Genomic DNA, 72089 nt, shown 5'->3' with positions numbered 1-72089 from the left:
GGGATAATGACATCACTCGACTAGAGTTTGCCAGCATGTTTTCTAGGCATGAATCCTATTGAACATGCCTGGGAAAGATTGAAAAGGACTCTTTATGGACAATGTCAAACACCAACCACTTTGAGGGATCTATTCCGAACTGCCGTTTAGGAGTGGGACAATCTGGACCAACAGTGACTTGATGAACTTGTGAAAAAGGTCGAACACAGGCATGCATCAATGAAAGATGATGATGATAATGATGATATTTGGTGTGTGGGGTGCTCAATGGCGCAGTTATCAGCGCCTGTACAAATTCCCAACCTTTGCTAATTCCAATCTCGCCACCCTCATGAATGACAATGAAATGATGAGGACAACACAAACACCCAGTCTTCTCAACATCAATGCAAGAGTACATGCTACTGGGTATTAGAGATGCCAGAGTGTACAGCAGTCTGGACCACCGCCTCTGAAGGTCTCGATGTATGGTTGTACAACATGGAATGTGTGGTTTACGTGAGCACCAAAAAGGGCAGAAATGGTGTTTACGTTGATCTATTCCAATTTTCTGTTCAGGTTTTGGTACTCTCAGAACTGAGGTACTGCAAAACTTTTTTTCATGTGTGTAATATCTTCAATATCAAACATTCCTTTTGGCGAAATTACCATATATCCTTTTCGAAAAATTCGTTTAAGTTTACTTATTCTTACTTTATCACCAATTTTATATTAAAGTTTACTACCTAACAAGTTTGTTACATAAACATTTTTCAATACGAGTTTTTCAAATTCTTTATTTACATCTATCGGTTGCAGTTTTATTGTTGAATGTTTTGTATCTTATATTCATCCATTTAGTTTATAACTAAGTCAAACTTATTCATGATTTCCTTGAAGAGCCCATTTATTTCTCATTTTTTTCAATATTCTACTAAATTGTCCAACAATAATTTTTTCTAATTCAACAGAACTCTAAATTCCTTATTAAAATATCCTTACCATTATCTGTTTGAAATTTTTTTGTTTTTCCCTACTTAAATATTTTTTCGAAAGATTGATTTTTAAATGGAAATACCAATGCATATTTTGGAAATATATATAAAAAAATTAATAAATATTTATATCGTTTACTTATTTTCGAAATTCCTTTCAGCTTTCCGGAATCCATTTTGACTAAATTGGATTCTGGTAAATCATCTTTTCCAAAAGATATTACGTTTTTTAATTTAAAATTGTTTCAAATTGTTTTATGTAATTCGTTAATAATTTGTTCACAAACATTTTGACCTTCACCAACAGAACTTTTTGACGAATTTTCTTTTTTTAGTTTACAAATTCTCGAATTCCCTCAATTCTTTGTTTACCGTGTTTTGTTGTTAATCTATGAGGGTGTACCAGTAAACTTTTTGCACTTCAAAGAGTAACTGTGATTATCATTTTTCATTTATAAAGATTTAAAAACTAAAATTATTTTGCCAAATACAATTATCTTTCATCAACTGGATCAGTTTTAACACAATCTTTTAACTTAATAGGTAGAAAAGTTGCGTTGACAACTATTTTTATACCTTGGATTTCATGAGTGTATACATTTTGTCAAATGCAAAATGATCAAAAGTTTAATCTTGTTTTTTTTTCACCAAGAACAAGAACATTTTGAGAATAAAACCATATTAATAGACTCTATACATTTTTTTCACCTCCAGTCATAAAACTCAATTCAATAATTTCTTTATCATATACTTCGTAATTCAATTTTTTTCAATCATTTAAATATGGAGCTAAATCTGTTTTTGAGAAATAATCTGATAAGATTTTAAGAATGTCTTTCTTGGAATAATGATTTTGAAACATAGTTAACATATTTACTTATTGTTGTTTAAGTTTTAAAAGTCTTGTTTCCAAATATCTTTTACTAACAGCATCCAAATCATAAAGTGGTCGTTAAAAGTACCAATGATTTGAAATTTAAATTCATTACAATATTTAGCTTTTATAAAAATGTTATTTAATTCTTTTTGAAATTGTTTCATTGCATTAAAAATGTTTGACCATATTTATGACTCAATATGTTTGAATTTGGAAATTTAATCATTGTATGTTTACGGTTTAAAAATATTAGGAGTTTAGTACAAAAATTGTCCATTTATTAAATTGAAAATCTTATGACACTTTTAATTCGTGCATAATAATTTAAAAAAACATTAAACACAAGTGTCCATGAATTAATTTATGGATTTTTTGAATGATTTCGGTATTGTAGTACCATAAAAAAGCCACAAAGATGATTAATTTTTAATTCTTTAACAAATTATTTCATGTCAGAGTTAGATGAAGCATTACTAAAATTTTTAATATTGCTTTGAAATTTTTTTTACTACTTTCCTTTTTCTTTTCCATTTCTGGATTTGTCTTGTCTGTTGTTTAACTGTTTTTCAGCTTTTTTCTGCAGTTCCACCAGCAAGTGAACAAATTGTTCCTATATAAGCTAATGCAGATAATTATAATGGTAAAAAACCACCTTCATGTTTTCCTTCTTTATTGTTCGTTAAATTTTCTACAATCTTTGTCACAACAGAATTAGTTAGCGAAACAATTAAATTTCTACCAGTTTTTTCTCTATATTTCTTTCTTGAACTTCAGATAAAAATGGTTCTAAATTATTTATTATTGAGTTTAAGTATAATTGATTTTGGTTTAGTTTTGCCACTAGGTAACAATCGAAAAATTATTCGTTTACGTAGATTAAAAATTAATAAGGAATCTTCATAAAATCTGTCCATTTTTATCAACAAGCAAACCCATTCCAAATATTTGTTTTCCGTACTTAATTCCTCTACCTGCAGTTGCAGCAATTTTTTTCACCTATCAAAAAATCATTAGATTTCATTGTTTCTTTTGCAAATAACTATAATTTTTATTTGGTTCATGTCTTTTTCTAAAACGTATTTATATCTATAAAAAACTTGTTCTTTACGTTTTTCATCCAAGGGTTTATTAATTCATCATTTCTAACTAATCATTCTTCTAATTTTGTTCCTGAGCCACAATACTTATAAGCAGGTAAATGCATTTCAAGTGCTAAGTTCCTATTTAAAGTTTTAACTAATCATTTTCCTCAATTTTCCTTTAATTGAGAATGTATGTGGAAAATTATTTAAATAATCAGATAAACTAAGCAATTCCCTTTGGGTCATTAATCACAAAATCACTAAATTTGTATGTTAACGTATGAATTATTCTAAATTATTCTACCTTTTTCATTATGATAATTTTTATTTCCAGCTAATTCATCCCCATGAAGTACTGTTAGACAGTCAATTACATCTCTAATGTCATTCATCCAAATATATTCAACTGGTTTTCGTGAATATTTTTGTAAACCTTCCCAAATTATTTCAAATGAATCATAAATATTTATTTCTGAGAAACTAGAAAAATATTCTTCAACAAACGTTGTTATCCAAATATTGTATTTTTATACTTTACTTGACTTTATTTTATTTGGATTACATTCATTATATACAGCAATTGAGTCAAATGAAATTCTTGCACAATTTTGTAAATCAAAAGAAACAAAACCTGTACTTAACTCATTTATAGTTATTTGTTTTTTTTTTTTTTTTGGTTGAAGGTTTCATTATTCCAGCTGTTCCTTCGTCTTCTTTTTCACCAGATCCTAATTTCTCACAATTGTATTCTATTTGTAATTTTCCAACAAATTTAAATTCTCCAACAGGTCGATATACAAAAACATTTTCTTCACTACGGTTAACAAATTCTAACATTTTTCACTAACATTTGTTTTTTGATATCTTGTTTTTTAATTATCTTTCTTTTTCAAATATCGCATTCAAACTATTTACCTTTGTTAACTTAAAGTACTGTCGAACTGTGGAATTTCAGATTGTTTAATTGTTGGAATATCTTTAAATTGATCTAAATAATATTAAGTATAGTGAACCACTTGATTTCCAAATTTTCAATCATCATCAAATGTTTTTAAAACTTTTGCTCCTAATTCCTCATTTGTTTGGTTAATTTTTTTGCTGTATTAATTATTGGTTGATCGTTTTTAAGTTTTTTATATTCTTTTCTTGATTCTTTTCCGTTCGTTTGGCTTTTCTGACAATTCCTTGATCGTGTTTTGCAAACATTTATTAAGAATAAAATATTCGACAATTGTTTTTATACATTTGTCATTTATGTTCAATTTATGTTGAACATTATATTTAATGTCTACATTTAATGTTTATTTTCAATGTTTGTGTTCCACATTTAAAAAATACTTACTCTTTCCTCTACATTTACCTTCATTAATTTTTCTTTTCACTTCTATCATAATAAAATCCAATTTATCTTTTTCCAGTATTTACTACATATTTCTCTAATTTCATCAAATTTAAATCACCACCAACAAATTTATGATAAATATGTTTAAATTTTTATAATCTTGTTTAAAAATATACATAAAATTTAAATAAGTCTAACTAATAGTTTTAATATAATTGAATATGTTTGTCTGAAATAAAAGGAAAATCTATTCCTCTTTATCTTCCTCTAGTAAAATATTCTTTAAGTATATTTTGATTTTAAAGAGTGAAATCACTAAAAACTATCATTGATTTATCTTCACACATATCTAATGGAATAATTACATAATTTTTTCTATAAAACTAACATTTTTTCATAAGTTCATCTTCAGTTTTTCACATGTTTTTATAAAATCTTGATACTTTCCTTTATCTAAATTTTGAATAAACATAAAATGATTAATTTTTCTCCAGTTTTACCTTCAATATTCTAAAATATAATTATCAATCATTAATGTTGTTTTTCCCCTTCGCTTGGTCCTATAATTCCACATTGATTTGAATTCAGTAAAAGTTTGGAATGTTTGTTTTTTAATTTGTTCACTAGAATTATTATTTTCTGTTCATTTATTGACATAATTTTTCTTAATATTATGTAGTAGATTATTTCAATTGAGTGGTATTTCTTCTATTCTGAAAAACTATCAATTATTCACTAAGAGGACATAATAAAAATGTTTCATTAGTTGGTCTTTATTCATCTTTTTTAACTCCAAACATTACATCAAATATAATAAACTTTACTGTGACGGAGAAACAACAGAAATTCTTGTTGATCAATAAAGTCTGATGAATTTACAAATATTTAATCATATGATTAATCCAAAGATTCACATTAAAGCAGATGTATTTTTAATCAGAATTCTTATCGAAAGTAATAAGTAATTATACATTGTTACAAAAGAAAATACTTCAAGTGTGTTAGAATTTTAAAAAATCAAAATATTGGACCTAATAAAATACTGTTGCTAAAGGTGTTCCTAAAATCATTCCAGTTGATTTAATTAATGGAAATTTAAATGTAGCTGATGGATTGTTTCTAAGAAATAATTATCGTTTTTATAGAGAAACTAAAGTAATTTCTTGTTTTAAACCTAATTCGGAATTTCGTTGTCCATAAAATTATCAACCAAATCATCCTATAAAAATTCCAATGTTGGTAGTATTCAAAATTTAGAAATAACTATAACTGACGAAATTGATAGTTTGATTGACTTCATTGGTTCATATGTAACAGTTGTTTTAGAAATAAATTAATACATTTTTCCTTGATAAATAATGAACCTAATTGAAAGTTGACAATTCTATTACTTAACCATCAATGAGAAAACAAAAAATAATTTAAATCTTCATAAAAGGTAACGGAAATTAATATTAATATTGCTGATGGTAGGATTCATCGTAATTTTTCGTAAGTTTATATGACTTTTAATGATAGTCATACAGATAGAACTGTTTTTTCTGCATATGATGGGTAATCAAGTATTAAACCTATCACTAATTATGTTTTAAAAATGATTGAAGTTAATACAGTTAACAAAGGAAAGAGTATTTCATCTACTATTTAACATCTTTTTAACTTTTCATCTACTCTTATGTAGTTACCTCTTTCCCATTTGAATGAATGAAAATCCAAGGAGATATTCTTAAATTTGAAAAACTAAAACTAAAAATTGAAGATCTTTATCCCTTAGAATTATTTGGTGGATTTGAAAAAAAATTAAGATTTTTGTTTCGCAATGATTTAACTCTAATTTTTACTTGGAGTTTGAGAAGAGATAATGAATAATCCATTCTTAATCGGTCCACAGAGAATGATAATTCCACACTTCCAAAAGATGATAAAATCATTATAGAAGTATGGAAATTCTTTTTCCCGTTGTCAAATATGAACCACAATATTCCTTTGAATTAGCACAAGAAAGTCTGAAAAATCCAAAAATTCCAGTTTTGTTTCTCTGAACTACAAACAATTGATTTTGCTGGTTTAAAAAGAAAAAGAAATTTGGAACTACATTTTACTAATTATTATAATTCTAAAGAATTTGATATGCCTTAGTTTAGTTATGTTGTTCTCCAAACTAATCGAAAAAGTAATCAATTACCTGATTCTTCTATATTTCGATCATGTTAAATTACATAATACTAATGTTAAAAATGATGGAAATGAAATGTTTCCTCAAGAATTATGGAATCTTGAACCACCAAATAAATTCTTAAAAGGTTATGAGTCTTTTGGGGTTTTCTAATGAATAACTCCATTAAATACTGATGTAAATATAAGACTGTTTAATTTTATTCAAAATTATCCTTTTTATGTGATTATTATGTGTAGATGAATGAATGTTTTAACTTCTCAAAAAACAACAATATATTCCAAAGGATACAGTTGCTTATGTTATTATCTATTGTAAAAATATTTATTACTTATGACTCACAATGCGGAATGCTTCCCAAAAATTTTTAAATAAATAAGTGAATGAAAAATTAGAAAAATTAAAGGACTTTAAATTTCAAGTTTTAATTTCCTTCTGAAACATTTTCAGAAACCTAGAGAAATTAAAAACTGAAACAGTTGGAAAACATTTTAATTTTACATTCCTTAATTTTTTCTATAGAAATAAAAAGGAACATGCCTGGTAGCACTGAAAATCTATTAACTGAACTTAACAATTATAGAAATGGTTGTTCAGAAGTGTTCAATAAATTTCCAGAACAAATTGTATATCTTACGGTATTTCAAAAGCTGAAATTTTACCAACTAAAATTGATGATCAAGTCTTACTACTTTTAGATGATAAGTATAAAATTACTCTTCCAGATCGTTATACTTAAATCTTTACAAATGATGATGTTAGATTAGATCAAATTGTAGGACATCAATTTTTTTCTTGTGGTAAAAAAACTAATAGATATCGTCCAATTCGTATTATTGAATTTGAATGATGAGTTGACATCAGAACCAGAATAAATCGTAAATGATTTTGATAACTATTTCAGTACAACAGCTGAAAACCTGATAAGTAAAAACTGCCACAGAGCCAGTACTCAACACCTAAAACATGTGTAATCCATAAAGGTTTCAATGTTTATCTACAAAGCCTCAAACACTGGTGTGCTCACGGTTATATGAAGACTAAAAATAAATGCTCCAGTGGCAGTGTGGATTTTACTGTAAAAAGTTCTTGGGAATAACTTGTAGATTGATTTACTCTTATAATTAATGCATTCTTTGGTAATGGACTTCTCACTGACCTACACATTGTTAAAGTTACCCCACAAGGAGAATAAGCAATTGGTGTAGCTAAATATAGGCCAGTAGCACAACTCAGAATGTTTTCAAAAATATTCGAGAAATTGTTTTACACCAGATTAGAAACTTCCAGCAACAGATTCTCTTTAATATCGGAGCACCAGTTTGAATTTAGAAATACTAAAACAACAACCACAGCTGTTTATGAATATCTCAACATGTCTAAAGCTTTTGACATTATTGCTCACACCAGACTCCTTAGAAAGTTAGCTAATACAGGCTTGAGAGGAACTGCAAACCACTGGTTAGAATTGTATCTGTCAAAGAAAGTGCAAAATGTTGAAATGAAATTTGAAAAAGAATACTAATGTTTATCAGTTGTGATGTATAATATTATATATATATATATATATATATATATATATATATATATATATATATATATATATATAGATTTTCGGGGCCTACAGTGTTACATCTTTCAGTCTCACACAAATTTTTATTTTTAAAGGGGATCACTTAAGGCTATTTCCATGGGGTCATCTCTCAAATTTCTCCCTCATATCACAAAATTGTCATCTGATGTAGTAGAAACTGAAAAAGTAAATTCCTTTTCAAGCACAGTCTCGTATATAATTTATATTCAAAACCTTACACCTGTGTCACAGAACAAGTTCTACATCGAGAATACTTTACACAAGTTTAAGGAAAGAAATGCTTCCAATAATTATTACAGTATTTAAAGAACATCAAAATATGAACAGGCTGAAATGAACAAACAGTACATGAGTACTGTTCAGTTAATCAATTCAACTGTAAAAAGCTAAGGAGCATAATATTAGCAAAATGAGAAATATGCAAAAGTGAAATGCCAAAATGAGCACTTCTCAATTGGGAGTAAATCAAAACAATCACAATGGCTGAAAGAGATCACAATAACATCAGCCATGAACGGATAAGAACTAAGTAACTAAGCAAATAAGAGAATAGGCAAAAATGAGATGCCAACAAAATGAGAGCTGGCCAAACTCCATCGGCACTTACATACGGTTGCACTCGTGGTGGCACCTCGCGGCCTGTACGCAACATGCGCGCCTGCGATAGCAATGCACTCTTAGCGCTTACGGCGGCGTCTAGCGGCCCGTATGCAAGTTGTGCGATTGCTGTCGCAGGTAGACCCTTAATCTATGATGTTACACAGTGTACTGTGCACTCCCATGAGAAAATAGCTGTTAGATATTATGTACCACGTGGCTCAATTCTATGACCCATACTATTTCTCCTATATGTTGATGACATAATCACAGAGCTTACTTCAAAGTATACTACAGTATTTGAAGATGACTCAAGTATTTTGGCAACAGGCATAGACAAAGCTGACCATTATCAAAAGATTAAACCACCTATGTCATCACTGAGTGAATTGTTCAGTGAGAGCAATCTTATCATAAATGTGCAAAAAAAATCTACAAATGTTTCAGCCTCTCATGTCAAAAACGAGAAATCTGCGACTTGTTCCTAAACAACCAAGAGCTCTCCAGTGTGAACTCCATTATGTTTCTTAGTACATGGCTCGAAGAAAATCTTAAATGGAACACACATGCTAGTTACATCTCAAATAAGCTGTCAACTGTGTGTTACATTTGAAGGATACTCACCAAATCCATCCTTACACAAGTATATTAGTCTTACTTTCACTCAATACCACAATATGGGATCATATTCTTGTGGAACTCACCATTCAGCAGAGAGATCTTCAGAATGTGAAAGAGGCAACATGTACAATATGTAATCTGAGATATAATGAGTTATTCAGGCAACATTTCAAGAAATTTGACTATATGGCACTACCATCTGTTTACATTTATAGTAATATATCTTCTGTTAAAATCTACCTATTAAGCAAAGACAGCCCGTTAATATTAAATGAACACATTCATAGCTATGATACAAGACAGCAGTCTGACCTATATATGATTCAGTTCAGAACAACTTATTAACAAAAGAGTGTCCTACATGTTGGGATATGGCCGTATAATAACTTACCAGCTGAAATTAAAAAAATACTAAGTGTTTTCACATATAAATTTAAAGAATTTCTTTTGGAACAAACCTTTTATGCAGTAAATGATTTTTTTGAAAAAGGTAATAAAAGTTAACTATTTTCTTAACAATCACTCAGGCTGATAGTGCATGTTTTTTTAGTGTATGAACAATGTGATGTCTATTAACTTCCTGTAAAATTGAACAAACTTTCATGAAATGATTAAAATTCTAATAATTTAATTGTAAAAATTACTTGTAAAAATGTATGGTGAGTTGTCCAATATCAGAAGTGCAAACTGTACAATATTATGATTACTTAGGTCAATAAAATAAAATACATTGTAACACAATACAATACAATAACCCTCAACTTCAACCGGCAAACGATACTATACTGCACATTGTAGCACTTAAGTATCTTTTCTATTAGTCCACTACCTACATTGGCATAAAAATCCATACCAAGTCTCTCTTGCAGTATCTCACTGGCCAGTGCTTGGCTTTATAGCACTTTGTCTTCTTCCTCCTGGGAGTCCAGGCTCTGCAAGAAAAACCAACTGTCTTGCTTCTTAGGTCCTGGTGATGAAGTGTTTCACATAGTCATCCTAAGTATCATTCAGCTGAAACAGAAATAGTGTATCCATTGTCATTTCTGCCTTGTGATCATGGAGCAGAAAGAGTGGCATGAAGTCTGTAGTGTCTGTCTTCACTGTGCTTTCTGGAAATTTCATAACGACCAGTATCCCATTCTCTTTGTTTGACTTCAATGTACATCAAGAACATATCTACCAATGTCTTATCAAAGCATTCTGGGAGACCATTTGTCTGTATGTGGCAAGCAGTTATTATCCTGTGGATGATGTCACAATGTGAAATTACCTCTGATACTAGTGTCAACTGGAAAACGTTTCACACACAGAGATCATCTCATGGGGTGCTTCAAAATGATGTCTTGCGCAAGAGACCTTGCAATTTCCAAAACTGTGGTGACAATGTAGCAGCAAGATACTGCAGAATATTATCCATCAATTCTCGTTTGTGGACTTATGGATCCTCCACAAGAGTTTATTCCAGTTCAGTGGAATGTTGTCGCTACTGATTTTATTGATTCAAGACGCCCTGGAGGTAACTGCAGCACATTGTTCCATCACTGGCGTTCATTACAGTAACTCACATAGTGTCTAGTGCATTGATGGAGATGTGGCTAGTGATACTTGTGTCTGATTCTGTGTAGAGTCTCTGTGAGTCACAGAAAAAAAAGCACTCCATCTTCAGGCCACAAGTGGCCCATCCACAGATGACCTTGGATGACAAGGAGCCATTACCATCCCACTGGATTGTAGTCTCAGTGCCCATATCACCAGTCAACCCAACAATTCCTTCAGGCTAGTCAGCCAGCATAGAGAATTGAGAATTGTGGTTCACGACAAAGGTGAATGGTTTTCCATGGCCCAGCTGCAAGGAACTTTTTCTAAGGTTCTAGAGTAGTTACTCTCGGACTTGAAGTGTACTCTGTAAGCATAATCTATACACTTTTCAATACCTTCCTGAATTTATACTAGAACTTCACCTACCCGTTTACCTGTTAGCATCGATGTGAAGTTGTGTTTCTCCATTCTTGTCATACAATACTAGGACTGGAGGAAAATTTGGCATCTTGCTGTAGTAGTTCTTGCAAGGGAAGTGCCTCGGTACATAAGACCTTTATGAGTTGCTGACAGCATGAGCATATACTGAGAGAATGTCTCACATCATGAACGTGGTGGAGTCAGAAAATATGTGACTGGATCCCCATTCACCATATGCACAAAGACTTTTATTTATTGGATGATGAAGAGACACTTATTTGAATACAGAGGGAGGCATGCAGTCTGAATATATTTCAACATGGCTGTTAAACAATTCAGCTTTTAACTCATAGAGACCATCAAAAGTTAGGGAGGTGCTCTTTTCCTGGTCAGCGCATCAATCTTGACTTACCAATAGTGTGCCTCCATGTCCATAGCTAAGAAGTACTTCGTTCTTTTCAAGAAGTGAAGTGTGTCAACAATGGACAGCAATGGACAGATATCGTTATTCAAGATATTGCTCCGTTGTCAGTAGCCGATTCAGAAACGCCATGTGTCATCCATCTACTACAAAACAACCACAAGAGAGGACCAAGAACTCTCAGAAGGTTCAATGATGCCATGTTGCAGCATCTTCTCCACGTCTTTCAATATTATCCATCGTTTAGCCACAAACAATTCATATGAATGCTGGCTAATTTGTGGTTATCCATAGTGTTGATATGGTGTTTTAAGCTGAGTTTACACTTGCAAGTAGCTTGCAGAACTTATTGCTGCAAGTCATTGCTAGATTGCAAGATTCTTCCGCAAGTTCTTTGGCAAGAAACTTGCGTCAACAGCTTGCTGATACTGTTTACAAATACTTTCAGTAGCACTACGATTGTCAGACGAAGTGTAAAATGACAAGTAGGCGGGTGAGATATGCTGCAGCTCTTGTAATTGTAATGCAAAACGTGAAAAAGAAAAAGAGAAGTATTTGGGTTAGAGAGTAGATAATGAGAAAATCGCAAAATGGTGCCTATAATAACTTTTTCAATATCTTAGTATCAAGAGCATGGATACTTTTGAAAACTTTTGCAGAATGTCCTCAAATGATCTGGAGTATTTGTTGATGTTAATAGCGCCCGTCATATCAAAACGAGACACAAACTTCCGTATTGCTATTTCAGCAAAGGAACGTTTGCTACTCATTCTACGATTTATAGCTACCAGTGAGCTATGAATAAAATAGACATTTCATTTATTTATGTGAAATTAACAACCAAAAAAGTTTGAATTTTGAAATCTTTTTTTTGTAGGAGACTCATACAAGTCCCTAATGTACTTGTTTCATATTCACGTCAGCACGATTTCTCTGATCGTACCCGATGTATGTAGAGCCATTTTTAATGTCTTGAAAAGGGAAAATTATTTGAAGGTATGTGAAAACACAACAATGAAATAAAATTTTTATTGAAATAAACTGCATTTTACAGAATGCTATGCTTATAAAAATGTTTTTTTTCTAATACTCATAAAATGGAAAGGGACAAGCTAATTAAGTAGAACATGTAATAATTACACATCGTCTTTTTCTAGACTCCTAAAACAACAAGCGAGTGGATGCAGGTGGCAAAGGGGTTGTGTCTTCAAGTTATGCTACTTTCTCTGTACTTCTTTCACAGATGTGTAGGATATCGACGAGATTTCATTTACTGCGCTCATCTTCTTCACTCTATCCTTAAAGTCTCGGTTATGCACGTTCCATATTTCAGGGTAGCTCTCCATGGCTTCCATAAAATGTTCTGTATACTGCTTCATCCATTGCAGTTTCTCCTCCATTTCTGAAATTTGTTTGAATATAATACGTAAGATGGTTGCATAAAATTAAGTCACCACATTAAGTAAAATGTTAAATATGAGTGTTATTCAGACGTTATACTTACTGTAACTTGCGCTTCCTACTTGCAGGAAATAGAAACAAATCTTCAAAGCTGCAAGTTACTTGCAGATACTTCTTGCGAGGTGTTCACACTGGAAGCGGAAAACGTGCTGCAAGTCACTTCCGCAATAAATTGCTACGGTCGCAAGTCGACTTGGCGATATGTTTACACTCGCCAAATTCGCGGCAAGTTCCTCCGCGCAAGTAACTTGCTGCAATAACTTGCTAGTGTAAACCGAGCATTACGGTGGGCTTCTTGGTCTATCTCTTCTCCAATTCTGCTCTGAAAGCATCCGAAAACTGGCACAGAATGGCTAACAATCTCCAACGTTTTTCCTCAGTCGGGCTTGCATCTTCTGTAGTGGTAGAAGTGTGCAATTCTTCACTATGGCATTAAGGTCATTCAGCAGTCCCTAAACACATACCTTAAAGAATGAGTTATGATGCTCACAGAAAGTAGTGATCCAAGGTTCTCGTCGATCATCTGTGGTAGTAACTAAAGTGGTTGACTGGAAATCGTTTTGTTGGTGATAGCAGGATAGCAACGTCTCCAATGGTGAACAACCAGCCAGAGAAATATTTATTATGTGTACTTGTTGACACAGCTTCATCAATTCGGAGCTCTGCTCTTCCACAGTCTATGACTGCTTGTGATGATTGCAAGATGTCCCCCATCTGGGAATAACATTATGACCACATTCTAATAAAACAACAAATTCGAATGGCTGTGTTCTCTCAGTAATATTTATTCTTGCAATACGTTTACTATCAGGTGGAATTATTTCCCCATTTGTGACATTCAGCTCAATCGGAATGTAGTCTTCTTTAGTTAGGTGCAATAAGCACTCAACATCACAGAAAGAGAAGTCGCTAAGTTGACTAGTTCTGGGACATGTTGGCCATCGATGGTGATGTCAGTCAGATTGCCTGACAACTTGGTGACTGCCATCTTCGGAGAATTTTTGTCTTTGACTGCCTCACTTTCACAGATAGTCACCTCGCATAGTTTTCCTGAATTCACTTGCTGGGTGAGAGGCTGGTACCTCAATATGTCGCAGGAAATGGCTATTACAGCACGTTGGGAAGTGACCTCATCCAGGTACTTAGATGCGCTTCACCCCACAGGTCGCTATAAATCGTTTGCAATTGACTGGTGTGAATAGAACGGATGTGATCGTTGAGTCTGGCAACGTAGTGGTCTTCAGAAACACATCTTCTTTCTCTGCAGCAGCGTACAGCATGTCCATGGTGTCCACTGTTGAAACATATTGGCGTTGTGGTTGTGCATTTAGTGGTCAGGTGCTGGGCTGTCATTTGATGGCTGCAGCATTAGTTCAAGATGGCCAAGTCCATTCTTCCAGGCAAATTCCACTGGTGGCAGAGATTGACGCTGGAGATCAATACATCTCTTCTTTAACATGCTCTATCACCTCAAAACATATGGGGACTTCATTTATGGCTGCTATCTCTTGCATATTCCATCTGACGATTTTGGTCACCATAAAATGCTGCATCTCTTCTCTTACTGTTTGGTGTATGAGAGAGATGACCACTTGGTGATCTTGTGCAACTACTATAGCTAGCACAGTTGAGTATCAGTCGTAACTCTTTCGTACAACACTTTTATGTTGCATTTCCCTAATGTGTTGGCACCAATTTATGAGTTTTCTTATTGTTCCGACATCCTTTATGAGAAGAGCTCGAGACATGTTTTCTGCAGCTCCTTTCATCAAACGTTAGACTTTGTCAGCTTGTTTCATATTCAAATTCATCATGTGCCATAGGGCCAAAACATTCCATGTGTAGGACTGTGCCATTTCCTCATGACAATGGAGCCTATCCTTTGTTCTTTCTTCTAAGTGAACTTGCTGCTGATTGCTGACACATATTTTCTCCAGTTCAGCCCGGAACTTATCCTAGCTACTGAGCTTCTTTTCATCATTCTTGAACCACTGCTAGACTGTGCCATACAGGTAAAAGTTCACATTTGCCAAATACATCATGTCATCCTGCCTGTTGCATTTCCCAATTAAATAAAATCCTTGCAGCCATTTCACTGGGCCCTGACCAGTGTCTCTGGAAAACATTGTTGGGTGGCTGATGTACAATTGACTTACTGCTGTTTTGGAACCCTTTCATCCCTACAGTGATGTAAATGTTTTGAAGTACCTGCCTGTCTGCCAAGAAATCTCACATGGTAATCAAAATCAAGTCCAAATCTGAAAGCAGGGTCTCCAATGAAGTACAACATTAATACTGAAATACATTTATTATAAATGTCAACGTCCTGCCTTGACGAAGACTCCAGCTATATATACACTTATCAGTCAGAACATGATGACCATCGACCTACTATTGGTATAAAATTGTCCTGATAATAGCTGTGTCACCTGGCAAGGAATGATTGCAGTGTATGTGGCATCAGTGATGTAAATGTTTTGAAGTACCCACCTGTCTGCCAAGAAATCTCACATGGTAATCAAAATCAAGTCAAAATCTGAAAGCAGGGTCTCCAATGAAGTACAACATTAATACTGAAATACATTTGTTATAAATGCCAACGTCCTGCCTTGACGAAGACTCCAGCTATATATACACTTATCAGTCAGAACATGATGACCATTGACCTACTATTGGTATAAAATTGTCCTGATAATAGCTGTGTAACCTGGCAAGGAATGATTGCAGTGTATGTGGCATCAGTGAGCGTGCTGTCTGGCTGTATAATGGGGAAGGCACACGACCTATGTGAGTCTGACCAAGGGTAGATTATGATGGCCTAGAGACTCAGCACGAGCATTTCGGAAGTACGGCTTGTCAGGTGTTTGAGGAGTATTGTGGTGAGCATCTTCAACATGAGGTGAAACCGAGGTGAAATCATGTCCAGATGTCAGCCACCCCGCATTACAGATATCAGGATGGACAGACTAGTAGAATAGGACAGGTGGAAAACTGTGGTGGAACTGACATCAAACCTTAATCCTGGGCAGATTACAAGTGTGTCTGAACACACACAGTGCACCAAACACTCCGAAAGATGGCTCTCCAAATCGACGATCCATTGATGTGCCAATGTTAACACCATGACATCTGCAACTACGACTCAAATGGGCAAGCGACCATCAGCAGTGGACTTTGGCGCAGTGGCAGAGCATTGCTTGGTCTGACGAATCCCAATACCTTCAACAGGAGGGTAGGAATCTGTCATCTTCCAGGGGTGCAGCTCCTTGACACCTGGACTGTGGGATGGAAACAAGATGGTGGCAGTCCATAACACTCTGGGAAATATTCACTTGGACACTATGAGTCCAGTGGAGTTTGTGCAGGATACCATGACAACCAACGAGTATTATATACTGATTGCAGTCCACATACACCCCTTCATGACAGTCATGTTTCCCAATGACAGTGGCATTTTTCAACAAGATAATGAGCCATGTCTCAAGGCCATGAGTGTGATGGAGTGATTTGAGGAACGGAATGGTGAGTTCCAGCTGATGTGTGGGTCCCCTAACTTGCCACATCTGAAGCCGATCGAACACATCTGGATATGACTGAAGGTGATGTCTGAGCTCATCACCCTCCTCCCCAGAATTTATGGAAATTAGATGACTTGTGTGTGCAGTTGTGTGTCAACTTCTTCCAGCGACCTACCAAGGTCTCATTGCTTCCATGCTGTGATGTGTCACCACTGTTATCAGTGCCAAAGGCGGACATACCAGCTGTTAGGTGGGTGGTCATAATGTTCTGCAGATCAGTATACAAACATAGTATATTTCAAAATATAGAAACTTTACAAACGTAAGAACTTTCAAGAACCTTCTACAAATGGTGAAAGCTAAATAACCAATAATTTTTGGTGGTTGGGTTTGATATGGCAATGCACTGTACACCAACCAGTAATGCTAGCCAATGAAATACTCTGCAAGTGGAATAGTTAATGCTAAAAAATAGAGAAGATTAAAATGCTATTGGCAAATGAAGAGAAGAGGATGCCTAAGAAGATTCACAACATAAAGGTGGAAGATGGGAGAGGTTTGTGTTCCAAACAGATCTTGCTAGTGGTAGGACACTAAAGAAGATAGTGATAATAATGTTGTTGTTGATGATGATGATAATTTTCAATAGCGACCAGGAGATGGTAAACCAAAGACTAATGCATTTTTGTAGAACTTCATTATCTGCTGAGATAAAAACATTAAATATCTTTTGTTTTTAATGGAACATAAGATGTTTCCCCATCAAAACAGCATATCCGAATGAGTCAAATTCAGTGGTACACTTATTTTGCAAGTTAGGTAAGAAATTACAAAATAAAAATAAACTGTACATGTCTTACTTTGCTTCTATTTCAATGGTGCACTCCTGGAAAGTTAAGATTACTCTCAACAGAATCTAATACTGCCAAGGCAAATGACATGTGACATAAATGCAATACTTGATAGTGAGTGGTGCATAAAAAAACAAGCTGATTGCTGTGCCTTGGTGACTGGTGACACAATAAAAGTGCAAGAATATATAAAAAACAAATTTAGAAAAAAAAGAGATTAATGTTTCTTCCACATATCCTCCTAAATGGAATGGTCCTCATGGGTGTGGACTGAGTCAGAAAGTATGTGACATAATTGCCTTTAGAGAAGCTACTGAAACTTGTCATGAACATGAAAATGTACATACAATTGCGGCGACTATCGACCACAAACATTAACTCTACTGTTTGACTACTATTCCCTTTGGCTGATATTTTTTGCTTTACTTCAATTCGCAGGTTTTCACATGTTTGTTCAGTGTGTTATTGTCTCTAGTAAACAAAAGTGTTTTATGAATAAACAAGCATTGCCAGATTCTGATTCCCTCATCACACTTAAAGAATTATTTAACTATTAAGTCATGCAATCTCAAACAGAAAGCCATTTTGCAACACTTAAATATACTGGTTACACTACTGCACTGAAATGTGCATAAACAACATTTTACGTAACACACTCATTATTTGGTATTATTAGGATAACATGCATCTACAACTACATCTACACAGATACTCTGCAATCCACTGCATTGAGCTTGGTGGAAGATATCCTAGTCATTTCCTTTCCTGTTCCACTCACAAATAGAGTGATGGAAAAACGACTATCTACACTCCTGGAAATGGAAAAAAGAACACATTGACACCGGTGTGTCAGACCCACCATACTTGCTCCGGACACTGCGAGAGGGCTGTACAAGCAATGATCACACGCACGGCACAGTGGACACACCAGGAACCGCGGTGTTGGCCGTCGAATGGCACTAGCTGCGCAGCATTTGTGCACCGCCGCCGTCAGTGTCAGCCAGTTTGCCGTGGCATACAGAGCTCCATCGCAGTCTTTAACACTGGTAGCATGCCGCGACAGCGTGGACGTGAACCGTATGTGCAGTTGACGGACTTTGAGCGAGGGCGTATAGTGGGCATGCGGGAGGCCGGGTGGACGTACCGCCGAATTGCTCAACACGTGGGGCGTGAGGTCTCCACAGTACATCGATGTTGTCGCCAGTGGTCGGCGGAAGGTGCACGTGCCCGTCGACCTGGGACCGGACCGCAGCGACGCACGGATGCACGCCAAGACCGTAGGATCGTACGCAGTGCCGTAGGGGACCGCACCGCCACTTCCCAGCAAATTAGGGACACTGTTGCTCCTGGGGTATCGGCGAGGACCATTCGCAACCGTCTCCATGAAGCTGGGCTACGGTCCCGCACACCGTTAGGCCGTCTTCCGCTCACGCCCCAACATCGTGCAGCCCGCCTCCAGTGGTGTCGCGACAGGCGTGAATGGAGGGACGAATGGAGACGTGTCGTCTTCAGCGATGAGAGTCGCTTCTGCCTTGGTGGCAATGATGGTCGTATGCGTGTTTGGCGCCGTGCAAGTGAGCGCCACAATCAGGACTGCATACGACCGAGGCACACAGGGCCAACACCCGGCATCATGGTGTGGGGAGCGATCTCCTACACTGGCCGTACACCACTGGTGATCGTCGAGGGGACACTGAATAGTGCACGGTACATCCAAACCGTCATCGAACCCATCGTTCTACCATTCCTAGACCGGCAAGGGAACTTGCTGTTCCAACAGGACAATGCACGTCCGCATGTATCCCGTGCCACCCAACGTGCTCTAGAAGGTGTAAGTCAACTACCCTGGCCAGCAAGATCTCCGGATCTGTCCCCCATTGAGCATGTTTGGGACTGGATGAAGCGTCGTCTCACGCGGTCTGCACGTCCAGCACGAACGCTGGTCCAACTGAGGCGCCAGGTGGAAATGGCATGGCAAGCCGTTCCACAGGACTACATCCAGCATCTCTACGATCGTCTCCATGGGAGAATAGCAGCCTGCATTGCTGCGAAAGGTGGATATACACTGTACTAGTGCCGACATTGTGCATGCTCTGTTGCCTGTGTCTATGTGCCTGTGGTTCTGTCAGTGTGATCATGTGATGTATCTGACCCCAGGAATGTGTCAATAAAGTGTCCCCTTCGTGGGACAATGAATTCACGGTGTTCTTATTTCAATTTCCAGGAGTGTATATGTCTCCATATGAATCCTCATGTCTTGTATCTTATCTTCGTGGTCCTTATGTGCAACATATGTTAGAGGCAGTAGAGTCGTTCTGCTGTCAGCTTCAAATGTGAGTTCTCTAAATTTTCTCAATAGTGTTCCTCAAAAAGAATGTCACTTTCCCTCCAGGGATTCCCATTTGAGTTCCCAAAGCATCTCTGTAACAGTTGCATTTTGCTCGAACCTACCAGTAACAAATCTAGCAGCCTCCCTCTGAATTGACTCAATATTTTCCTTCAATTCGAGCTGGTACGGATCCCAAACACTCGATCAGTTTCAAGAATAGGACGCACTAGCATCCTATATATGGCCTCCTGTAGATATGAACCACACTTCCCCAGAAATCTCCCAATAAACCAAAGTCAGCCATTCACCTTCCCTACCACAATCCCCACATACTTATTCCATTTCATATGGATTTGCAACGATATTCCCAGACATGTAAACGATGTGGCTGTCAAGCAGGACGTTATTAATGCTTTATCTCAATATTATGAGTTTGTTTCTCCTACTCATCTGCATTATCTTACATTTTTCTACATTTAGAGCTAGCTGCCATTCATTATTCCAGCTAGAAATTTTGTCTAAGTCGTCTTATATCCTCCTATAGTCACGTAAATTAGAAATCTTACCATTCACCACAGTGTCATCAGCAAACAACTGCAGATTTCTGCCCTCCCTGTTTGCCAAACAGTTTATGTATATAGTGAATAATAGTGGTCCTATCACACTTTCCTGGGGCACTCCTGATGATACGCTTGTGTCTAATGAACACTCACCATGGCATCATTGGGTTCTACTACCAAATTCATTGATGAAGTAGAGGAAATTGACCACAAACAAATTCTTTTAACTCCTCATAAACTGAATATTATTAGTAACTCAATTTTGTATGGCTGCTGTGAAGTTATTGAAAATATGTGTTTGTGAATAATTTACAACTATCTGAATCAAAGTAATTTACTTTTAATCTTTATGTAGATAATTTATATTTGTATTACAGACCCCATGAGCTGATATAATGGATTGAAAAAAGATATATTTTATTGATGACAGATTTCATTAAGAAATACTGTCAATGAGAAGCAGTAGTTAGTGTACCCATTTCACTGAACCCCATTCTGCTGAACATTCCTGAGTACACACAATCTATAATTCATATTAGATGGTTTTGTACTCAGAAAAATTTACTTTGGTTTGATGATCTCTTATGACATTATGGAACAAAAGAAAGTAATATATGCTAGCTTTTTTTGAATTTTTGTCACCTGTATCTAACAACATCCTCAACGTAAGTAAAAACTTGTTCTCTTCAGCACCTCTGGAACATATACCTTTATACTGAAGGTATTATTAAGATGTTTTCCCAAGAATTTAAAAACGTTGGTCTCTTCTGTGTGCTTGTCATAACATTTTAGGCATGTGCTGGGAGGAAACCTCCTACAAGCTAAGAACTATACAGCATGCCTCAGAAGTAACGATCAGTAGCCAGGGTTTGATAGGAACGATTATTTGAAGCAGAAAATTTCATATGGACATATATTCCAAATGGTTTTCTAGATAGAACACGTTTCATGTACATTCTTATTTATTATCAGTATTATTCAATACATTGTCAGGTTTACATATGAGAATCTGTTACTATCATTACAAAAATTGAAAAATAAGTATTTTAAGTATCGTATATATCACATTATAGTTGTTGTACAGTTCAGCTTAAATGTTTGCACATTCCTACATCAATGTCAGTGCATCTGTGCGCTCTTGGAGATCAATTTGTGTTGTTTGTCTGAGTGCCTCTGTACATCCACTGATGAGAACAGTAACATCAGTGATCCGACCAAGCAGTCCATCTCAGGTATTCTTCTCTCGTTTCTACACCTCATACATCCTTCAAGTTCAAAAACAAAAATCTAGTATCATAAAGTCTGACAATCTTCGTGGCCAGTTGATTGTACTACCAAGAAGAATCCAGTGATTAGGATAAGTTAATATGTTCACTCATATGTCTGGTAAAATATAGAGTGGCTCTGTCATTCTGGAAGTACAATGTGAAGCGTATGGCCAAAGGAACGTCAGCGAAGTCTTCAACAAACGAATGTTCCAAAAAACGTTAGTTATTCTGTCCTGTAATTCGCTCTTCTAAAATCACTGCCCCCAAAACAAATGTACATTAAATGTGTCCTGTCCCAGAAACCATCCAGAACACGAAATATGTCCATATGAAGTCTTTTTGTTTCAAAAAGAAATTTCTGTTATTTCTCTAAATATTGACCATTCTTCCTGAGACGTCATGTATATAGTGCAACGTTTTTCCGTCAGTCAGACTGGTCTGTTGCAGCCCTCCACGAATTATTCTCTTGCGCCACCCTCTTCAACTCTGAATACCGTTTGCAATCTATGTCCTCATCAATTTTTGGGTGTATTTCAATCTCTGTCTTACACCATGGTTTTTACCCTATTTGGCTCCCTCTGTTACCATGGAATTCATTCCCTGACGTATCATTCTGCCCAGTCTTCATGTTAGTCCTTTCCATATGTCACTTTCCTAACTGATTCTGCGGAGCATTTCACGATTCTTTAACAGTCCATCTAATTTTCAGCATCACTCTATAGCACCATGTCTCAAAAATTCAACTTTCTTCTTTTCCAGCGTGCCCATAGTCCATAGTTCTCTATATAATGTAACAAACAGAGAAAAGTCTATCAAACTAAGCAATACACTTGACCATTAAGCATTTTGACAAACAAAAATTTCGTGACAAATATACACTTTGTGATCAAAAGTATCCGGACAACTGGCTAAAACTGACTCACAAGTTCGTGGCACCCACCATCGGTAATGCTGGAATTCAATACGGTGTTGGCCCACCCTTAGCCACGATGACAGCTTCAAATATCGCAGGCATACGTTCAATCAAGTACTGGACCGTTTCTTGGGAAATAGCAGCCCATTATTCAAGGAGTGCTACACTGAGAAGAGATATTGGTGTTGGTGTTGGTCGGTGAGGCCTGGCACGACGTCGGCGTTCCAAAGCATCCCATAGGTGATCTATAGGATTCAGGTCCGGACTCTGTGCAGCCAGTCCATTACAGGGATGTAATTGTCGTGTACACACTCCGACATAGTCCGTGCATTATGAACAGGTGCTCGATCGTGTTGAAAGATGCAATCGCCATCCCCGAATTGCTCTTCAACAGTGGAAAGCAAGACGGTGCTTAAAACAGCAGTGTAGGCTTGTGCTGTAATAGTGTCACCCAAAACAACAACGGGTAGCAAGCCCTCTTCATAACACCATAACACCATAACACAACCGCCTCTGAATTTTACTGTTGGCACTACACACACTGGCAGATGACGTTCACCGGGCATTCGCCAAACCCACAGTCTGCCATCGGACCGCCACACTGTGTATCGTGATTCGTCACTTCACACAAAGTTTTTCTACTGTTCAATCGTCCAATGTTTACGCTCGTTACACACAGCGAGGCGTCGTTTGGCATTTACCAGCGTGATGTGTGGCTTATGAGATGATCGACCATGAAATCCGTTTTCTCACCTCCCACTTAACTGTCATATAATTCCAGTGGATCCTATTGCAGTTTGGAATTTTTGTGTGATGCCTGGATAGCTGTCTGCCTATTACACATTACGACCCTCTTCAACTGTCGGCAGTCTCTGTCAGTCAACAGACGAGGTCGGCCTGTACGCTTTTGTGCTGTACATGTCCCTTCACGTTTCCACCTCACTATCACCTCGGAAACAGTGGACCTAGGATGTTTAGGAGTGTGGAAATCTCTCGTACAGACGTATGACACAAGTGACACCCAATCACCTGACCATGTTCGAAGTCCATGAATTCCGTGGAGCGCCCCATTCTGCTCTCTCACGATGTCTAATGACTACTGAGTTCGCTGATATGGAGTACTTGGCAGTGGATGACAGCACAATGCACATAATATGAAAAACGTATGTTTTGGGAGTGTGCAGATACTTTTGATCACATAGTTTATACATTAGGTCATTGGCTTATTGTGATTATTACACAATGGCACGAAGAGTAATAACCAAACCTCAAAAGAAAGTAATTTGATACAATTTTTTAATTTGTAAATTAGCCACTTAGGACTATGATGAGTATTAAGAGATGGGAATTTGTCTTCTTTTGTATTCATACTTGTTTTATCGTCTACTTGTGGGCTTTCTAGCGTAAAATCATGTTGTTCCATTCTTCTTCTTTGGTTTTTCCTCTTGGTCAACTTGCTGTTTGTGAATTTTGTACCTGACGATTTTCAGTTTTTGACATCTTCTGGAATAATTCTTGCCAAGTTCAGATCAGTTGTGATCTCGCCAACCCGTTTCATCATGTCCCTTTTAGATTTGCTCCTAATGTAAAAAAATCGACTATTTATTTTGTAAGTCTGTCTGCGTTCATTCTTTTAACATTCCCATAGAATCTTAACCTGTGTATTCTAATGTCACTATGGATATTTTAGTCATACAGTTTTATTACACATCTGTTTGTTTATAATGTAAACAATATTCAGATTACTAGTCTACAGCATAGTTTGAACATTTTTTTGTATCAAATGATAATGCTTTAGCGTTAGAGTCGCCACTGTTATAGGCAATTAAAATCAATTTATTTTTTATTAAAACTTACATATTTTAATATTAATTGTTAAAGGGATATGCTAAAAAATTTTGTGTAAAAAAATTTTACATGCCTTAAAACAGTTAACTGAAATTATATTTGCATTTTCTGCTATCATCTCACGTGGGAAATTATTTGATTAATCTTCCTTTATTGTAGTTTATATAAAACATTAATTGCAGTAAATGTGAAAACACGAAATATTGTCAGATTCTATATATGATCCACTGTCACATCAAAGAAATTCAGTAGTTGTTCTTCAGTTGTTAAATAGTAGCTGCAGGTGTTACACACTTCTTTGCAAAGTAGTTACTGTTGTAAGGCGGTTGTGATAGAACTGTTTGGGGCCAGACACAATTTTTTTGTAAATAAATGCAGAAAAATAAAAGGTCTTGTGTGTGAGATTTTCATTTATAAAATTAATAAAAAAACAGTCTCAATCACACAGCCATTTATAAAAAATATGATGTCATTTGGAACAGTGACAGAAGTGGTAAATCTGGGTTCAAGCCCTGGTCCAGTACAAATTTTCTACTTTCGCCAAATGCTATATGTGGATTTAAGTCACTAGCTTCTCACTCATCCATTCTCTTCCCTTCTCATTCCTCTATTTCATACACATTATCAAATATTGCTTCAATACTTTGTCAAACTTATATAAAATGTTTTTGTATTATTCATAAACAACTTTCACATTTATCAATAATAATAGGAAGTTCTTGCCTTTCACCATAATGAAGAACATGCATAAGTGCATAAGTGCAAAATACCAACAATAATTACAAAGATTCTACTATATTTATATATGTGAACTGTACGTGCATAAAAAGTAATTATTTTGGTTAGATAAAAGTGCAGAAGTTAAATGATAAACTAATTTTTATTATTTATTTATTACACTATCACTTTTGCAGGGTACAGTATATCAAATCTGGTTTCACTTCTTTGTGTTTAATTTCCATTGCTCCCTGACTTCCATCATCATTCAAGACTGTCGTTTGTTTTCTTGATATGTCCACTTTCTTCCTTTTGCAGCCTTTATCTTTCCTGAAATCCTGCCTTTTGTGTTGCTTCTCTAGAAAGTATTCTGTTATCTATTATGGCCCTTCTAATTCCTGTGTTTTTCATTTCTTTGTCAATTTCGGTGAGCTGTGTGGGTTTGTATTTGCAGATCTTTAAGAAGTTGAAGATCTGATTGGTTAGTCTGTTATTATCCATTCGATATGTGTAGTCATAAAACTGTAGTCTATTTATTACCTACTTATAATATGCATTTTTTAAAGGATACGATCACTCAGTGTCCTAATACTGAACGATATTCAGTTCTAATTATGTGCAAAAGAAACAAAAAAATTCAAAGAGAAGTAGTCGGATCTCAGTTTCTCTCTCACACATTCATTTATGTACCTTTTCCTACCAATGCTATCTATACTGCCACTAATCTTAATCCTACTATTTACTACATCATTTATGTAGTGTACTGAAACTTCCAAATCATACTTTTGATAGTGTGCAACTCTAGTCTTACACAACACAGAGATCCTGACGACTGACAGCTCTACCCAACATTCTGGGAACAGAAATGCTGCATTGTGGCTGACTTCTCAATCACAGAGAGGGAGCTCTCCCCAACGAGGTACTTAAAGAAAGATTTAAGTGCTTTTACTACACAGCATACAGTTTGTACTTTAACTTAAGGGAATAATTGGGGCGGCAGCACTGAGATGTGCCTGGAAGGCCATGTCTCTCCTTGTGTTTGTTTAAATAAAGACACGAGTGAAGTGATCCAATTTTAGAGTGTGGTGAAGTAGTGGCCATACACCTCTAAATGAATAGTAGCTTGAGGGTGGGGAGCACGTCAAGTAGGTCAACATTGCCTTCTTTTTAATAGAAATTATCGATACCATGTACACTATCGATTCTTGCATAGGGTAAAATTATGTCGGTTGTTTCACTAAAACAATTCATATGATTTTGTATACCATGTAATAAATTTCAGGCTAAAATGCATAAAAAATTAATGTGTTACAATCCATAAGTACTAATGGTTAAAATTACTTTCCTTTTAAGAATATTTGAAATTACAAAATTTCTGGCATACTTAAAATTCATATTATTAATTGTGCAATCTAACGCTATTTATTAAATTTGTTTCTGGATTTATTTATGAAATAATGATATAATTTGGTAAAGATTCTTCTTCTGTTGAGAAAGTTTGTAAACTCTTTTGCTTTGTAAACTCTTTGAAAATTTTGAGTACCGCTGAATGTAAGTAGTGGTGGACATGCCTCTGACGGAAGAAGACGTTTTTTCTAAACTTGTCAACAATAAGTAATTTTTGATGTGATCAAAGTGAAAATCTTAAAGTTGGTGTGATTTAGAAGAATGGGATGAAAATAAAAGAAAATCATAGCAACAGGCAAATCTTCCTCTCATATTTCGTCTCCAGGAACCTGTTAAACCAAAATTTTCAGCAGCAAGAATATATTCCTAGACACAACAAGATTTGGAGCCAGCAACAGCAACAACAAGGAGACAATCAAAATAAGTAAAAAAAAAAGTTCTTATTTTGTAATCTTACTCCACTCGAAGTTTTCAAAATTTGTGCAAAGAATGAGAGCTATAATGGTGATGTGTGGGAGGGTAAGATTACAACCTGCACAAACATCCTTTTTCTGTGACACCATAGTGTCAGTATTCCAGAACTTGGCTTCTGAAGTCATAGATCCAGTTCCAGTATGCTCAGCATTACACTTGGATACTTGAATTCTACTCTGTTATAAATAGCCCCATGGGACTCAGTTGGATTGTGACATTACAGTAAGACTGACCTTGTATTCCAGCTCTGAAGCAGTGCTCTAGAATTCTACACTGCTCTAAACAGCCCAACAGATGTGAGCTGTAAGATTTGAAATTTCTGCAGCTTTTTTCTTCTTCTAATAATTTTTGGCTGTGCAGCCAGATCCCATTGAATACTGCCATGATATTTCAGTCCAGAGCCGTCCAGCCAGCTTCAGGTGAGTAGACAACTACTGAAGAGCCCATGTCGATTCACTGTATTTACGGCGAATCTCGCACATGCAAAATGTGCTGGCGTCTTTCGGCGCATGTGTCAGGTGGAGACGTGTGGGAGAGCCGAGTTGTGTGTGCTGCCCTCAGTGGTGGAAGTGAGAGATGATATGACCATTGAGTGTCGAATGATCCCATCGATTCCGCTGTGATTCGATAATTTTAATTACAGGATTCCAATTTTTATCGAGTTGGATGCCATTGTCACGATTTATATGATTATCGGCAAGATGTATTTGCACCGGCTCTTTGATTACTGAATACCAAAAGCTGGAAACTGGAGCTCAAATTTTTTTTCTATTGTATTCCATTGAGTGTCCCACGGAAATACAGTGTGTGCCACTCCTGATTTTAAGTGTTGTGAAGATGGGCATATCTTTCGTATTCTGTACAACATTCCTGGACAGTTCGTGTCATGTGGTCTACATATGCAGCACCACACTCAAAGGGAATTTTGTAAATGTCCACTTTTTCAGTTTTAAGTGGTCATTAATGGATCCAACCAGGACCAAGCCCACTAGCACAATAAATCTCCAGAATCTTGAGAAAGGTAATGGCAAAGAAATTTAAGCAAATAATCAATGACATGGCAACAGAAGGCTGTCAAGCTTTTCCTCAGCACAACAGTTGACGAGAAAATAAATGACTCAGAAAGCACTGAGTTTGCAGTTACTTATTATGAAGTACTATATTTTTGAAAGTAAAATAAAATAAAGTTACTGGTTAAATGAATGATTGGGTTAACTTACACTCTGTTATGTAAAAAAATTCCTTTCAGTAACCTCAGTGTAACGCAATGCTACGTTTAGAGAGAGGCAAGCAATTTACTTTTGATTATTGAAAGACTGAACTGGATTTACTTTAAGCAAATGAGCAATTTATTTTACTTTTAACATAACAACAATAAAATACATACCAAGCCAGCAGAAGTCACTCGCTAAGTTAAACGTAGAATAAATGAAATTGTGCATTCTTAATTTTTGCTATATCTTTAGTAATTAGTTTTGCCAGTGAAATTTTACTTTAAGTACCCTCTGATATGCAATACAAGAATGAGCAGTTACTTAGGCAGAAAATTTAGACTGAAACTGGTCATTAGAAAAGACACAAAACTGGCAGTAAATAGTTAACCAATTGTCGTATTCTTATGACACTTGGTGATTGTATGGAAAGGAAAGGGACCCTACTTTGTAGTAATGTCTGAGGACAATGACAACACAGGTACCCTACAAGATTTAACTATTGCAAGTTATTATTAAAGTTATTCATATTTTGTGAAAGAAATGTTACTGAGCAATACCAACATAAGTATATAATTTTTCACTTAACAGTCTTACAATGCTGTAGCTGTGCAGATGATGAAGAATGTAGTTGATGACAATGCTGAGCTGCCAATACTGTTGCTGCTGCTGTTTGATGAGAACCACAAGTCGTCTCCAGAGCGACGGATAATTATGGGACAGGCAATGGCTGGAATTACAGCTTCCTCTGCCTGTCCACTCCTACTGTGCACTCAATATTCACGGGTTAACAAATCAGGTGCATGTACATTGGCATGAGCAAAGCTGCACCCTGCGGCTGTGGGAGAGCCCAACAAACACTTCCGCACTCTTTCATGAGTCAAGCTGCTCTGCCTCCCCTCTGCTTGCAACATGACAGAGACTCTCCATAAGCAATGATAAACAACAGCCAGCCACTACCATTTTGTCGGTGCTCTCGATACGTTTCAAAAAAGTTCCCTTGGCTGTTACCCAGCAGTTCATAATATTTTCATTATAATTACAATCAATTATATGCTGTCAAAAATAAATACACTCTTACATCGACTACATATTAAATGCAGTTTCTGTGATACAGCTTACAGCTTCAGAATCAAAAGTACAGTGCAAGTTATCAGCGGACATAAAACGGCGAAAATTTTGCATAATGCAGAAGATATTTTATCTGCATCTTTGTTGTTACATGGGTCCCACATTCCATGAGTTTCTTCGTGAAGGGAAATAAAATAAGAGAATGTCTGAAGACATATAAATGGTAACGCAGGTGTGCATTTGGTTTTGTGTATATAAATTTTGTTAATCACTCATTAAGCTTCTCATTAATTATGTGTGCGCATGTAATAGCATGCCAATACTGTCATTGCAACTCAAACCGTCATAGTGTACCATAACATATTTTAAACAACAAAATTACATCTTGAAATGAAAATTTCATGTCAGTACTGTAGAAGAAAACCTAAGTAACAAAGCCAGAGGTATACAAAAAATGAGTAAAACGATATGAAGCGAGATAAGAATTCACTAGTTACAATGTTTACTATAGATGTTTTTTGTCCTGATAATACTTGATGTTTACAATAAAGCTTTATACTGCTTGTGCTGAAAAGAAACACACCACATTCCACACACTTATTTACAATGGACGCCGCAGTGTCCTGATCCCGCAATGGCTCAGTCTTGATATGGCATTGTTGCGTTGTGCCATAGTGGCAGGCTTGTTCTCTCTGTTTGTGCAGTGGAATTCCGTAATGTGCACCTGCCTTTCATGCTTTGAAAACTCACTCCCAAGTAATCTTAAGGAGCCCCTATATTTCTATCACAGTGGATAACTCAACACTGTCCATGTTCACACACATAGACATTATTTACAAAACATTATTTACAAAACATTATTTACAAAATTACAAAGGATACCTATACCAGAGTGACATTTATACTCATTAGTCATGGCTTGGATTTTCCTTTCATTTCAGTTGCTTTCAGAACATCTACTCTGTAAGTTAAATTTCTCATTACACTTTCTGTAAATTCGTTGATGACAGTCTGGTTCAAAAAATACATTTGGAATAAATTTTGAAAATTATACCAGTAATTAAGTCTGCACTAGAAACGCTTTCTCAGATTAATCAGTTCTTGATTGATACAACTTGAAGTCAACAGTGTTACGAAAACTCAACAGCTTGCCAGAATTAGGAAAAGCTAAACAGTAAGCGTTAGTGTGAGGTATACTGACATTACTGAATGTGATCCATTATAAATGAATTATCAATCTCGTTTGATTGCAAATTTAGCAAACCGCGTTTTGGCGTCATGACGCCGTATTCACGCCTCGGCTTTCTTTTTCATTACCTCTCGTAAGCATTCTGTCTTCACCTCAGTATCAATACTAATTCATGGAGGGAAATCAGTTATCTCTTCCACCAAACTCTTAGACTTACGGTCTAATAGGATTTCCTCCTGAGTGAATCCTGTAGATTCGTACGTCAAAGCATTCATAATCTTTTCAAAATCGTTTATATATTTGCCCCACGCTCTGTGATTGTGGTGAAAATACACCCAGCAAAGTCGCCCCAGCTCGCATATGTATCATTCTGCTGGATTTACGGCTGGGCAATAGACCGAGATGTGTATCACTTCAACCCCATTGCTTTCCATACCTTCATTCCATAACTTGGACTTAAACTGTGCTCCACTATCTGACAAAATCGTTTTTGCCAATGCGCACAGAATAATCATTTGCAATAAACTGCTTTAGCTGTAGCCTTCCATATCAGATATAGCTTAATGAACTTCGAAAACGCTTCCACCACAACTATTATGTAGGTGAAATTACCTAAGGTTTTTGTCAGATGGCCATACAGGTCCGTACACACTAACTCTAGTACATTATCAGGTCTTATGCTTTGCATATGGTCATGATTTGTGCAGTTGGTCACTTTCACCCTGAGACACTTATCGCAAGTCTTTATCCTATCTGTTATTCCCGTTAACATGTTAAAATTCACATCCTCAGCTATTTTATCTGTACATTTCTTTGGTCCGCAATGACCATAGGCTATGTGATAATAGTCCACTATTTCGATGATTTACTTGGTGGGCCAACACGCCTACCAAGTGTCGCTATTTTCATTCTTGCGTACAGGATATTGTTGTACATTCTGTAATACTTTCTCAAATTTTCTCCGTCTTTTTTCTTTTCGTCATATTTGGTTGGTTGTTTGGGGTAGGAGACAAGACAGCGTGGTCATCGGCCTCATCGGATTAGGGAAGGAAGTTGGCTGTGCCCTTTCAGAGGAACCATCCCGCATCATATTTGGCCTTCACAGTTTTCAAGCATTTGTCCTTGCTTAGATGATGATGCATATTTTTATAAATACTCTCTATCTTCTTTCGTCCTTCCATGTCTTGAAAGTAGTACAATTTCAGTACGTCTTCGGATTCATTATCCTGTAACAGTCCTCATTCATATCAAGGTCATTCCATAAAATTTCATCTATCTCTGAGATCAAAAATGGTTCACCTGGTGCTCTTTTAATTTTCTGTTTTTCGACTTTCTTAATTTCCATCCGCCTATTCTGTGGCTGTTGAAGCTGTTTTGATCCAAACACTGAAACCTCTTTATCAATTTCTTCGATTAACGAATCTTGTGAATAATTCACTAACTGTCAAGTCTGGTAAATTTTGTTTGGAAAGATGGCTGTCATCTTCCAAATTGCTTGGAGAAATGTGCTCTGTTTCTGCTTCTAATTCTTCTCCCAAGCTCAAGCAACCCATTCCATTCTAGTCTGACTGTATGACGTCAGCTTTAACCTCATAGGTGTTGTAATCTGCATGGCCATCAATTAGCCATACCCAGTCTTCGGCAAACTCGTCTTGCCCCTCTTCGGAGCTTTCGCCTTGGTTTTCTTTATGACCAGCGACATTGGGGTTCAACACTTCAGTTACTACAACATTTGGACAAGCCTGCCTCTTTGGTACAGAGCTTTCCATTTCTTCATAAACGCTAATTTCAAGCAGGTTGAGAAGTGTCAAATAATGCCCATTCTCACAATTAGCACACATTCCATAAGGTCCTCTGTAATTCTTCAGTTCGTTGTATTTTCCGACCGAACTGAACTAGCCACACCTCCTTGCATTCTGTGTTGCCCTGCGCGATATCGGAAATTTTATCAAATATCGGATTCTTTAATTCTGCAGGCGAATCGCAGTGAACTGGAGCCTGTGCCACCATTCTTGTCTTAATAGCAGGCGCCTCTTCCTCATTAACCGGTACTCCATTTTCATCGTTATTACAGACGGTGATCGCTTTGTCGACTGCTTTTTCACCCCCCCCCCCCCAGTTATTGTTACTGCAGGTACGTTACTCACTCTGTCTTCTTGCACTTTCTCCCATAGCCGATTTATCCATCCGAATATATCATAGCGACGTTACCTAGGCTTTTTTCTGGGCCGCAAAGGTCTTCAAACGCCCAGTGGGCCCCAAACCGGCTCGGTTAATTGTTTCCCTGATTAACTACGACAGGCCTGTTTCTACCCAGCTGTCGCAATTGCTGAGTTTGTTTCTGCCTACAATCATTTTGCTGAAAACCACATACCACATTCACATGATACTGGCCTCTGTCATTTCTACCATTGTTGTTCCCACTATGTTATTGTTATAGTGATGTGAGTTATCATTATCATGGTGGTGGTTATCATTATTGCCATGGCTGACTATTGTTACTATAGTTGTTGCTGTTGTGGTAATTGTTTTTATTATCACGACTTAAAATTTTTGCGATTATTCCTCATCTTCGACCTTTTATAAGAGTACAGTAATTGTTCTGTAGCAACTGCCCAAGTACCTCTCAGAATTGTCTGGAAGCTTCTTCCACAACTTCCAGACAATCTTCAATTCAGTTCGTCGATCAAGAAAATATTCTAATTTGCGGGTCCAATTTTCACAAAATTCTTTCACTGAGCAGCGAGAGTTCACGTCATAGGGTTTTGACACTACGAAATCGCGCCGTTCACTCTCCTGTTTATGCTCTGACCAATATTCTTTCAAAAACGCATTCTTAAACTCTTGAAAGCTCATGTTAACAATATTGAAGTTTAAGCTCCATCGCTTAGCCTCGCCCCCTAGCACATCGATTACAGTGTTAATTTTTCTCTTATCATGCCATGATTTAGGCAATATCCTTTCGTAATTTTTAATAAAATCGGTAGCGTGCAATCCTTCCTACTTTTTGATGGGATCGAAACACTCCTCCTTTGTTACAATTTCAGTGTTATGCACGATGGCACGCACATAGTGCTGTTTTTCGTCTAACCTCTTTTCTAGTTTGGTTACTTTTGTAACTACTTGGCGAGTGGTCGTCGCTAACGTTTCCACTTCCCTCTTTTTCTCATCACAAGTATTCAGCCGTTTTTTCATTCTAGTATCCATGTCTGATACTAAACTTAGCAAATTCGTAATCTTTCTCCTATTGCCTTTTCGCACTAATTCTACCTTTTCAGTTACTTTATTTTAAAAAACGAAATCAACAGTTTGTTGCAGTTTCTGTTCAATCCTCTCTTCTTCTGTCTCAAAACAACTATTTATTTGGCTGTACCTCTGTAAGGTACTACTTAAGAGTACCGATTTCCGTAGTCATTACAATTATTTCTTTCATGATTTCATCTACTTTAGTGTTAACGACTCCAGTATTATTGTTCACAGTCTTAATTGATTCGGACTGGTAAATGATTTCAGCAGTAATTGATTCACACTAACCATTAATTTTAGTTCCTAGTACCTTAATGCATCAGACGATGAAAACCTCCATGCAGAATTAGAACACGTTGAGAACGTTTTTAAAGAGAGTGGTCACATTTCACACCAAAAAAGGAAGGCCATACACAACTATAATACAAGAAGCAACACACTGAGGACACTGACGACGACTATGCTAGTAAATCACCTGTTTTCTTCCATATGTGTTTTCTAAAATAGGTACATTGTTAAGAAAAAATAAAATCAAGGTTATGTTCCATCTTCAGATGTACAATATACAAAGTATACAATTAGTGAGCAGTTTAGCTTTCAAAACAATACTGTATTTCATATCATGATATACTCTCATACAAACTGGAAAATGTACAGATAAAATAAGGTAAAGCGTACCTGTTCTACACCATGTCCCGATGTGATAAAGCCATAATGGAATCTTCAAAACTTATATATGGTGTATAATAGGCCACATCGTCCACACTGTCATTTTGCAACTGGTGATACTGTACAAAACATACTGAAGTGCAGTAGCTACAAGAAATATGTTTGCCTATATGCTTCATGGATGTGGCGATAAGTGCATGGATAATCTTCTTTATTTTTTATTTTTATTACAATTCTTTGTATTTAGTTAGATTTTTCAGTTCATGGTGTTTGACCTTAAAAAAATAAAAATAAAAGAAGTGTTTTTTTAACTACTTTGTCGAGTCTCTTTAGTGGACACAGGTAAGCTGTAGTTGACTAAATATTCTTTGACTTGTCCCACATCGCAGTACAACCACTGTACCAATAAATTTAACAGGACCAAATAAAAATTCAATCAAATCAAATCACTGACAAATGCTTGCACAAGTCTCCCTAATCTTCATACACAGGCTCAAGCATGAATACGCTTGGACAAGCATGCACAACAGAAATTAGATCAAGAATCAGGTAGCTTTTACAGTCCCAATGCTTCTGCAAATGTATCCATGTTCTTGCATGCTTGTCTAAGCATCCTTGTGTAGGTGTTCTTCTCAAGCATGCAGTTACTTGTATGGTCGCCTTAACGATAAGTGAAAACGGTACCGCTTGAATTTTGACAGGAGCATGTGGAAGAAGCAGCACACAGTGCCACTGTTGTATTAAATGACGCTGTGTTAAAGCATCGTAGGGCATACTGTCGAGAGACACATTTCATCTTGTCGTTCTCTGTTTACGCCCAAAAGACGTGTCACACACAGTCTAACATATACAGTCGCGACACTCGCTGGTGTGAAGATTATTACTGTCTGAAAGTTGGTGCGACTGTAGCGCCCGAAATGGCGAGAAGCAGCTGTAAAATTTAAGTTTGTTTCTCATCATTTTTCTTGTTAATTAGCGAAATAGTTATTACAGTTTTTCGTTCAAAGCATTAATAAACCATCAAGAGATTAGAAAGATCACAAAGTACATGTAAAAACAGCTGAATCTTCCTGATTCAGTGACGTAAGCTACAACTTCATGGTGAAGAAATACTTTCGAATATGTGTATAATTGCAGATTACTCCTCTGAAAGTAAGACAATGTAAACATATATTTTTGTATGAGAAGACTATATTTCTTTTGTTGTCTGTTCTTATTATGACAGGCACTTTCATTGACACATAACAACTTTGTAGGGAGCCTAATGGTTCAAATGGCTCTGAGCACTATGGGACTTAACTCCTGAGGTCATCAGTCTCCTAGAACTTAGAACTACTTTAACCTAACTAACCTAAGGACATCACACACACCCATGCCTGAGGCAGGATTCGAACCAACGACTGTAGCGGTTGCGCGGTTCCAGACTGTAGCGCCTAGAACCGCTCGGCCACTTCGGCCGGCCATGGAGCCTAATGATTCACACAGTTTTACACTTCACGTGACTTTCTAATACATAAATATTTTTGTAAATGTAATTACTTGTGTTTCGAAAGAGAATCTGTTGAAGTTCCTTGCCGTTTGTGGCTCAGAGGCAGCAACAGTTGTGGAACTGGTTTCTTCTGTGTTGGGAAAGTTTTATTGGTGGTAAGTTCCTGCAGGACCAAACTGCTGAAGTCATCGGTCCCTAGGCTTACACACTACTTAACCTAACTCAAACTAGCTTACGCTAAGGCAACATACACACTCATTCTCGAGGGAGTCTGTGTGGCTTTTCCTTCTTCTACAGCTATTGTAATTGATTTGCTACGTTAAATAATGTAGGTACTGCATTCCATACGTCTCCTACGTTTCACATTCACTGATTTGACTGGAAGTGTAATGAAGAAAACTTCCCGTTTTTCATTAGATACACGACGCCTTTCTACAAAAGATCAGATCCTCTGCAGTTTACTAGCATTTTTTTTTCTTTTTAGAGTACACCACATCCTTTAGTAAATATCTGTAGGGTACAAGAAAATCGTAAATAAACTGTTCTCTAATGCAACGATTCACACTTCCTAAGATCGTTTCGAAACCTGAAAAAAGACGAAAGTGGTGTCTTGTTCTTGTTGTTGCTGCAGTTCATAGAGCTATAGGCGCTCTCGTGCAAAAACATTCTGTATACCAATATAAACAATTACGATTCGCTTTCGCTTTCTCAAGTTCTCGCCCAACTCAACAGTATATCTTCGTAGTCGCTTGGCTCGCTGTTATCGCAGTGCTGATCTACAGCATGAAGGCAAAATTAAAATTCTAGCAACATTCGGAATTATCTTTGGAACCACATTAATTTCTCAGTTTAACGTTTCTGCCCAGAAGAATTATCTACAATCCATTGGCTTTTATAAAAATACGAAACACTTTAATTTCTCTCTGTTTCACGTTTCTGTCCACATGATTTATGCATAATTAATCAGATTTTTTTTAAATGACTAGACGCTATATTTGACTTTCGTAATCGTTATGATTCCTTGGTTCAGACATTCATTACGCCAAGAAACACACAATAACATCGAAAATATTTGAGATTACAGCTTAATGAGTAATTCCACTGGGATGAGCATACCACACAACTGCTGTCACTTCGTCTGTACACGTCTATTTACATTTAGCTTTCACGTTACCCTGCAACCTCTGTACAACCACAGTCTAACATGTTAGTCCAGGCTCATCCAAGAATTGTGCCCGAGGCAGTGTAGTTCAGTGCCCCGTCTGCGACCGTGTGTCGCTAGTGTCGCCATAGGAGAGAGAGAGGCAGCTGAGGAGCGAGTGAGACCGCACAGCACTGCTCTGTGCTGGACTCTCCCGCGGTCTGATCCAATGTAAACAAAATATTCTATTTTAGAAATAGTTTTATGTAAGGGATATAGTGTCTCATTCTTACTGTTAGTAGTTACAAGTAAATATTTTTTGTTATACTTCGTGCTACAGCTTTTTGTATCCCTTTTCATAGTTTAGTTTGCTGTTTTGTACGTAATAATTTTAACTGACCAAGTTTGAAAACTTATTAAAATAGAATTAAGGTTATAAAGCTCTTTAATTCTTACAGTCAACATTGTTAAAGAAGACGATTAACATTTAACACGTTTTTCTTTTTCGAAGAAACGATTTTGTATAGGCTTGGTATGTATTCTGTGAGACTGCCAACCTCAAAGAATTAGTCAAATTTTTATCGCCAAGTAATGAACGGTTCTTAGTTTTAGCAAGCTTTAAAAGAGACAAAAAGCGCTCACAAATATACGCAGAACAAAACATTGAGAGAAATTTGGCCACGTGCTTGTGCAAAAGAGGATATTTCTCGTGTTGAAGACATCTGTAAAAGTCATCCAAAGTTTTACACACAAGAAAGCAGTTCTTCAGGCGGATATCGCACTGCAGGTCAATCAGCTCTAGTTGAAGCATTAGTGAACATCCTCTGCCCAAAGGGAAAATAGGCGAACAAATATATGAAGGGCTCGGAGAGATATAGTCATAAGCCACAACATTCACGAAATTGAGTTTTTCATGTTGCGCCATTCTTAACAATATCTTCTGCACAATGTGTTGAAAAAGTTCCGTGTTACTGCAACAGATCGCAGGCTATGACGGAGTGCAGTTGTATTCTGTGCCATCTGGTGGTAGTTTCAGAAGATACACAGTCACAAGCGACGGCAAAATGGCAGGTGGGTCAGTAAAGTCTGAAGCGTCTTCGTGTCTTCAACGCATATTTGACACAGACAGTAGTGGAAGTGAAGAGCTTTACCCTTTGGATCCTGACAGTGATGAATCTTGGCATCCATCGATCAGCAGTTCCAGCTCAGATGATGTTTTGGTAGGTGTATAAAACGGTTTATTACTGGTGATTAATTTCCTGTGGCTTGTGACTTTGTTTCTCTCAACATTGCCAACGCATTTGACAGCCATCCTGTGTGTTAATGATGAAACTTGATGGACACGTTTATATTGCTGCTTAATGGTGCAATAATGTAGTTTCAAAGGCAAAAGATGTGTAAAAAATATTTTCTCATTAATGTGATTTTACCGAAATTTAATGTTTTGTGTGGCTTATGACTATATCTCACACAAATTCTTAGACTATTTTGCTCTTCATATTATAGCTTGAAATAAGTAGAATAAATGAAGAATCACCTGAAAAAATCAAAGTCTTCATGGAAAAGAAAGCGAAATATTGATCAGTGGAAGAAAAATAAAGCAAAACTTCGACGAAATGCTGGTCAGCAGAATAAGTCTTTAAAAACCCACAAGACTGTTCAGGCTGCTACTTAGGATGTCCCTGTACTTGTTTAAATAAATGCTTCACAAAACTGCTTGGAGAGGAAGAAAACATTTTTCATTCATTTTGGGACATAGGAAACTTTAATGCCCAGTATACTCACCTGATGAGCTGTATGAAAATGGAACCGAAAAAGCGGAGGTTTGTTCACTATTTAAATACAAATAGTTTAATATTTTGTATATTTACTTCTTTTGTTATATTTGTCGTAATTTCTTTCAAAGCTATCCAAAAAAAGACTTCCAAGAAAATATCATCCAGGGATGTTACATTTTCTTAGAATGTGAGGGTATGCGGAATAGAAGTCATGATCTGCTTTCCTAAGGATTTATGGCTTACAGATACATGCACGAAGAGTGAGGAATTTGCAATATCAAATGAAGCAGGGATTTGCAGTGCCAAAAGAAGATGGACGAGGTTTGTTTGTTACTCTGTGCTATAAGTTAGGGATGTACTCAAACTGATTACTATACAAATATTTCTATTAGGAAGAGGATATAAACTCATCTGTTTTTTATTTCAGGGAAACATGGAAACTACCCACATAAATTTCAAGATGAAGCTGTACAAAATGTTAGAGAATTTCTCAACACCATGCCGAAATATAACAGTCATTACAGTAGGCAACAGAACCCCAATAAAGTGAATTTGGATTGTGATCTCACAATTGCTTCCTTATTTTGAGATAAATACACAGAATACAGCAAAGAAAAGCAGGTTCCTGCATTATCTGAAAGTAAATTCAGAGAAATTTTCGTATCTGAATTTAACATAGGCTTCAAACTACCAAAAAGTGACACCTGTTCAAAATGTGATGGATTTCTAATTGCAATAAGTAACCCGTAATTATGTGCAGAGAAAGTCACAGAAAAGAAACAACAATACGAACTGCATCTCAAAAAGGCTGACAGAGGACAAAATATGATTGCATCTGTAACTGCTCTGGCTAAAGGAAATTCGAAAGAGCATCATGTGACAGCAATGGACATGCAGCAAACGTTCCCCACACCTAAACTAACAGTTGATCCAGCATTCTACAAGAGGAAAATTTGGACATACAACTATGGTATCCACGACTGTGGATCAAATAAGGGTTATATGTTTCTGTGGAGTGGGAAAGATGGAGGACGGGGTTCAGGTGAAGTTGGGAGCTGCTTATTGAAGTACTTAGAAATAACAAAACCTCAGACAAAACATCTCCACATAATCACAGACAACTGCAAGGGTCAGGAAAGGTCCCTTGTTGCTACCAAAAGATTTGATTCTGTCCAGCATTACTTCCCTGTAGTAGGTCACACCATGCTATCTTTCTATCGTGATTTTGGTCTCATTGAACGGTATGCAATAAACAGACGTCCTTTAGTGTACACTCCTGATGAATGGGCAAAAGTAATAAAATCTGAGAGTCTAAAACATTTCATTGTAACTAAAATGGAAAGAGAAGACTTCAGAAGTTTGGAAAGCCTGAAGACATTGATCTCAAAACGTACAGAAGCCACGTCTGGAGATCCCTACCATTTCAGTGAAGCTACTCAATTTAAGTTTGAGTCTGAAGATCCCTTCGAGCTAAGTGTAAAGCACTCTTATTCAGACATAGGAGCTTTCATGTCAGTGGATATTGGTGTCAAAAAGAAAGGAAGGCTAGTTGAACCATACCATATCAGCTGCCAATAAAGTACAGAAAGCCACTACAAATTAACCAGAGAAAAATTGATGTTGTACTGTCTCTTATACCATACACACCTGCAGCAAATCAAGATTTCTTTCGGTCATCTACTGGAAATAACATGTACAGTGATGAGGTAGAGGAACTTCCTTAATGTAACTCTATCAATGAAAAAGTAATTTATACATCTCAGATACCTGATAAGTATATATTAATGTGTAAAAATTATATATTCTGCTTGCTGTGTAAGAGTAGTTAAAATAAATCCTTACAAATTCATACTTTGTTTTAAACAATTTTTTGGGAGATAGTCATAAGCCACCATTGACTACATCTTAATTAGAATCATTCCAAAATTAATATTTTATAGCATGCAAAGAGTTGATTATTTAACAACATGCTTCGCAAGTATTAAGCAAGTGTTTGCAGTAGAAATAAGGTTTCTATTTTGTATTAAACATTTTCAGACCTCCACAGAACTTGAAAACTCGCTATATCTCAAAATTAGCTCGATGTGGCTTATGACTATATCTCTCCGGCCACTTCATATATAAGGCCGGCCAAAGCTCACTTATCTCCAAAAATCTGTTTTCAAACTGTTCTTGTAATTCGCAAATGATTTGAACATAATCTGAAAAATCCACATCTTCCTTAACACTGTCTAGTGCAGGAAAGTGTCCACAATTCTTTTCGCACAACTGTTTTCCCCACAAAATAAGTTTTTTTAAATGCTTGAATCGTCTGCACTAAATCAGCAACAGAGTGATTTTCGCCTTGGAGTGAAATGTTCAAAGTATTTAAATGACCAGTAAGGTCACTCAAAAAAGCCAAATTCGCCACCCACTTAGGATCACAAAGTAATTCTTCTGGACGTCCTTTCATTTTAAAAAGGTATTTATTTCACCCCTCAAGGAGAAAAACCTATGAAGCACCTTTACTCTGCTCAGCCATCTTACTTCGGTGTGCTAGGGGATATCCGGGTATTCCACTTCGATATCAGCCAGAAATTCTTTAAATTGGAAATGTGTGAGTCCATGCGATTGAAGATAATTAACCATTCGAAGAACTGTGTCCATAACATTTTTTATGTTGACAATCTTCGCACAAAGTGCCTCCTGGTATATCAGACAATGGACTGCCGCGAATAAGGAACAGCCGACTTCAGCAATTTTTGACCTGACATAACCCAGGAATCCAGTGTGTATCCCTCGTAGCGCAGGGGCTCCATCCGTTGTTACACTGGTCAGGCGTTTCCATTTTAAATCCATTGACTCTAACACGTTTTCCATGGCTAGCAAAATATCCAAACCCGTGGTTGTGTCTTATAATGGTACATTAGCTTATTTGTTTTAGTTATAAATATTTGTCATGTATTGTTGTTTTTCTGACATGTTCCACATCCCGGAGGACCTCCTCACTACGGATCAATTGGAATGAAAGTAAATCTAATCTAATCTAATCTAATCTAATAAGGTCGAGAGGCACGGCGGGCGGTCGGGCGGTCCTCGCGGCCAGCCAAGCTACACGGCTCGGCAATTGCGACAACATACGAATTCGCCCGAGGCGCTGGCCGCGGGCGATCGCGGGCGCTAGCGCCCCAGCGGCGCAGTTTGGACGAGCCTGTGTTAGACTGTGGTACAACTGCAAAGATCCGTATATGTACAGATTAAGTCGATTTAGGTTTAATTACGTCACGATGACGTAGCATTACGTCACTATGACGTACCTAGCTTGAACGTATTTTGTTAGCTCTTGTGTGTTCTTTGCCCGTAGTAGTATTAGTAGTAGTAGTTTATTCATCCAGAGACAATTTACATTGCATGGATTTCGTCAAAAAAATACATAGTATATATATATACACATATAGGGTGAACAATACTATACAAAATACAGATGTGCATAGTAGACTACGTAACATCAGACCACATTGAAATAGCATGTACAACTTTGATTATTTACATTGATGTATGAGAAAGACTTTTTACATGGAATACACAGTTGATATTTAGATATAACACATACAATTCTAGCACTTTTGTACATATTATTTATTTAGAACATAGCAACAGTCAGATAAAAATTACTATTGGCACAGAGTACATAAATATGATTGTTTAGTATGGAGCTATTCCAGGTATTCTTTTACACTATAATAGCAGTTGGTCATTAAAAATTTGAATACTGCTTCTTTAAATGAAGACAATTTTTTTATTTCTTTTATCTTTACCGGTAGTTTGTTATACAATCTACTTCCTTGTATGTTTGTTTGTTTCTGCGCCAAAGCCTTGTTAACTCTTTTTATATGAATGTCATTGCACTTTCTTGTGTTGTAAGTATGTAGATCCGAGTTGGATTGGAAATTGTTAATATTTTGTTTTATATTAATTACGCTTTTCTGTATATAGAGGCACAGTAGGGGTAGAATATTCAGCTGTTTAAATAATTGCTTTGAAGGAGTTAGCCTTGAACTGATGGTAATTATTCTAACAGCTCGTTTTTGTAGAGTGAAGATGGTTGTGAGATTTTTCTTACTATGACCCCAGAAGATGAGGCCATAGGTAATAGCAGAATGTATATAAGCAAAGTAAACAGCTCTGCTACATTTCCTACTACATACAAAGCTAATAACGCGTAAAGCAAAGCAAGCAGAACTTAACTTATGTGAGAGATACAGGATATGGGATTTCCAGTCTAAATTTTCATCTATATGTACACCTAAGAATTTTGTGGTAGCAACTCTCACAATTTCTTTATTTTGTATTCTGAGATCTAGATCAGGGTGTGACTTTGCTTTCCTGTAATGGATATAATTAGTTTTAGAGATATTTATGGTTAATTTGTTCACTTCAAACCAATTTTGCAAATATTCTATAACTCTGGTTGCAGATGTTGGCAATACCCGGTTTATGTCAGTTACTACAATGTTTGTGTCATCCGCAAACAGGGTTATATCTTTGATATAATTCTCTTTGATCGAAAGTGAAGAGCGTGCGCGCGAAATGTTTGTTGATATGCAAGAGAAACAAAATAATCATCGTAATGTCCGGGGAACAGAATGTCACTCAAAATGAAGGTAATGAAGACGATTGGTGTGTTGATTGCTCTGACGACGAAAAGTATGGAGTTAAACCTAACGTAAGTTATGTCAAAATTATAAATACATAATTCGTTGTTTCGGCAAGTACTATGTTCATATCGCTTTGATGTTGACAACATTAAACGACTGTAGCTCATTAATTTTTGACGTGAGATGCAGAATTTAGTTTTGTCCAGATTACGGGTCGTTTAAGCTGTGTAACTGGTTGAAAGCATTCGTATTGATTGTTTACTTGTCGTTGTTTCGGCAAGTACTATGTTCATATCGCTTTGATGTTGACAACATTAAACGACTGTAGCTCATTAATTTTTGACGTGAGATGCAGAATTTAGTTTTGTCCAGATTACGGGTCGTTTAAGCTGTGTAACTGGTTGAAAGCATTCGTATTGATTGTTTACTTCGTTTTCGATAACGTGTGAAGTTTACTTGACTTTATAGAAGCAACAAGTGGATTTGTTTTTAATTTTTGTGGAATTTCTTTTACAGTCAACCAGACTCCACCTCCCCCATAGGTCTAGGCTTCTCTCTCATTGTCGAAATATAGTGATTAGTCTTCTGCACAATGAAATGAAGCGTTCATGTTAGTACCAATTATTAAGTAAGCTTCATAGTTCGCAAATCACTGAATTATGTGCAAGAGAGTGCTTAGCATTGTATTATATTTTAAGGGTTTCTTCACTAGCCAATTGCGTATGCAGCGCGGGATGACTGACTTCTTAAACGCGTCTGTGTGCCCTTTAATTGGTCTAATCTTGTCACTCATCCTCGACGGGACTTCGACATATATTTCTCTATGTAGACTTTCGGGGAATGATATTCGTCTATCTTCAAGCGACTGCGAATTCACGTTTTTGAACATTTGTCACCTATAGCCATATGTGCTGCCCTTCTTTGTTTGCGTTTAATAGATCTAGTTAGCCCTGTTTGGTACGAGTGTCACACACTAGAGTGATATTTTAGAATTGGTCGCACGAACTTTTCGTAAGTAATTTTTAAACTAATCGCATGTTCGTAATATCCAGTTAATGAATCGAAGACTAGGCTATCTGCTTTCCGTACGGACGAGGCAAGTTGATCATTCCATTATCCTGAGCAGCTTTAGTGCTAACGTGAAAGCTTTGGAAAAGAACGGTTTAGTGAATGAAAACACAGTACATGCGTTTCAGTGATTACTCTTATAGGAACACACAACAACAGGAGATATAATAGTAGAGACAAAGGAGTAAACAAAAAACTATAAATCAGTTTACATACTCATTAATTGACATCGACATGCAGTGTGAAGTTCAAATGAACAGCTGTTCCCTGATTTACTTCACAGGGCCACAGTTTCTTAAAAGTGTTTTCTGTATTGCTTTACATAGGGCTTTTGTGAAAGTATGAGCCAACACTTGTTCAGAAAGATGTTCAGTATTAATAACGTGTGATTCATTGTGCCTTCTTATAAAATATTTTATATTTGTTTGTGGTTCTAGAATTTGTCACCATATTTTTGGATAACTGAATAGCTCCTCTATCATCACAATGTATTTTAAATGACTTTGTGCTACCAGCTGGATCTGACTGAGTCATAAGTTGACTTAACCCCAGTAAATCTTGAACAGTTGATTCCAAAACCATTTATTCAGCTTCACCAGTAACACCTCCAGTTTTTTTTTTTTTTAAACCACAAAACTGATTAATTTTGCAGTTTTATACATGGTCCAGTTACAGAGGCTTGGTCATTTGATTTTATTTCCCCAATCTACATGAGATCAGGCCTTTATTTTTCTGTTGCCAACTCTAGGAAATTCCAGTTAATAGCCCATGATTCCCTTGAAACATCTAAAGACTCTGTTTACTGAAGAGCAGAGGACACTTTTAAAACAGTGATTATGTTTGCTAAGGAAATTCGCATATCTCAGATCTGAATATTTGGTTGGGGTAGATATAGAACACTTCCTGTTGCTTCCTGATAAGGTACATGTTGAAATCAGCTGATTCGACTGACTGAGTTCAAGTGGTACTGATAATGGCTTAGCTTCACTCATTCCATATTCCTGCAGAACTATTCCTGCATTGTTTTCTTGGGAGATCTAAATTTTTCCTTTTTCATAATTTTGTGTTATTTCCATTCATAAGCATTGGCATATTGGTCCTAAGTCTTTTATCTCAAAAAATCTTGCCAAACAATTTTTTATGTGATTCAAAACCTTTCTGTCATTTGAGAATAATAGCATATCATCATCAAGCAACAATGACTAGTTTGGTGCCATCTCTATAAAAACAGATAGATGGATCAATGTTTTGTCTGCCTCCACATTTTTCCAGGAGCTGCAAAATTTTCTGGTGGAATGATATAAATTTCATTTGAGCTGCCGTAGATATGAGACATATAATGGACACTTGCTTGACCACCGGTGCAAAGGTTTCCTTAAAATTAACACATTCACCCTTTTACCATTATTCTTGCCTTAAATATTTCTGTTGTACTATCAGTTCTAGGCTTTATCGGTAATACCCACTTAGCCTTGAGAGGTTTGTCTCTCCCGAGTACCTCTGCCTCAAATGTCTCATTACAAACTGGAGATAAGAATTCTTTGTTCATTGTTTTTTCCAGTCTTCTTTATTTATCCCTTGCAAGATCTCTTTGAACATCAGTGTCTTATTTGGCAGTCCTTCTTGCAAATTGTAAATAAAATGGTTAGGCCATTTTTTGGGGTTTGGTTCTTTACTTTATAGATGTAATCTTGTTCAACTCCAGAGACCATTTTTTTTTAACTCTCATGTTCCACGTCTTGACTTTGTTTCCATTGGTTTACTGTCAGAACTATAAAAAACATTCATCACTGCCTATCAATTTAATTTCTTCAGTACATGAAGTATTGATGTCATGAAGAACTGCTCCTTGTTCTATACCAAAGATTTTGGTGGTCCTAAGTTCCTGTACCTTTGAACATGGAAAATTCTCATCCTCCAGGAAATTTGCATCTCTGTTGACAGTTATCTGACAAGTCTATATACTGGTTAATCAACAGCCTCTGGTTGTCTAGCAGTAACCTACAAATGTCAGCTTCTGTGAATTCTTTTCCCATTCCTTGCAATTGGATTTCGGAATGTGAATCATTGCGCTGCAGTCAGAATTCCTCAAGTGTTTATCTTAAGGCTTTCTCTTGTGTCAAAACTTGTATGACATATTATCTTCAAGTGTGGTAGATGAAGAATGAATAGATAGGTAGCCTGTAGACACAGCATCTGCCCGATACTGCTTTGGTAAGTTGGCATCAGACATCATGGTACCTTTGAACTCTAAAATCTTTTTAGTTCATTGTTGGCATATTACTTTCCATTGCAGCTTCTAGATATTTCTTCTTGTACACTTTTCTGCCATGACTTCGGAGTTTTTGAATGTCTGTGTGACCTCAGTTTGTTCAAAAGCAGACTAAACTTGTTTCCTGAAAAATCATCAGTAAATGTGAGAGAATAAAGATATTCACCAATAGACATTATGTCCGGTAGCCTGTACAAATCAGAATGTACTAAATTCAAAATGTTTTTAGAATACATTTTACTGGTTTTGAATGGAAGACATGACTATTTTCCCATGGTGCACAACTCACAAACCGCATTATCCCCATATAAATATATACGTTGAAGAGTCAAAGGAACTGCTACACCTGCCTAATATCGTGTAAGGTCCCCGTGAGCACGCAGAAGTGCTGCAACTCGAAGTGACATGTCCTCGACTAATGTCTGAGGTAGTGCTGAATCTAATTGACATCATGAATCATGCAAGGCTGTCCATAAATCTGTAAGAGTACAAGAGAGTGGGAATTTCTTCTCAACAGCACATTGCAAGGCACCCCAAGTATGCTCAAAAATGTTCATTTCTAGGGAATTCGGTGGCCAGCTGAAGTGTTTAAACTCAGAAGCTGTCGCATTGCCCTCCTGCTATTTCTCAAATCTGTTGTAATGCACAATGGTCATGAATGGATGCAGGTGATAAGACAGAATGCTGTGTGTGTGTGTGTCACCTGTCAGTTGTATCTACATGTATCAGGGCTCCCATATCATTCCAACTGCACATTCCCCACACCATTACAGAGCCTCCACCAGCTTGAACGGTCCCCTGCTGACGTGCAGGGTCCTTGGGTTCATGAGGTTGTCTCCATACCCGTACACGTCCATCTGCTCGATACAATTTGAAATGAGACTCGTCCGACCGGGCAACACGTTTCCACTCGTCAACAGATCAACAGTCCAATGTCTGTGTTGACAGGCCCAGGAGAGGCGTAAAGCTTTGTGTCTTACAGTCGTCAAGGGTACACGAGTGGTCCTTTGGCTCCAAAAGCCCCTATCGATGATGTTTCATTGAATGTTTCACATGCAGATACTTGTTGATGGGCCATTATTGAAACCTACAGCAATTTGCCGAAGGGTTGCACATTTTTGTTATGTTGAATGATTCTCTTCAGTCATCGTTGGTCCTGTTCTTGCAGGATCTTTTTCCAGTCACAGTGATGTTGGAGATTTGATGTTTTACTGGATTCCTGATATTCACAGTACATTCGTGAAATGGTCATATGGGAAAATCCCCACTTCATTGCTATCTCGGAGATGCTGTGTCCCATCGCTCATGTGGCGACTATAACACCACATTCAAACTCACTTAAATCTCGATAACCTGCCGTTGTAGCAGCAGTAACAAATCTAACAATTGCGCCAGATACTAGTCGTCTTACATAGGTGTTGCCAACCCCAGTGTTGTATTCTGCCTGTTCACATATCACTGTATTTGAATACACATGCAGAAACACATGCCAGGTGCTTTCATTTTTGAACTTTTTACTGAGCAATTTAAGTAAATAGATGTCATCCTGTGTTGGATATCCCCTCAACAGGAAAACAGTCAACCTAATGAATGGCAATGCCACAACATTTCAAGACTGCCAGGTCATGTAGGAGCGTATTGTCTCGATTCGACCCAGGTTATTCAAAGTCTCACTCTTGTTGGTAAGTATCGGTGTGGTTTTCAGGCACTATTGGATTGGAGAAATGTATCCTCCTCAGTTCTGTACTGTGGAGAAGTATATCATTGAAATTCTGAAATGGTACATTCCAGAAAGAAGCAGACAACATATTACTTTCTCCCACACACATCACACAAAATGACGACAGTGAGAAAATATGAGAAATTAGAGCTAATATGGAGATTTACTGACCATCATTCTTCCCTCGTGCCATTTTCAAGTGGAACAGGGAAGGGGGATCAGGTAGTGGAAATAGAAGAAACCTCTGCTTCTCACAATCAGATGGCTTATGGACTATAAATGCTTCACACAAACAGGAAGAATACCGAAATACCATCTACATTTGAAAGCTAACCTGAAGATAAATTTCAACGTTTGTGTATCAATTTGCAGATGTAACCATTGGTCATCCCATTTAGACATATGTGCTGGACATTTCCTCAAACAAAAAAGTCGAGAAATATGTAAAATCTGGTGTCTGTGCATTTTGTGTTGTGTATTTCATTGCTGTGATGTGAAATTGCCCTCCAGTTCCCCTCCCCCTTCCATGATGTACCATTTTCTGCAGCTGCTGCTGCTATCCCAGAAACCTTCCTGAAAGTAACATTTAAAATTTTATAGCCACATTTTGAGTGAGCCCCCAAGTCATTCTTATGACAATCAGTATTAAGCAGAGAACTGTGACAGTGATGTACACGACAGACTGTTACCAGTTCCATAGACATAGTGTAATTAGAACTATGTCACCACACAGCTTAGTACATCCTTCTAAATAACAGTGGTAAGTGGGTGTCATTCAGAAACATAGTAACGTACTATATGGAGTGTGAAATAAAAGATTATTGTTTCAGGGGATGGTGATTGGGGGGGAGTCACCTACTACAGTTATTGTGATGTCTGTGTTTGATAGTGTTCCACAGAGTTCTTTCAATGCATAGGCTTGTGATGAACGTGAAGCCTGGAACACTTCTTCGGAAGCAGAAATGCATTGTGCTAAATGATTTATTTTGTGACTCTGGAAGGTGCTGGGAATATTATCTTGAGTTCAACATCACATATGGATTATTTCTTTGTGAATTTAGTTTATTTGCTGCTATTGCTTGCTTTGGTAAAACAGCTCCACATATAAGGAGTGTGGGCTTCTGCTTATGTTCATTTCAACTCCACATAAAATCTCACTGGAAATACTGTACAGTTCAAATTGAAGAATGTTGTTTGAACCAAATATGATCTTTGATTGTTACAGTATGACCATTAAAAGATTGGACTCAGTATGGGGTTTGAACCTGGATCTCCTGTGTCTCATTCATGTGTGACTTTACCAATTAGGCCACTCGAGTACACATCCCATACCAACTTACATTCTAATTTTCACATTTATTTGCTTCCAGTTTCTGTGATGGAATGCTTAGAAGTACTCCGGTACCTAAGAATTAGCACACCCGAGGGAATGGTCGATTGGGTAAAGCTTAATGCTGCCACAGTTAATTGTACAGTTTAATTGAGGAAAGTAGTTTCTTAATGCTGAAGGAAGCAGAAAATGTGAGGCACACACATGACATAGAGTGGGTGTGATATGGTGCACAGTTGGCCTTACTGGTAAAACCAATTGTTTGTGAAAATAGAAGGATCCCTTTCAAAATCCATGTCTAAAAATATTTTAAATTCTCAGATTGCAGTTTTATTGCAAGTATTCAGTACCGTATTTGTAATGTACAGCATGTTCTTACAAATGATGATTAGATAAAAAAAATTCATTTGCTGTACTGTTGCAAAATGTCTGGGAAGATTATTCACCTTTTACAAATAATTAGGTTCTCCATTATAAAATATTTAGACCACTACCTATTGAGGTAGAGTATACACTGAAACTGGCGATGTTACCTAGATGATCTTACTCGTTTTCACTAAATTGGAAGAGTAAGGCAACTACTGTTCCAGGTTTTTATCATCACTTGAATTATTGGCAATCAGAAATGACAGTTGCCTGCCATTTCAGGGGCTGACTTCTACAGGTTGTCTCAAATTTCATTTCACACTGAAAAAGTGAAATGTGTCATTGTAAAAATATTAGAGAGAATAGAATATTTTGATACGCTGCATAGGACCATACTACACTGGTTGGGAAAGTACGATCTACTTTGTGCCCAGCCATGAAAGCTGAAAAACCTCTCTCAGTGACATTAGGAGAATGAGGATGCTGGCATTTCTCAATGGTTTAAAAATGAAAGCTTCATAACTTCACAGAAATATGTTGAAATGTGACAGATAAACATACTGTAAACTCCCACTGTGGCTGAATTTAAAATTATTGAAAGGAAAGTAAAAGTGATTTTTTCACTTCGTGGCCTATGTCATTTGATGCAATAGTACACTCTTAACACAAAAGATGCACCACAAAGGATATATGCAAATTTATCACAAATTGATTTTCGTACAGGTATTGATGGAAAATGCAAAATTGTAAACTTTGTTGGCCGATGGATGAAGGTGTGACATTGCAGTGCAATTTCATCGCACAGCTGGCAAGAGTGGTAAACAGGGGACATGTCGGTACCAGGAAGTAAAACCTTTGTGAATTTCATTCCTTGTGCTCAGTAACACAGTAACTATGCCTCACTGACAGGTGCATGAACAAATGTCAGCATTTGTTGTTGGGCTCAGAGAACATGTGCAACTGGTGCTTCATTGACCACAAGGACCATTGATAGGTGGCTCACAGAAAGGGGCTGAGCTCATGGCGCCCCTCGTGCCAACTACCATTGGCCTCTATACATCGACAAGCCCGTTAGCAGTGGTGTTGGGCACATTCAACCTGGAATCTCATTGACTGGAGTAGAATTGTCATCAGTGATGAACACCACTCCGAACTGAGCCTTGATGAGCAGCAAATTTTTGTCTGGAGACGCCCCAGGCAGCAGTGGGATAGCAATCTGACTGTTGCCCTCCATATGACCTGACAATCGGAAGTGATGGTCTGGAGTGCCATTTCATTTCATAGCAGGACCCCTTTGATTGTTATCTGTGGTGCCCTTACAGCACAGCTGTACTATGATGATATTCTATGCCCCGTTTTGTTGCCCTTCGTGGCAAGTCACCCTGTGCTTGCATTCCAGCAAGATGATGCCCACCCAGACATGGTGAGTTTTTCTGCTGCTTGTCTTCATGCCTGCCAGACCCTACCTCAGCCAACAAGGTCACTGGATCTCTCCCCCAATTGAGAACACTAGGAGCATTGTGGGTAGTGTCTTCCAAGCAGCTCGGCATTTTGATTCTCTACCATGCCAGTTGAATAGAATTTGGCACAATATCACTCAGTAGGACATCTAACAATTCTGTCAATAAATGCCAAGCCGAAAACTGTTTGTGTAAGGGCCAGAAGTGGACCAGTGCATTATTGACTTGCTGTACTTGTGAAGCGCCTTTTGTTGAATAAATTGTCCAGTTTTTCTGAAATTGGAATCATGTGTTTGTTCATGTGCATCACATGTACTAATATCCGCCCCATTCAGATAATTCCTTAGTGGTGCATCTTTTTTTTCTCTATGTTGGCAAACTATTTTAAGGGGACCTATGTTAACAGTGGAAAGTAAACATCACTAGTCCACTGTATTGTGGCACAAACTTGTAATAATGTACTGCAGACCACAGTGGAACAGAACATGTAAATAAAACTGTTGCACCAATTTGTAATGTCTAACATGATGTTTAATGAAGTAGAATTGCGACAGTTGTATTCTTCAAACATTTGATAATACACCCAAGTTCATGTATTGCCTGTAGTGCTTTAAAAATACTGCACAATAATGTGTGGTTAACTTCCTCCATAAAACTGGTCAATATGGCAACACAAAGCAGTGAAGCACACAGCCTTTGCTCTGTAGCCCTATTCAATAAAATATTGCAAAATATCATAGGAAAATCATTGGGTTTCTCATTTTAAAGTGGATAAAGCACACTTGATGATTTGCAAGTTGTGTACCAAATTGTAGATGAGATTAATGAATTTGAATTTCAATTTGCCTGGAATTAATTGATTTTTAGGACATGTTTGAATCAGTTTAAACAAAATCACTACATAAAGCTTTCGAAAAAATGAAGTGTTGATTCAATATATGTTAGTTCGCTGAAGAATGTGATCTTCAGTGGTACAGCTCCTATTAGAATTCATCAGGATAGTGAACAATTTAGAATTGAAAGAAAAGTCAAGTAAGGTGATCCCATTTCGCCAAATATATTCTCTGAAGATCTGGACAGAGTTTTCAGATCCTTAAAATGGGATAAAGATGAAGGCATACGTGCTCATAAAAATACTTTTGAGCTGCTTTCAGTTTTGTGATGACATTGTTCTGTGTGTCTCTAGTAGTACATGTAAATTTCAACAACTAATGGAATTAATAAAGCAAGTTTGAAAGCTTTTGTCTGTTTCCTCTTCCCAAGAAAATTGAAAAGTTGAGTGTATTTTTTCGGAAACTGTTTCTTATGCGAGGAAAATGCCAAAAACTTTCCAAACTGTTTCTTTTGGTATACCAAATTCTTGACTTGCTTGCTGCATCTGTTTTCATGCTTTGTGGTGTGATATTTCAGTAACCTTGTTTTACACAACCTCACCACTCTAAAAAAGTAGTATCAGTAGGAACTGAAGTGCCAAGAATTGACTCAAATCGTACTATACAGTGGTATCAGATTTATGTTTTTTACTCTGATTTCCTTTGTTGGCATGCCATCTTGGATAACACTGAATTGCTGTAGTCCTGCATACATTAAGAACATCTCCTACCCATTCTCTGCTGTAAGCTGCAGGCAAGAGTATTCAGTTTTAGAAAGTATAGTACTTTGAAATTGGATCGAGCTTTTAGAAACACCATGTATTTTATTTTATGTAATTGGAAATGTTTAACTGTAATCCAACCCAAGGACCTGTTCCTAATATTACTGCTGCTAAAAGTTGAGAAAAGAAAATGTTTATGTTTGGTATAACCTACACAGCCTTGCTTAATGGCAGCAATTAGTGGTGGAAAAGAAGCAACAACTGCTGTCGTCTCTTAGTAAACTGTTCCACACTTTCTATAGGCTGAAAGTTTTTTTTAGGCACATCATTGGATAAATGAACATGTTTTTCATTTGTAATTGTTTCAGGGCGACTGGTTTATACCACGAGAAGATGTAATACAAATGTTTGAAACACTGGATAAAGAAAAAATCCTGAAACTACAATGGGAGTGTCCAGGAAAGCGTGCATTGTCTCCTTCAGGAGACGAAATATACAAAGAAGGCGAAGAAGAAATGTTGGAATCCAAGTACGTTGTATGTTAATAATTTGAGTTGTCATGACCAGATACCTCTATTCTCTGATCTTTTTCTTGTCAGTCATTCCTATATCCTCCTAAGTGACTCATATCACTGTATCTCACTGCCCCTATTCATACAAGTTGTCCTATGCATATAACTGCATGCCAGACATATTTTGTCAGGGAAAGGAAAATATGTTATGGCATGAATGTGATCTTATCAGCTGATCTTGTAGGTTCAAATGGCTCTGAGCATTATGGGACTTAACTTCTGAGGTCATCAGTCCCCTGGAACTTAGAACAACTTAGACCTAACTGCTGATCTTGTAGGTTCAAATGGCTCTGAGCATTGTGGGACTTAACTTCTGAGGTCATCAGTCCCCTGGAACTTAGAACAACTTAAACCTAACTAACCTAAGGACATCACACACATCCATGCCCGAGGCGGGATTAGAACCTGCGACTGTAGCGGTCGCGCGGTTCCAGACTGTAGCGTCTAGAACCGCTCGGCCACTCCGGCTGGTGATCTTGTAGGTTCCATTCAGTATTGCACATTAGAGTGGTCACATCATGCTGTCTGTGAAAATGATAGATAATTGACTTCACTGGCAACTTCACTAGCAAGTATCCTGTTGGTGAACATGAATGTTTTGCTTTAATTGGGTGCTCTCCCAGCATATGTACTTCCGAACACTTGAAACGGAAACCAGTTCTCTAACATTTGGTGGGCACTCTGCCTGGTCTTAATTGAAACTATTCTCATTGCTAATGGTTATTTGATTACAAACTAATTAAAATTTAAAGGTCATTAAATATGGCAAGGTGGAATCGTCAAGTTCCTGGGCATCCATATTTTCTACAGGTTAACCTGCTCACGCCACATGCTTGACAGTTCAGTTCAGCACCCCTTGTCTATCTTGTCTATCTTTGTAATAGCATCAACAGGTTATAAAGAACTGCCAAAGCAGCATGAGGCTAGACTGCCAGTCTGGCCAGGGTAGCCATTGACAGTGGTCTTGTGTGTGTGTGTGTGTGTGTGTGTGTGTGTGTGTGTGTGGGTGGGTGGGTGTGTGTGTGTGTGTGTGTGTGTGTGTGTGTATTTCAGAAGAAAGCCTTTTGGCGAAAAGCTTACTTGTTTAGCAGTCATTTTGGTGTGCCTGTCTGTGACTCAACATCTCTACTATATGGTGAGTAGCAGTTTATCCTTTTACTATATGATGAGTAGCAGTCTATGTTTCATACTATGTTGTTATTCCAACCTGGATTTTCCATTGTTGGAAACTACAGTTGTTACACAACTTTGGTCAAACACACTGGTACTTCTGAGAGAAGAATAATGTCCATGCCACAAATACTGACACATACCGTATTGGTTTGTTGAGCATCTTGCAGAATTCCACTTGATACTGTGGCATTCAAATTTACCAGATACAAACTTTAGTGGACTCGAATGGGTTGTCACTAGATATGAGCTCAGAGATAACAAATGACCATATTATGTGTTACAGAAATTATCACCTTTGTAACATCTGGTGCCCTCATGTTCTGTCCACAAACAAAGGACTGGCAAAACATGACATTGATTTTGATTGTCGAAGATGAACCAGTGTGTTATTAAATGGTGATCATGATGCCAAACACAGAAATGTGTGTGAGAGTTGACTCATGTTGTTATTTAGGAAAAGGCATACGACTTTCAATGAATTTAATATTCTTGCCTTGCCCCGTGCCAGACAAGACACGTACCTCTGTTGCCGAGTGCTGCGCCTCAACTTCTGTGGTGTTGCAGTGGTCACAATTGTCAGCGGTCGTAATTGCTGGCTAGTGACCTTTCTATCAGTGATTAAGTCCATATCTCTTGCAATTACTTGTTGTTTAAGGCTAGTAAACAATATAAATCTCAGTCGATTCTTATTACCTAAGTACCAGTGAATACAAAAATGTCTATGAGTCAGATGCACACGAGGCATCCAGCAATGTACTTGGGGAAGCTGGTCAGGATGCAATTAAATGGTCAAGGGATTTGACCATCTCATGATGTGTCTTCCAATGTCTACCTTTACGTGAACCGTACAGCCCAGCAGTGGTTTGAGAATAGTGATGAAAGGAATTTCATGGAAAAAATTTCAGGTGGAAATTAGAAAGACATTTACTGACAACCAGCAACAGATCTGCTTAGCCAAAGAGCAACTGAAGAATGGAGCCCAAAATCAGGAGGCTGTTTCACAGAGTGGTGAAACTGCACAAGTGTGCAAGGAGAGCTTTGGGTCACCAATTGCCACAAACAGCTCCAACTGCTTGCTATAACCCGTGTCACACAGCAACTTTCGCCAAAAATTTGCTAAACGTCATGCAATACTTTTGGCTAACAAGCTGCAAGAAACTGTTAGCTTGCTTGCTTAAGCAGTCACACTGTGTAAGATCAGTTGTTTGTTGGCAAAATGTCCTTTAAATTGCAAATGTTAAAAACAAATGAGCATTGTCAGTTATTTTTAGTGGTTAGTGAGGTAGAAGTGGATGCTAGTGAGCAAAGGAAAAGGACAAGATGTCGTCTAAAACATGGATGAAGAGGACAAGACAGTGGAAACGGTATACACACTTTGTATCATGTAGAATTGAGGTTAATATTCAAATGAAACTTTTTAATTTGATTTGAAGTGTTAAGAAGTATCATCCTTTCATTCCAAATTGGCATTGTAAGTATCTTAACAATGCTTTTCTACATAAGACATTGTTTTAATATGCCTCATCCTTATCCAATGTTATACAAATGGATGATTCTGTATTTGAAAATTTGCTTCATATGGTTTTGCCTCCAATTCAGAAAGAAAGAAAGAAAAGAAAAGAAAAAAAAAATGGTAATGTGTCGAACAATTTTACCTCGCGAAATCTCGGAGCAATATTTGTAAAAGTTATGCTTCTAATATACCCACCTATATACAGACAAATATATAGCTGTAAAGTGCCACTATTTCAGAATGATTTTAGTGGCACATAATTTTAAGACTTTAGGAATATACAGAACCTTGATATGTATGTAGCTGGTGAAGTTGGCACATTGCTAATGTTGGTGAGAGATCCAAGTTATTAGAAGTATGGAAATAAACATCATTCTCCATGTCACGAAAAATTGTATTCTCTCATTATCAGTTACAGCATGTAGATTTCACAAAATTAAACTGGTCAAAGTGTGAGACTGTTATAACGTCAAGTTTAACAAATATATTTCAAAGATGACACAATACATGTAAGTCACAGAGCAAGTAGACAAAGTAAGACATCTGTACATGGTAACAGTCAAATCAGCACTGAGTCCAAGTCTAGCGATTGCTGGCTGGCTGGTCGCTTAGGTGGCGCGGCTGCTGCATGGCTGGCAGACAGCGCCGCATGTAGAGGATGCGCGTAACTGCGCAGCGGCACTTTGAAAGATCGGCGAGTCACAACACTTTTCCCCCCCTTTGAATTTTTTTTGCACTGGTCTTGATGGAGGTGGCCCGTAGATTGCTAACATCCATAGGTGTTGTTTGACTGGCCGTAAAGGCTCGAGGAGGAGCCTTCCCGTACGGACGGAAGTGTCCCCGATGATAACGGGTCGAGATGACAGGAGACACATGGGTCGAATCTGCTGGGGCCCCATGCACCAATCTGCCCATTGCGGCAAGTCTGGTTGTTATAACAGGAGACGTGGGCGATGTGTCGGCGTCTGTAGGAGAAGGAGGCGAGTAGAGTTGCTCCGACAGATGATGGTCATCCGGTTCCTGCATGGGCATGTCTCCTGGTGGCGTCAGTTCTTGTGCTGGCACCGAGATGATGGTGAGAGGACTGCGTTGTGAGTAATGAGAGATGCCAAGATCCCGAGCGTCAGGTAGAGCCGAAGGTGGTGTAGCGGCATTCGGAAAAGGCGTTGCCGGCACACGAGGCCGAAGCTGGTCCGAATCATGCACTGCAGCACCCGTGTCCATCTGGATTTCCTACAGGCGTTGGCTACGGTGTCATAAGATGCGGCCAGGACTCCATTTTGGCCGCCTGCCATATCCCCGTACCCATACAAGGTCACCGGCGGTGAACCGGCCAAGGGAAGGCACCCGTGGCCGTGAGGTGGAGGGCCGCAGAAGATGAAGTAGCGTGCGGGGCTGTCGGCCATGTAAGAGCTCAGCCGGGCTGTGGTCGCTCATGGGGCTGATATGGTAAGAAGCCAGAAATTGGAGAAGCGCACCATCAGCAGCAGAAGAAGTCAGGAGTTTCCTCATCTGAGCCTTAAATGTGCGGACCAGTCGTTCAGCCTCACTGTTTGATTGTGGATGGAACGGAGGGGCTGTGACATGCTTGATGCCGTGACAAGCACAAAAATCTGCAAATTCGGATGAGTCAAATTGCGGACCATTATCAGTAACAAGAGTAGAGGGAAGGCCTTCGAAAGAGAAAATGCGAGCGAGAGCACTTGTGGTTGCCGCAGTGTTAGGCAACGTGCAACAGACAATGAAAGGAAAGTTAGAGTAGGCGTCAATTACGAGTAGCCAATAAGTACCTAAAAAAGGTCCCGCGAAGTCAGCTTGAATACGCTCCCAGGGCTTCTCAGGCGAAGGCCACAGTGACAAAGATGACTTCGAGGCGGCGGCCTGTGACACACAAGGGCCGCAGGCAGCGACCATGTGTGCGATTTCAGAGTCGATGCCAGCCCAGTACACATGACGGCGCACCAGAGATTTTGTGCGAGAGACACCCCAGTGCCTTTGGTGAAGGAGACGCAAGACTGAAGCATGCAAAGACACAGGTACCACAATACGCGACGAAGCATTGTCGGTGGAAAGGAGGATAACACTATCCCTAGCCGTGAGGCGGTAGCACAAAGCACAGTAGTTCCACAACGGATCAGAAATCTTAGCGGACGGACGATCTGGCCAACCCTTCTGAATACAGCCTAAAACCCGGGAGAGGGTAGGATACAGGGAGCGAAAGGCTATTTACAGTTTGTACAGAAACCAGATGGCAATTATAAGAGTCGAGGGGCACGAAAGGGAAGCAATGGTTACTAAGGGAGTGAGTCAGGGTTGTAGCCTCGCTCCAATGTTATTCAATCTGTATATTGAGCAAGCAGTAAAGGAAACAAAAGAAAAATTCGAAGTAGGTATTAAAATCAATGGAGAAGAAATAAAAACTTTGAGGTTTGCAGATGACATTGTAATTCTGTCAGAGACAGCAAAGGACTTGGAAGAGCAGTTGAACGGAATGGCCAGTGTCTTGAAAGGAGGGTACAAGATGAACATCAACAAAATCAAAACGAGGATAACGGAATGTAGTCGAATTAAATCGGGTGATGCTGAGGGAATTAGATTAGGAAATGAGACCTTAAATGTGGTGCTACAGAGGAATGCTGAAGATTAGATGGGTCGATCATATAACTAATGAGGAGGGATTGAATAGAATTGGGGAGAAGAGGAGTTTGTGGCACAACTTGACTAGAAGAAGGGATCGGTTGGTAGGACATATTCTGAGGCATCAAGGGATCACCAATTTAGTATTGGAGGGCAGCGTGGAGGGTAAACATTGTAGAGGGAGACCAAGCGATGAATACACTAAGCAGATTCAGAAGGATGTAGGCTGCAGTATGTACTGGGAGATGAAGCAGCTTGCACAGGATAGAGTAGCATGGAGAGCTGCATTAAACCAGTCTCAGGACTGAAGACTACAACAACAACAACAACAACAGTCTTTTAAGTGGAAAAGGCTGAAAATCCTCAAAGTGACTGGTGCTCCAAACAAACAGTACAGTACATAGTAATGGAGTGTCCACACAGGAAATTCCAAGGGACTAGGGATGATGTGCTAACAGCAACAACAGGAGCAGTTGAATGGTGAACTCACTACACATTGCAATGTAGCAGACACACAGAAAAATGAAGTTCTATATAAAAACTAAATCTTAATTAATGTCTAAATAAGTTAATCATCATTAAACATTTAGCATCTTGAAATTTTATTTATAATATACACCTTCTTTGACAAAACTGTATAATTCTTACTAAATGAAACTCCTCCCGAGAAGGTCATGAAGACCCAACAGTACAGACCAGCCGCCGTGTCAACCCTCAGCCCATTGGCGTCACTGGATGCGGATATGTGTGTGGTCAGCACACCGCTCTCCCGGCCATATGTCAGTTTCTGAGACCGGAGCTGCTACTTCTCAATCGAGTAGCTCCTCATTTTGCCTCATGAGGGCTGAGTGCCCCGGTGTTACCACTGTGGCAAGGCCGTCGGCCGTATAATTCTTAGACCTATATAAATGCTTTTGTGTTTGTAAATACTTTAGGATTAAAGGAGATCACAAAAAAAAACAGAAGTGTTGATTCATTTACAGGCACTAAAAAAAAAATAAGGAAAACATGCTAGCTTTCAGACTGATCAATTGGATGAGCTAGAGTACACACACATACACACACACCTGAATGTATGAAATTGATTACTGCTCTAAATGCCATATGATGCCTTTCGTGGGCAAGGGCTCTACCGACCGAGCTACCCAAGCACAACTCACAACCCATTCTCACAGCTTCAATTCTGCCAGTACCTCATCTCCTACCTTCCAGACTTCATAATTATTACTTAATTTACAATTCATTTTAGTTTTACAAACCTTTGTATTCCCTTGAATAATTTGAGGCATATTTGATCTGTATCTATGGGCTTACTATCCCATTGCAGTTTCTAGCAATGGGAAGCAGCTACTAACATTAAGCAAATTCCTCATGGATAGCTCATAACATGCTTTGAATTACGATACCTGTGACTTTGACGGCTATAGCAAGTATGTTAAATGGAAATGTCATTCAGTTAACAGTCCAATGTGAATGAAGATAAGTTTTTTGCTTTGAGTTTTTTCCTGTGTGGTATGAGTGTGAAATGAAATCTGCTTTGCAGTCTGTGATGTTCACTTGATTTACTTCTTCGTTGATTGTCCTTCATGTCAATGTACTGCATTACTACACTGGCTGAAAAATAAGGGTTTGAAGTACAACCCTGACTACTTTAAATGATGTAACCAACAGGTGCACATTTTCGTTCCACAGTGCTTTACTTTCAATGTTCACAACCCCCCAATAATACACAGTTATATATCCAGTGCACTATTGTTTAACTTTCGATAAGTCTCATTAATAGGTTGAAGGCAAACATCAACATACTGCTACAATAGCTTACTGTTGAACATCTACGAGCAGTAAAAACCCAGCTACACAGTTCTTGCTACATAATACAGTATGTATTGAACAGACACTGTCACTGTTTTATCACATGCCCTATTACACTTATTTCACACCTTGTCTGAAACTCGGTCATGGACTGACTGTCTCGGGACCAAAAATTGGGCCCTTATATATGAGGGTCGTCCAAAGACTAAGTTCTGTTTCTCTTTCTATACGCGGCAGCGCTACGATTGGAGTTCTGAGCGTGCACGGCAGTTACTGTGACTCGAGAAGAAGATATGACGCCATTTTCAGATCGCTGATGATGATGTGTGCTTTGTAGTGCTTCTTTATAATGTCAGCCATAATTGAAAATGCCACTGGGTGTGAAATCAGATCTGTGATTCGTTTTCTAAATGCAAAGAAAGTTAAACCAAAGGAAATTCATCGGCAAATCTGCGAGGTTTACAGACAAAATGCTATGAGTGATTCAGTGGTTAGAAGATGGGTCAGACTGTTCAATGAAGGACGTGGTCAAGTGCCCAATGAATGTGACCAAACAACTCTTATGGGAATTTCACTGGAACGTGTTTGATCATCCTCCGAACAGCCCGGACCTCGCTCCTAGCGACTTTCATCTCTTCTTACACCTAAAATCCTTCCTTGGTTGTCAACACTTCAATGATGATGACAGACTGAAAGAACATGTTACCACATGCTTGAATACACAGGCGGCAACCTACTATGAAGAAGGCATACAAAAACTAGTGCCATGCTATGATGAGTGCCTACAAAATTTTGGAAGCGATGTAGAAAAGTAATTTAACAGTTGTAGATTTTTGTACAACAAATATTTTTTCTGTATCTGTACATGTTTGTTTTATATAACCAAATGGAACTTGCTTTGTGGACACACCTCGTATCATCACAATAATAGGCGCTGAAACTACACATTGTTTGATGTTTAATTTACAGAAATTACAATTGAAACTTAACTCATTCAATTAACTGCTCGTATTGAAAAAGTGGCTCTTTTTAACAGTTTCTTCTACCATGAGAAATAGGCCGAATTATTTGTTTGAATGATAAAATTAACATATATAGTTATACAATCAATACTTTTGACAAAACTGGTAATTACTTTGGAATTAATTAAGGACTGGCTTTGCTAATATGTTCTCGAATAGAGCCAAATAGATCCTTTAAGAATACTATTAGTTGTTCCTCCAAATGTTTATAATTAGTACAGAATTTATATCTGTTTATAAGTTAAGAATAGAATTTAGTTATGGAACAACTACAGATTTCACTCTATAATGAAGGTATTAACTAGGAATAGTTCAAATAAATTAGAAAAACAATTACATACATAAAACTAAGCACAAAAGTAGATCTGGTGCTATATTCTTTAAAACTGAGGGCCAACCTTTCTCTGTAATGAAAATGCAGATTATACTCAAGTTTGTTAATGTAATTCGTCAGACATGAAAAAATTAATTTTAAGGAGGCAGATGGCAAAACAAGAGAGGAAGTAAAAATATCCCAGCTTGCTTTGTCACATCACCCTCTCATCCTATTGACCAGATAGATATTGCAAATAGCTAACTGGGCAGTTCAGTGACCACAAGTGACCCCAGACAGTGGGTTAAAAATCTACACACAAAAAAATATTACATAAGAAATCTTATCAGAACTGCAGTACGTAACTTTTTCAAATTTGTACTTATATGACTTGGCCATATGAAAATCCTGATACAAAATATTTACATACAGTGTTTTTAGACAGAAAATCTCACTTGCTCAATGTTTAGTATTTTTCACAAGATTTTTCACACTTTTGGTGAGCTTTTACACATTTTCTCACCTAACTGGTCCAAGTGGCAGTTAGTAAGGAAATGCACTGCTATCAGTTCCCTTGGAGGTGGTTCTCCTCTGCCACAGTACATGAAAAAATTAGACAAAATACCCTTCTTTAAAGTACTTACTTTAACTTCTAACTTAAAGATAAGGAAAAAAGTTTCACACTAAAATGGTAGCTTTACTTCATAAATAGATAGATTACACAGTTCTCATAACATCACAGTAATTAGCACTAAAATTGACTATAGTACGAAATGTGTGGACCAGAATTTTTTAAAAATAAAGTGGACATTACACTACAAAACATTACTCTAAGTCATAACTGTCTGAAACTGGTCAAATTTGAAAGACTTTTGTTTCTGTCACATTTGTAAAACAGCAAAACTCAAGATGTGCAGTAGCATAGATTTACTAATCGTTATATTATTAAAAAAAATTGTCACCATCACATAACTTTATAACTATTCAAATCAAAATTAAGGAGATGGAAGCTGTACCATATCATTGCCCCACTTCTCTGCTCAACTGTGAACACTACTCTCATTCAACCAGAACCCCTCAGGGGGTCCACAACTCTTTTGTGGATATGTGTGTAGCGAGCACGGGACCCCAAGCTAATGTGGCCCTCCTTCCTTTCTGGACTGCATACCTTCCTTTTTTCCTTTTCCGCATCCTTCCCCATCCCTCATCCCCCCCCCCCCCCCCCCTACCCTCACCACTGCCTCTTTCCTTCCCTTTCTCCCCCTCTGGGAGTATGTTTTGTGCCTACGTCCGGAGACGGACGCTGGAAAATGTAACACATTCTTCGCTTTCTCTGCTTGCAAGTCTCTGTCCTTACTTTGTCCTTATGTTTTCCTTACCTCTTCTCTTTACCCTTTTCTCTGCTGTGGCGTTTGAGACCCCTCTTTTTTCCTTTCCCTTTCTTTGTTTTTCCCTTTCTCTTTTTTCCTCCCTGTGTGTGTCTGAAGGCCGACCCATGCACTTGCATGCGTAGCCGGTGACGGGGTAACGCGTAATTCCCCGCCCCGGGTAGACAGGTAGGACACATACGTACCCCCTGGTAACGGCCAGGCCCAGGGAGGGGTGATTACCCGAGCTGATACCTTCCGAAAGTGCCGATTGGTCCCTCCGTCCATTTCTCGGGAGGTGTGACCTGAGGTGTGAACAATCACCTAAGGCGGGAGTGCCCTCAGAGAGGGCCCCCACAAGAGAGGAGCGCGCCATCGGAGACGCCGGTAATCATGGGGGATACTTCCGCAAAGGTTTCCTCATCTTCTACTATGTCTGCTCACAAGCGTAAGTTCAATGAGTCTCAGCCACAGACAGTTCTTCCATTGTTGCCACAGTTCCTTGTTGTTTCTTGGTCTGACGAAGGTTACGACTTCTCCACGGTCAACCCTTTCATTATTCAGAAAGGTGTCGACGCAATTGCAGGTCCTGTAAAGTCTTGTTCCAGATTACGTAATGGCACCTTGTTGTTAGAAACAGTCAGTGCCCTCCAGGCACAAAAATTGCTGCGTACTTCACTGCTACACAGCTTCCCTGTCCGGGTGGAAGCGCTCCGTACTTTAAATTCCTCACGTGGGGGTTGTTTACACACACTCCCTCAACGGATTGTGCGACGAGGAAATTCAACACTACCTGTCTGACCAGGGCGTAACGGCTGTTCACCGAGTCATGAAAAAGGTTGACATGAACATAGTTCCAACCCATACTGTCTTCTTGACATTTGACAGAGTTCAACTCCCATCGAACATAAAAGTGGGCTATGAGATAATTTCCGTTCGCCCTTACATCCCAAACCCTACATAAAAGTGCAGAATTATAGATCAATTCATTAGTTTCAATATTAATACAGCCATTGTCATGTTTTCCTTCACTTATTCTGGGGATGAGATGCTTTTCGGCAGCCAGCAATTCACAGAGCCTCTACATTGTGCCCGTGCAGGTACTTCCTCTTTCGAAATTGCTGTGATAGTCACCCCCCCTTGAAGGCACATATTGTCCTGTGCCCTGTTTCTTCACATGCACATAAGCAAATAAATCCACACAATAGTTGTGTGATCTCCTGTACACTAATTTGATTTATTGTTCTTTCATTCGTGAGTATCATTTGCTAGTAAAGAAGGCATAGGGATACGCATCAATCTTCTGGATTGATATTCAACACCACACCATTCTTTCTTCATTTTTATTAATGTTTATTATTTTATTTTTTAATAAAGATAATGTAAATACATTTATATTTATCTTTCTTTCTTTCTTTCTTTATTCCCTCTTGATGCATTATTCCATAGTATTAAATGTTGTCACTTTAAAGTTCAAATGAATTGACAGTTCTCATCTTGAGCCATTTCTTACATTATCTATGAATGTATCTTGTTAAAAAGACTCAGAGAAAAATCTTATGATCTATGCATCTTTTGTTATCCTCTCCCACTGCATATTGTTAATCATGTATGTGATTCTTACGCAGATGACTCTGTGATGGATTACGTAGTTCTTGAAAATTTCTTCACCTCTTCTACTACCCCAGCTTGGTAAGGAGCCCTGAGCAATGAATAATACACTTACTGACGAAGTTGATTCTTCAGCATAACATTGTAATGCTCGGTTTTTTAGGTAGCAAGTTTGAATCCTGATGAAAGAAATTTTTATTAGCTTATTTTGACTATGGAAGGGGTGACAGAGGGCACGCTACAGTTCATGATAATTGTGTTTGAAGTAGTTTCAAGTATCTGTGCTGTGTTTTAGTAAGAGAAAATGTTCAGTCGATTGATAATAATTTAATTATTGTTAGATATAGTCAGATGGTGCAGTGTTTAAGGCAGTGGATTCACATCTGACAGCACTAAGTGTCAAATTCCCACTGGGACAAAAATTTCAGGCAGTGTGTGTAGGTATTCCAGGAGAGTGGGGGAGGGTGCATGGGAGGCATTCACATGGTTCAGAATTAAAATATATTTAAAAGATTACTGTAATACTCAAAGCTGACACTTTGTTGCACAAAAATTTATTCTTGACGATAATGTTGATCAGTCGTTTGCTTCTTAAAATGTGCTTCGTTATAAAAACTGACACTCTAGAGTAGACAATTTGAGGACCTACCGTGTAAAAACTCATTAGATTTTGAATGTGGTAAAAGGCATGCTAAAATAAATGTATTTTAAGTGGTTCAGCATCATTTAATAATGATTACTGTGAAAAAAGAAAATATTGCAACTTAACAATGAAGTCGTATTGCCAGTTGGTAGTTTTTGTATTGAGTACAATTGAATACAATGGGATGGACAGCAAAAGAAATTAGCTAAAGAGTAAAAATTGTCTGGAGTGCTGTTGTTAAACTAAACAGGGTTTTCAGAATTAAACTTTCAGTATGCCTAGAAAGGAAAGTTAACATTTATTGTGTATTATCTCGTTTGACATACAGCAATGAGACATGAACTTTTAATGCAGAAACCATTCAAAGACTAAGGAGTGGTCTGAGAGCGATGGAGGAAAACACATTGGGAATTCCAAGAACAGACAGTAAAATAAGCAAATAGATTTGTCTGGAGCGAGGGTCATAATTATGACCACCATGTTTAAAGTTGTAGAAAAGTTCTTGTAGAATTTAAATACTTTTGGGTTAAATGAGACCACTCACGGAAAAGTAGAAATGTTGAGTCGTATATAGGCACACACAAAGAGAAAGAAAACTTGATAACTTTTGGAATAATCCATTTTCGAATGAGAGCAAAACACACACACACACACACACACACACACACACACACACACACACACACACACTTGCATCTACACCTTTGCAACATGGTGCTGGTTGGGTAGACATTGCCAGTGCTGCATTTTGGCAGTTGGATTTGTTGTGGTGGGTGAGGTGGATAGAAGGAGAGAGGCAGGGGGAAGAGTTTGGGGTTGAATGGTGAGCCGCTCGGAGGGAGCAGCTGGTTTGCTGGCTAGGACTGCAGGTTGGAGGGATGGCAGGTATGCGGGTTAGGCATGTAAGTTGAGGTTGTCAGAGCCAGTGGGGAGCAACACATGCTGAAGGTGATGTGGGAGTGTGAATTGGGAGTGGGTAACAAGATGGAGGAAGGTGAAACTGTTGAGTGGAGGGTAAGGGGTAGTGAGTTACTGTAGATGGAGGCCAGGATGATTATGGGAGTGAAGGATGTGTTGTAAGGGTAAATCCCACCTACATAGTTTATAGAAGCTGGTGGTGTAGGGAAAGATCCAGATGGCTTTGGTTTTGAAGCAGCTGTTGATATTGAGCATAGTGTGCTTAGCTGCATGTTGTGCTTCCGAGTAGTCAATTTTTGTTCTTGTCGACAGTTTGGCAGTGGTGGTTCATCCTGGGGGACATCTGGTTGGTAGTCATACCAACACAAGAAAGAAAAAAAAAACTGTGCAGTGTTTGCAACAGAGTTGGTGTATGACACAGCTGCTTTCGCAGGTGGCCCGGCCTGTGATGGGGTATGATAAGCCTGGGTAGGATGTCTCTCATTTCAGGGCATGATGAGAGATATCAAAGCCCTGATGAAGGAGATTGTTCAGAACTGATCTGTCCCACTCCCACTCCTATCCCTTTGCCACTGGGATCATATTCCAGTGGTTGACCAAGGCGTAAGAAATGCCCAATCCACCCACCCACCTCCCAGCACAACATGCAGCTGAGCACAACATATTCAGTTTCAATGGCTGCTCCACAACGCAAATCATGTGAATACTTCCCTCCGCCACAAGCTTCTTTAAACTACACAGATGGGAGTTATCCTTACTTCCCATCTTTCACTCCTGTAATTGTCCTGGCCTCTATCTCCATAACTGTTGTGGCCTCCTCTATCTCCAGCTACCTACTGTCCCCACACCCTCCACCCAACAGTTTCACCTTCCTCTGTCCTGTCACCCCCTCCCAATTCACGTCCCCACATCACCTTCGGTGTGTGCCGCTCCCTACTGACTCCTACAGCTGTGCATCACGTGCCTAGCCCATATATCTGTCACCCCTCTCTCCCACATTCCTTGCTGGCAAACAGCCACCTGCCTCCCTCCCTCAAAGGCACTAGCAACCTGACCATAATCCTTCTTCTGCCTCCTACCTCTCTCCCTCTTTACCCACCCCCACATGCCTCACCCCTCACCATAACCCATTGAACTGCCGAAAAGCAGCACTGGTATTGTTTGTCCAACCAGGACTCTGTGTGTGTGTGTGTGTGTGTGTGTGTGTGTGTGTGTGTGTGTGTGTGTGTGTAGCTCGGGGATTATGTGTCACCTGGCGTACATGTATTTTTACTGTTTGGACAAGTTATCCAATGTGATGATGTATGCATATTTTATGTTTTACGATTGACTTCAAGTACAGTGTACATGGCAAATCTCTGCTTGCAGTTACTGACTGTGTCGGAAATAATTACATGGACACTTCAGTTTATTAATAAAAATTATGACACCGTACAGGTTTTTTGTTTCAGTTGGTGTCATAGATAACCTGGCTGTATCTAACACATTTTACCTGGAAATTTAAAATAAGAGTGTTATGGATGATACTGATTTTGTACACTGCAACTGCAACTACATGTGAACTTAAGATGGGAGTTAAACTACAGGAAATGATCATCACTTTGTAAATAATTTTTAATGTTAAACAGAATAGAGACAATATATAGAAAAAAATTGAAAATCCTAAAAAAATTTATAGAAAGTTTTGAAAATTTTTATAATTTTACAATTGAAAATTGACATTAAAAAAAAAAAAGATTGTCCAAATATAATATTCAGCAGCCATTTCAGTTATGTTCCTTTCTATGAATACTTTCCCACTGCTGTTACACAATTCACAGATAAATGCAAATGCCATATACTACGCGTTATTTTACAGTGTTGTAAAAATTTGAACCTTGAATAGATTATTAAAAGCAAACAATCTGACATACTTCGATAAATAGCACTTGTTTTGCTGTTCATTTGTCTATCTGACTGTACAAGTTCATTCTAAATTTAATTTGGATCCAATATTTATTGTGATTTTTGTCAGTTTCCTGCTCAACTGTGCATGTACCAAATGCAAAGCAATTAGGTTTCTGACATCATATCTATTTCTCACATGCTCTTCTTGTTTCCTGTCATTGTTTAGTTTACTTATAATGAATGTCAAGAATGTTCTTGCTCAGTGAACACAAACAAAGAAGAGGTTTCTGTTGAATTTGTGGATTGAAATTGTAGGTTTCTCTTTAGCCACTACTTTGTAGTGACACAATTATTACAAGCAGTCTTTTGAGTGTGAATCACTGTATTTTACAGGCCTGAAGAGAAATCTGACTTTGACTTCAGTGATGAAATGCCGACGGTTAACCCAGGCCCACTACCAACTCGTGGTGCACAACCAATTGGTAGTGCTAAAAAGAAAACTACGAGTCTGGATGGTATACTATCAAATATGCGCAGGCACCGACAGATAGCAGAAATGGAGAAACAAACAAGAACTCCTACCAATCCCTCCCTGACAGATCAGCAACAAAACCAGCAGCAGCCGCAGCAACAGCAACAGCAACAGCAGCAGCAGCAGCAGCAACAACAACAACAACAACAGCAGCAGCTACAACAACAACAGACGTAGCAATGTCAGTGACATTTGTAATTTTTTGGGCATTCAAGTAAGCAGAATTAAGCAATTAGATGATTGTAACTAGAGTAAATATGGTATTGTCAGGTGCAAACCATGTTGGTTCACTTTTGAAGAAAAATGCTCCAGCAAATCTTCAGTTTGTAGTTTTATGTTAGATTACTTGTTTAATTTATAGGATGTTTCATAAAATTAAAATATATGGGCATCGGACATTAAATTTTAGTAATATAACATTTGGAATTAGTTACTACATGTATAAAATTTAAGGTGCATCATGTGTCCAATTTTGCTGTCTCAGAATTACATTCTGAATCATTCAAAACAATTAAATGATTCTGATGATATTCATTCAGTTAATAAGCCATCTTCTTGGCTACCCTATATGGTATCCATATCTTCTTAGAACGCTTTGCAACTCTTCAGAGACTGAAAGTACATTAGTCAGGAGCATTCTGTGCATGCTCAATATGAGTAACGAGTTGTACACTTTAACTTTGAAGTTGTTAAATGTATGGACTGAACAGAAGAAGGAAGTTGATTTCGGGGGAGGAAGGCAGTAGCTGTTTATCACTTTGGCAGTCTACATTTTTGTTTTGTCATTTTTTACTTTGTGTGTGGTTTTGTGTTGGTAGATATTAGCTCTGCTGTTTCTTTTAATATGCATTTAGAAATTAATGACCAAGAGAAGAAAATAGTTTTTCTTGGAAAATATCCAGGGTTGCAGCAAGAATATCTCCATAGCAGCAGGCCACAGAAAGATATGGAAATGGAAGAACACTATGCAGTTTTATTTCCCTGCTGGTTTAGTTAGTAATTTACTTCCAGTTTAGTTGTGTGTCAATATTTATTCTTAAAATCTGTATCAATTTACTTTTTTGTCTTTGTTTACTTCTAGCAGAAGGTGTATTTAAAAGAGGATTACAGAGAATTTTATTTGATGTGGGCTAGTTTTTTAGCACAGTAAATTTTTGCATTTCGAAGTGCATGTCTGTAGTGTCATGGTGTGCATTAAGTAGAGTCTTATAATCCCCGTAGCAGATAATTGATGTGCTACATAACTGAACAAATCATTTAGTGCAGCTATGTCAAAAAATGGTCTAAGAATGCCTTCCGCAGCTTCCTTCACAGCAGTGTGTTTTTAACCGAGAAGAACTGCCTCCTATTACTTAGTAATGAATCAGTTGTAGCTAAGGGTGAGGTATTTTTACCACAGAATTCAAGTTTTGCAACCATTTGTCAAAGGCAACACAATTTAGAGTTTCTCTTAAACCATGCAACTCCATGGATTCTTATTTTCAAATACAGGCACTGCTTAGTCAACAGATAAAAGGCAGCAGAGGAAGTACTTTTTTGTGTCCATCAGACTGACTACCGGAGAAATGATCTTGCTTTTCAAAATAGTTGTGTAGTGTATTGTACCTCAGGAATTCAAATATTTTTGAGACTTTTTTTTTGGACAACTGAAAAAGATCAGTAGTGTTGTGGCATGTGAGTGGCCGGTTTTTAAAAAACATTAGACGGCACCGGCAGTTTAAAGTCCACTTTTGGTGCAGGAACTGCAGACTATTAGCTTGGATTGCTTCAGTGTTGTAGAGTTCGGTTGTGCACCAGCTCTCTGAAACACATGCGTTTACTTAAGGACTTACCCTTAGACCATTAAAATTTAGTAGGGCGTTTACCAAAAAATTCATGAATAAATAAATTACATGGATAAGTCTCTCTGGATTTATATTGTTGTCAAAACATAATAATTGCTGTTTAAATCCAGTAAATGCTTATTACAAATTATTCATACATTTGTGAGTGTTGGCCTTACACAAATGAAAACAAAAATAATAATTATTAATGATGTGAGACAGAGCAACAGAATTGGAACTTGTGTGTACAAAGTTTGTTTCCCAATCCATTAATCACAAAATTCAAAAGCACTCTCTCAAAGTCTGAAAGCACACTTTCTCACTCTTAATTGTGAGATCAAACTGTCCTAAATAATCACTGCGAAAACATGCAAACAAGTCCATCACACCAAAGTCTCAGTATTGAGTGCAGCTACATAGATAAAGTTCTCAGCTGCCTCAAGTCCCAAAAATAAATTCAGAAGTTCATGTCGACTCTCAAACTCAATCACTGAAACCAAAGTCAAATATACTAAGTCCAGTGAAAAGTTAACCAGAGTTCTGCAAAATTATTCTAAATGCAACTATTGGCATCCAAACAAAATGAAAAATTTTTACCTAGTGGAGCTGCTTTTCTACACAATCTCTCAACTGCCACCATCAATACATCCTACAGTGATGAAAACCCAAAATACCAAACACAAAACACCGTGTGTACTTACCATGAAATATATCTGTGATGTCACCCGCCACTGAAGTGAAACAATTACCACCATTCAAAACTTAGTATTATTTGCACATGCACATACATAGTATTAAAATAATTTCATCATTATTACAGTCATTTTGTGACCTCTCATTATGAAAACAGTGCAGTATTACACAAGTTATTAGCAAAATTCATAAACATGCTTACATCTGATGCTACAGTAAGAAAGAGTTACATTTACAAAGCCCGTATAGTAAAGAGCCTCCTTCTGTCCTCTGGATACATATCCTTACTTTTTATTATTCTCTCTTCCTTAGCATTTTAATATAACTGTTATTGATGGTCTAC

At 37.8% G+C, this 72089-nt stretch overlaps 1 protein-coding gene across 2 annotated transcripts; it reads left to right on the top strand.

Moving 5' to 3' along the window:
• The first annotated feature begins 43326 nt into the window (after nt 1–43326).
• On the top strand, nt 43327–71087 carry LOC126100428 (probable serine/threonine-protein kinase fhkB). 2 transcript variants are annotated; one of them, XM_049911033.1, is made up of 3 exons: nt 43327–43426; nt 53599–53759; nt 69092–71087. In XM_049911033.1, the coding sequence occupies exons 1-3, from the start codon at nt 43409–43411 to the stop codon at nt 69405–69407; spliced, it is 495 nt and encodes a 164-aa protein (XP_049766990.1). In that variant the 5' UTR covers nt 43327–43408; the 3' UTR covers nt 69408–71087. The 2 variants fall into 2 exon arrangements, with proteins under 2 accessions (XP_049766990.1, XP_049766989.1); XM_049911032.1 differs by having other exon boundaries at nt 43333–43488.
• The last annotated feature ends 1002 nt before the right edge of the window (nt 71088–72089 follow it).

This window comes from Schistocerca cancellata, chromosome 9 (assembly GCF_023864275.1).
Source record: "Schistocerca cancellata isolate TAMUIC-IGC-003103 chromosome 9, iqSchCanc2.1, whole genome shotgun sequence".
Lineage (NCBI taxonomy): Eukaryota > Metazoa > Arthropoda > Insecta > Orthoptera > Acrididae > Schistocerca > Schistocerca cancellata.
The sequence above is the reverse complement of the archived record's forward strand: the minus strand, read 5'-3'. Positions and strand labels throughout refer to the sequence as shown.

Bases quoted from the DNA above. Each gene is read 5' to 3' on its own strand.
- LOC126100428 (XM_049911032.1), top strand. From the start codon at position 43,393: ATGTCCGGGGAACAGAATGTCACTCAAAATGAAGGTAATGAAGACGAT. The intron at 43,489-53,598 runs GTAAGTTATGTC...TAATTGTTTCAG, and splicing joins AGTATGGAGTTAAACCTAAC to GGCGACTGGTTTATACCACG. The intron at 53,760-69,091 runs GTACGTTGTATG...TGTATTTTACAG, and splicing joins GAAGAAATGTTGGAATCCAA to GCCTGAAGAGAAATCTGACT.